Source organism: Sorex araneus, chromosome 5 (genome assembly GCF_027595985.1).
Source record: "Sorex araneus isolate mSorAra2 chromosome 5, mSorAra2.pri, whole genome shotgun sequence".
In the NCBI taxonomy this organism is placed as follows: domain Eukaryota; kingdom Metazoa; phylum Chordata; class Mammalia; order Eulipotyphla; family Soricidae; genus Sorex; species Sorex araneus.
Genome location: NC_073306.1, coordinates 89,804,028 through 89,875,310, shown reverse-complemented (window position 1 = coordinate 89,875,310; position 71,283 = coordinate 89,804,028). Strand labels below are relative to the sequence as shown.

Below are 71,283 nucleotides of genomic sequence, written 5' to 3'. Positions count from 1 at the left end.
CACTTTAGAAAGGTAACGTTGATCACCTTACAATCTAGGCTCTCCTCTTCTAGGTAATAACTCAAAGGAAATGAAAACAAACTCTACAAAGTCTTCTATACAAAGGTTTACAACAACATTATTTACAGTCTACATTGATCAACGATCCAAATAATCATCAACAGTTGAATTAATGAACCAAACGTGGCACAACCACAGAACAATACTATGCAGGAATGTAGTTATAGACAACAGCATGGATGAATCACTTGTATCACTTGTAGCAAATCTTTGATTTGCTCGAGCGGGCGCCAGTAACATCTCCATTTGTCCCTGTCGCGAGCTAGTGTAGCCCAATGATACCTGCACGCTCCAGGAACAGAAAGAGCCTCAAATCATTCATTCAGAGATCTGACGAAGAAATCTGACCATCTAGTTGGAGGGCGGCCACGAGGTCTTCTGACGTCCTGTGGAATCCAGTCTGTAACAGCTCTAGTCCAACGGTCATCTCTGAATCGCATTACATGACTGGCCCGGTCTGACTTTTGATGCCTTGGCAAACGAGACAGCATCCCTGATTTTTGACCGTCGATGGAGGTCAGAACTCCGGATTCCTTCTCTCACTTGAGTGAGACATGATATTCCCAGCATAGCTCTTTCGATTCCTCTTTGGGATACCTGAATAGCATTCTCATCCTGCTTGCGTAGTGCCCAGGTCTCTGAGGCATATGTTAGTGCAGGAAGAACGGTGGAATTGAAAAGATGTGCCCAGAGTCGGAGGTTCTTCGTTCTCTTAACCACCTCTCCGACACTCTTGAAGGCATTCCACGCTGCTCTCTTCCTCCTGAGCAGTTCTGGCACCAAGTCATTCCTCATGTTGATTTCTCGACCCAGGTACACATAGCTGCTGCATTCGGAGATGTTCGTTCCATTGAGAGCAAATGGAGCTTCAGGGACCAGCTCGTTTTTCATGAACATCGTCTTGTTGAGATTCAGCTGCAATCCGACCTTTCCACACTCGCGGTCGAAGAAGGCCAGCATTTGTGCCACTTGGCTAATGTTTGGCGTTATGAGAACGATGTCATCAGCAAAGCAGAGGTGATGTAATTGCCGACCGTCTATCTTCACTCCCATTCCTTCCCATTCCAGTCATTGCATGATGTTCTCAAGGGTGGCACTGAAGAGTTTCGGTGAAATGGTATCACCTTGCTGCAATCTCTCTTTACATCAATGATCACTTCCTTGTAGAATGGTGAGATCCTGGTGGTGAATCCACAATACAGCTCATGGAGGATTTTGATATACTGAGTTTGAACACCCTGTTTGGCCAGGGCTTCGATGACTGCCTCAGTCTCAACAGAATCAAAAGCCTTCTTTAAGTCGATGAACGTTAGACAGAGCAGCATCTTGAACTCTCTCGAAACTTCAATGAGTTTCGTCACTGTGTGGATATGGTCTATCGTGCTGAATCCTCTTCGGAACCTGGCTTGCTCGCATGGTTGTCCTTCGTCTAGTGTTCTGCCTATTCTATTCAGGATGACACAAGTGAACAACTTGAAGATGATGGACAACAGGCAGATTGGGCGATAGTTGCTGATGTCGTGGATGTCTCCCTTCTTGTACAACAGAACGGTCCTACTGGTTTTCCACTGGGACGGAACCTTGCATTCAGACAGGTATCGTGTGAAGAGTCGGGCCAGTGTATTGATGAGTACTGGCGGCAGATTCTTCAGGTGTTCGAGTCTGACCTTGTCCGGACCATGAGCTGTTTGCATCTTTACCAGCGAAATGGCGTGTCGGATTTCAGAAGGGAGAACGTTGGGAATGACATATCCATCCTGCGGAATTTGGTATGTGGGCGGGTGGACATGGCTGTCAAAGAGATCCGAGTAGAAGTCGTGAATAATTTTCTCCATTGCCTTTCTGGAGGATGTGATAGATCCATCGGGACGTCGAAGGGCAGTCATCTTGGTCTTGTAGTTGGTGAAGGACAGGCGAGTGTTGCGAATACTTTTCCTGGCTTCTGCTGCACTGGACAACACTGCTGCTCTTCTCTCTTTGAGGTCTTCCTTTATCGCATCTCTGCACAGTTTTGTGAGCTCGGACGTTAGCTTGTGGTTGCCTGAGGCTCACGCCAAACCACGTTGACGAATGAGCTCGAGAGTTTCCGAAGACAGGCGTCTGTTTGTGGCTTTCTCACTCTCGGCATTGTTCACACAGTCATGGAGGTGCTGAACCAGTCGATCGTATTCCTCGTCAATGTTGTCAAGGACGGCATCTTCCCACGATGCAGCAATAGTGCCAAAGAGCTCCCAGTTAGTGGTCATTCTGGGAGTTGTCTTCTTAGACTTAAATTTTGCAGGCTTTTCTCTCTGCTCTGTGAAGTAGAATTTCGCACAAAGGAGACGGTGGTCTGATCCCGTTTGGAATTTTGGGACAACAGCAACATCGGTCAGACAAAACCTTTGATTGAATATGATGTGGTCAATTTCATTGTGGAACTGTCCACTGGGAGACTCCCATGTCCAGCGTTTAGATTCGGCCTTCTGGAACTGTGAGTTACCATGGATGGTCTTGGTCGACATGATGAATTCAGATAGTCTCTCAACCTGATCGTTCCATTCTAGGCCATGTGTCCCAATGTGGAGTTCTTCGGGCGACCTATCTTGGCATTAAAATCACCAACAATGATCTTGTAGAAAGTGTGGTCTTCTTTATAGAACTTCTCCAGTTCCATGTAGAACCTCTCAATTTCTTCTTCATCATAGTTGGAAGTTGGTGCGTAGATGATGAAGATAGAAACTGCAGGCAGTGAGCCACATCTATTCAAGCGTAATTGTCCAATTCGGGTTGTTAGGCCTTCGAATGAATCAATGCTCATGGCCAAGTTTGTGTTGACAAGGACACCAACGCCACCAACGCCTCTGTTGTCGCATGTTCTGAGAAACAATTCTTCTCCAGTGTCGAAAATGGCGTGATGTGATTGATGTCTCCTCGTTTCGGTCAGACCAATGATGTCGTACTTGATCTTCTGCGCTTGCACCATCAGGTCCTCGATGGATGCTACTGATGCCAGTGACCGTGCGTTGAAAGTTCAGACAATCATCTTAGTCTTTCTCCATTTTGGCAGTCACGCCATAAAACACTTAATACCTATTATTTCCACACCATATTTGATAGGGTTCAAATTTAGTGTAAACCATGGTAACAACTCTAAGGGCAATTGGAAGCCGCCCTAAAAGCCTCCGTCCCTCTCGGAGAGCCCAGCAAGCTACTGAGAGTATTGAGCCCACACGGCAGAGCCTAGCAAGCTACCCGTCTCGTATTCGATATGCCAACAACAGTAACAACAATTGGCCTCATTCACCTGTCACCGAAAGAGCCCCCAATACGGCAGCGTTAAGAAAGATGAGCAAAGAGAGGTTGAAAAAATCTTGGGGATGAACTAGACTGCCAAAATCATGGATGAATACTGAAATCATTATGCAGAGTACAAATACAAAAGAGTATATACTGTATGATTCCATTTGTGTAAAAACAAACTGACCTAAAAGGACAAAATGCAGTTTAGTGACTAGGGTAAGGGAGCTTAGGGCAGAAAGAGATAAGGCACATTGTTTGAAACCAGTTTGATTGTTTTCCAGGTAGCTGAACAGATGTCTCTGATACAAAAGGACATCTTTATTTTACATTAAGTGCCCTTATTTTTAAAGATTGATTTGTTTGCTTGTTTGTTTTTGTGCTGGCCATTGAACACAGGACCTCACACATGCAAAACATTTTCAAGCACTTTGTATTGACCAGCTTTTTCCCCACTAACTTGATGGATACATAAATCTAAGAAATTATTTCTAGGAAGGGAGTCATGTTTCTGAAGTGCTGGACTTTGTCCTGTACAGTGTCCTATGCTAGAGAAGGCAAACATGGATAAATAACTGGCAGTAAGAATACAATCAATTTTGCATTTTATAATACTGTGGCCAAAGTTACATCTCTATTTCATCAAGATGTTGAGAATTGTGGAAATACCAGCCCATCTTGACTTGCTGTGGTTTAAATTATAGTTTCTTCTCTGGGGAATGTTGTAAAATGTAAATGCCTTTTTTGATGTGTTATTTTTACTTGGCAAGTTCCGCAAGTTATTCTCAAAGGTGTTTAAAGCGCCAAAACACTTTAAAACAAGGATTAGAGGGAGAAATTGGAAAGTGCTTCTAAGAAATAGGATCTCTGAACCAACCCTTAGCCTACAGTTTTAACCATTTTCTTGTACATCTCCCAACGGCCCCTCCCCCTGCCACCTTCATCACCAATGGAGCTTGTATGTTCTTTTGGCACAACCCTGATATTATTTTAGTAACATGGGTTTATTTATGATCCATCCCTCCTGCCTAGACTGTAATTTTCTCAGGAGAATAGATTGCATGGACATCTACTCTGCGTAATCCCAAAGTTTAGTCTAAAGTTGTTGCTTAAAATGTGTTTCTGGAGTAAATGAAATAGAGAGCAAGATAATGAATTCACGACAATTACCTCTTACAAAGTTTTTTTGTTTGTTTGTTTGTTTTTTCCTGACATCATCATCATTCCCTCCACCACTATCTGCACTCTGGTATCTATCATACTTTTTTAAGTCACTGACTTCACTTCCATGTATGTGTCTATCTTCCCAAGAGAATGCAAACTCCTTAAAAACGTGAACTGTCTCAATTTTATAGCACCAATAACAGTGAACAACAAATATTTGTGGAGCAAATGAATGAACTGCAGACTTAGAAAAGTTCTCAGAGTTGTTAAAGGCTGGCTAGTGCCTCTGGTCTTCATGGCCACAAAACTGAAACTTGTTTACCCAAAGAAGAAAATAGGTTGAGTAGAAAGCACAAACAGGCAAGACCAGAAAGATAGAACAGGGAATAAGATGCCTGTAGCCAACCTGGGATTAATCCCTGGAACTGCATATGTCCCCTCAAGAATGGTCAGGGATGACTCCTAAGCAAGAGTCAAGGATAAGCCCTTAGCATGCTGTGTGTGACTTAAAATAACAGAGAGAGAGAGAGAGAGAGGGAGGGAGAGAGAGGGAGAGGGAGGGAGAGGGAGAGGGAGGGAGAGGGAGAAGGAGGGAGAGAGAGAGAGAGGGAGAGGGAGAGGGAGAGGGAGGGAGAGAGAGAGAGGGAGAGGGAGAGGGAGGGAGAGAGAGAGAGGGAGAGGGAGAGGGAGAGGGAGGGAGAGAGAGAGAGGGAGAGGGAGAGGGAGAGGGAGGGAGAGAGAGAGAGGGAGAGGGAGAGGGAGAGGGAGAGGAGGGATAAAAGAGAGAATATACATGGTTCAGAAAAAGTAGGCTTGAATTCTAATTCCAACTCTGCCACTTATGTTGGATGAGTTTCTCCTCTTTATTTTCTGCACTGCAAAGCTGGAAATAATTAGTTGTAAAGATAAAGTTTGGAAAGTCCCATCAAAGGACACAGACAGGTAACAGATTGTAATAGCTGTACTATTGCTGAGATGACTATTATTGTTATTAAGAGGTAGAGGGCAAATTACAGAGAAAGTTATTCAATTTAGAAGCCGAAGAGACAGTACAGGAGATAAGATGCTTACCTTGTATATGGCTGATCCAGATTCTATCCCCAGCTCTGAATATGGTCCCCTGAGCACTGTCAGGAATGATTCCAGAGCACAGAGCCAGGAGTAAGTCCTATTATACTTACTTTCACTTGGGTATAGAAAAAGAGAAGAAAGGAAGAAAAGAAGGAAGGAAGGAAAGGAAGGAAGGAAGGAAAGGAAGGAAGGAAGGAAGGAAGGAAGGAAGGAAGGAAGGAAGGAAGGAAGGAAGGAAGGAAGGAAGGAAGGAAGGAAGGAAAGGAGGGAGGGTGGCAGGAAGGGAGGAAGGAAGGAAGGAAGGAAGGAAGGAAGGAAGGAAGGAAGGAAGGAAGGAAGGAAGGAAGGAAGGAAGGAAGGAAAGGAGGGAGGGTGGCAGGAAGGGAGGGAGGGAGGGAGGGAGGAAAGGAGGGAGGGTGGCAGGAAGGGAGGGAGGGAGGGAGGGAGGGAGGGAGGGAGAGAGGAAGGAAGGAAGGAAGGAAGGAAGGAAGGAAGGAAGGAAGGAAGGAAGGAAGGAAGGAAGGAAGGAAGGAAGGAAGGAAGGAAGGAAGGAAAGGAGGGAGGGTGGCAGGAAGGGAGGGAGGGAGGGAGGGAGGAAGGGAGGGAGGGAGGGAGGGAGGGAGGGAGGGAGGGAGGGAGGGAGGGAGGGAGAGAGGAAGGAAGGAGTTTATTTAGGTAGCCTTGGGAGAGATGGTTTAAGTAAGGAATAGAATAGGGAAGGAGCCTCTAGTAATTACAATGATGATATTAATCATCAAATACTGAGCACCTACTTGGTCCAGCCCTTTTTCAATCTCACGTCACGAAATCCTCACAACAAATTTTAACATCAATGTTAGCATCCCAATAGTCAAACGAGCAATGGAATCTCAGAACACTTCTCTGAGTTTCAAGGTCACAGAGCTAGTAAGTGATGGAGCTAGGTTCAACCCAAATCCATTCAACTAAAATCCATGCTTTTTTATGTGTGTGTGTAGTGGTGCCAGGGATCAAGCCCAGGTCTGTCTCCTTTTAACACTTGTGCTCGAGGCTTAACTTTTATCCTTTTCTAAACAACCTGGGAGCTGAAAATATTCTGTGAATAAACCTAGATTAGAGGCATGTCAAGAACCGAGATACTGAGTCCAGCTGGTCTAAGGTCTCCGATGAAGTAACAAGGCTGCCTCCACTCATTTTTTCTTGCTGTCACTCCTACACTCCTTAAAGAGTCTTAACAACCTAAGCAACAGCACTTAGGCAAAACCAAATGGCTGTGGAAAGCTGGTGCTCTGGGGCAAATCTCTTCACTTGCACCTAACCCTGCAGCAGTGGTTACCAGCAGTTGTAAGAAATCTGCTTCTTGGGGGGCTGCCCTGGCCCTGGCCTATCACTGAATATCAAATTTCATTGGTTTGCATTTCCCCAGTGTACATCGTATGTTTGCCTTAGCATACCGTGCATTCCCAGAGCCTGCAGCGCAAGCTACTCAGCCCAGGCTTTGTTTGGCTGCAGTCTCCAGGACCCCTGTTATAATCTAGAAAAGGTCAGTTTTTTCTTGGGCATCCCTAGACTCGGAGGCCAGTTTTGAAATCCTGCACACGTTGAACATGGTTGTTCAAGCTTCTCCACCAGCCCAAAGGTCTCAAATGTGCTCTGAGCCCTTGTTGCTCCCAGTTAGTGGCATCATGCTTCGTAGACACTCCCTAACTCCTAAATGGAAAGATGAATACAAAGAGGAGAGTTTAGCCATATTGCCACTTGGCATTGGTGGGACATGGCAGTAGGACTGGGAAGCTTCTTGAAAACCTCTTTGCTTGGAATATGTCTCTCCCACAATGCATCCTGACCTGCCCTGAGTCTTTCCAAGGAGGGACAAGCCAACAGATAAGAACTGGCTTCTCCTGGAGAGCTCCTCCAAAGGACACCAGCTATTTACTCAGTAAATATTTGCTGAGCAAAGCAGGAGGAGGCAGGGAATTCCAGGAGAGGAAATACTTTGAACACAATTCAAAAGGAGGGACGCCCAGCAGTATGTATGGGATGCATGCACAGCAAAACTAAAGAGAAAACATCTGAAAGGTAGGAAGAAGCAGCCAAGAAGGCTTTGGATGCTTGACAAAGATTGCTTATTTCCATAGGCATGAGAAAATGAAAGAAATGCTGAGTAAAAGTGCATGTGATCAAAACCGCTCATTCGAATGGTTAATTTGGCAGCAGTGCCTAAAATGGACTGGGATGGAGAATAATCCTATAAAGCAACCAATAATGACTGAGTACTTCCTATGCATCTGTGGGCAGTAGAATGTGGGATCCTGCTGAAGAGTGAGACAGCCAACATCCAGAGAGTTCTGTCCCCAGCCCCTCACCTTTACTTGGCCCACTACCACCTTGTTGCCCAAGTCCTCAGGGAGATCAAGGACACAGAAGAGCCTGCATGAGAATGGGGTGTGTCTTGCCTTTGTGAGGCCCTGCCAAAACAAAAGTGGGCTGACAAAAGAAGCTCCTTTGTGGGGTTCAGGCTTGGGTCCTGCCAGCCCCACACCAGCAGCTGTCAACTGCTCCTGAGACCTACTTGATCAGCACAGCTGGGAGCTTGTCCCTCCACTGAGTGTTTGGGGTTCCACAGGGCTCAGGCTGAGCAGAAATTATGCTCTTTTCAGGAAAAGGAAAGGTCAGTCTTGACCTCCACTTTTGATTTTAAGTCATAGGGAAAAAAATACAGGAAAGACTGCAAATGAAATAACACTTTTGTTTAGGAAATAGGAGAGAAGAGTGACGGCGTTCACAAGAGAATGCGTTCTTCTCCTGAGCGAGGCCAGAGCCTTGATCGCTTTAGGGAAAGGGTTAGAGATGGGCTCGGCCGAGTGGCCCCGGCTGGAGCTGTTATGAGGGTGATGAGGGTGCCGGCCCCTGGCTGGTTCTGGTTTAGGGGCTGAGGCACACCTGAAGCTGGGGGTTGGCATCTAAGATTTTTTAAGTACATCATGTCTGGATTTCAACAACGACTCATAAGACATACAAAAAGGCAAAAAACACAGTCATTTAAAATTAAGTTTTTTAATTGAAGTATAGAGCAAGCATCGAAACCAAACCTAGAGATGGAGGGATTACCAGACCATAAATTTAAAACAACTTGGATTTTAGTGGATAAAATAAAGAGTGTGCAAGAACAGGTGAGTAGCAAAAGCAAAGACAAGAAATCTAGTGAAAAACTAAAAAAAAAATCTACCTAGGCATGAAAAAAAAATCAGAGTAATAGAGCAAATGCCTCTAATGGATTCATTAAAGACTGGTCACGGCTAAGGAAAGAACTTTTTTATTTTTTTGCTTTTTCGGTCACACCCAGCTGTGTTCAGGGGTGACTCCTGGCTCTGCAATCAGAAGTTACTCCTAGCAGTGCTCAGGGGAGCATATGGCATGCCGAGGATTGAGCCTGGGTCAGCTGCATGCAAGGCAAACATCCTACCCACTATATTACTGCTCCAGCCCCAGGAAAGAACTTTTGAGCTTGAGAATGTCAATAGAAACTTCGAAAGTTAGAAATTAGAGAATACTGTACAAAGATGGACAGAATGACCGACAACAGTGGGGAAGCTATTAAAAAAAGTGACATTTATATTATGTGAAAGAACAAAAGGAATATTTGAGGAAATTATGATTGAGAACTACCCCATATTAATTTTAGACACTAATCTATCAATCCAGAAAGCTCAGAAAATACTGAACAAGCAGGATAAATGCAATATATATAGGTATAGATGTCCCACAAATAAAATACCTTATACCTAATTATATAATATTCAAACAACATCAAATCAAAGATAGAGAACAAATCTTTGGAGAGGGGGTCCAGGCCACACTCAGTAGTGCTCGGGGCTTACTCCTGCTCTGTGCTCAAGGGTGACCATTGGCAATGCATAAGTAACCATGCTGGGGATCGAACCACATTTGGGAGCACGATATAAACCAAGCACCCCTGAAGGCTTGTACTGTCTCTCTGTTCATGGTAGAGAAAAAAATTCACTGTATTACTGTCACTGTCATCCCGTTCATCCATTTACTCCAGCAGGCGCCAGTAACGTCTCCATTCGTCCCAGCCTTGAGATTTTAGCAGCCTCTCCTTACTCGTCTTTCCCAACAATTGGAAGCTCTTTTCAGGATCAGGGGAATGAGACTGTTATTGTTACTGTACTTGGCATATCGAATACGCCACGGGGAGCTTGCCAGGCTCTTCCGTGCAGGCGGAATACTCCCGGTAGCTTGCCAGGCTTTCCGAGAGGCCTATGTATATATTTCCCTTTATGATGATGCGTCACGTGGCGCGGCATTGCGGTCCAGGAATAGGTTTGCTCATGCGTGAGGCTCGGCTTGAGTGTGTGGAAAGCAGCCTGGAGCGTGGTGGCGGTTGGGTAGTGGAGGCCGGCAGCTGGGACTGAGAAAAAAAATATTGAAGAAAAATAACAGAGACGGGGGTAGGGAGTAGAAACACTATAAATGTTGGGGACTGCTCAGGACCCTGAACAAAAGAGGACCCCAAAACCTTTACCCTGGACAAACCGGAAAATTCCATTACCAGCTTTGCTTGACCTGAGGCACAGGTGCCCTTGTGACAAAGGAAATAGCCAAACTCAAGAGGTAAAAGTAGCCCAGGGCAGTTAACTAAGAGACGCCATTTAGCCCCTAAGTAGAATACCTTTCTCTACCTTGTGCATTCCTCCTGCCAGATGCTCCTGCCAGATAGACCCTTGCCTTCCTCTCCCCACTATTTCTCAATCTACTCTTGAAGAATGTTGTAAGCCCACCTAATACACCCCGAACCTTTCCTTATTTGGTCTGAGAAGACACTTCCCTGATGATTGACAACTTATGTACCAACCCCCTGCTAAGAAAAGTATAAAACCAGCGTGGCAGTTAATAAAGTTGCCCTTGATCGGCATGTGTCGTCTCGGGCCCCCTATTTATTATCCTCACTAGTTTTATTTCAGGTCAGAACCGCTCACAGAACCCACCCAATTAGGAGCGCTTTCCACTGTTGTCTCTCCGCGGGCCAGAGAGATCTCCAGGGGAACGCGCATATAAACACCCTAACTACAGAGGTACAAAAAAGAATTAATTTGTCACCTCAGAACCATGACTGTAAGAAGAGAGTAGAAGAAAATATTTGAAGTGTTGAAAGGAAAAAAAAGCAGCCAACCTAGAATTCTGTACTTTGTGAAATTACCCTCCAAACATAAAGAAATATTCTCGAACAAGCAAGTATTGAGAAAATTTGTTGTCAGACATTTGAATAAAGTTCACAATAAATTTTATAATTTTTTCAAGATGTAAGAAAAATCATTAAGGTAGTTGAAAATAATCACTCTAGACAAGAACTGAGTGCTGAAAGTAGGTAAATGGATAAACATGATAATCGTTCAGTACCTGTATTGCAAACCATAATTCAAAACCCAATCATGAACAACCTTGTAACTATTTTTTTAATTTACTTTTTAAAAGTAAATTTATTTTTAAAAAATTTACTTTTAAAAAAAAAAAGGAAAATCAGGGTCTGGAACAATTACACAGTAGGTAGGGCATTTGTCTTGCAGGCAGCTGACCCAGGTTCAATTCCAGCATCCCACATGGTACCCCGAGCACCACCAGGAGTAATTCCTGAGTGCAGAGCCAGGAATAACCCCAAGCATCACTGGGTGTTACCCAAAAAAGCAAAAAAAAAAAAAAAAACCAGGAAAATCATAAAGGGTTTTATCCCTATCATCGTATATGGTCCACCAAGCAATGCCAGGGGTAATTCCTGAGTGCAGAGCCAGGAATAACCCCTGAGCATCGCTGGCTGTGACCCAAAAAGTAACATATATATATACACATATATATGTATATATATATATATATATATGGGCTAGAGCGACAGCATAGCGGGTAGGGCTGTTTGCTTTGCATGCGGCTGACCGAGGTTCGAGTCCTTCGTCCCTTTCTCAGAGCCTGGCAAGCTACCAAGAGTATCCCGCCCGCACAGCAGAGCCTGGCAAGCTACCCGTGGTGTATTCGATATGCCAAAAACAGTAACAACAAGTCTCACAATGGAGACATTACTGGTGCCCTCTTGAGCAAATTGATAAACAATGGGACGACAGTGCTACAGTGTATATATATATATATGTATATATATATCACTCATATGTATACATATATATGTATATATATATATATGAGCAATAGCACAGCAGGTAGGGCATTTGCCTTGCACGTGGCCAACCCAGTTCAATTCCTCTGTCCCTCTCGGAGAACCTGGCAAGCCACAGAGAGTATCCCTCCCCCCCGGCAGAGCCTGGCAAGCTGTATTCAATATGCCAAAAACAGCAACAACACTCTCACAATGGAGACATTACTGGTGCCCGCTCGAGTAAATCGATGAACTATGGGACAACAGTGCTCCAGTGCTCCAGTGCTACCCACTGATTATAGCTCCAGCCCAGTATTGACTTTTCATTTTTCAGTCTTACTAAACTCATTTATTGTAGATGATCTGTATGTGTGTATGTGTTCATACGAATGCATACATTCATTGGATTTGCAAAATAAAATGTAAATAAAATTTAAATAAAATTTTCAAGTGTATGCATGCAGAATAAATTTCATATCTACTTTTTAGTCAATATTCCTTTTATTTCTTTCTTATACCATAAACATATGTTGAATTTTGTCAAATTTGTGTATAATTGTTATAATCAATCATGTTTCTTTTACTTTTACATTTCCTTTAAGTGGCGAATATGGGATTTACACTGATTTTCAAATATTGAACAAGCCTTGCATTTTTTGCATAAATTGCATAAAGCTTGAAGCCTGGTATATTTTTTTGCTATATATTACTGAATTTAATTGTCTAATAATCTGTTGGATCTTGTGCCTGTGTTCATGGGAGATTTTTATAATTTTATTTTCTTTTAGTGTGTTTTGCTATGAGTATAATATTAGTTCATGGATGAACCCTGTATTTTAAAAAGGCTAGCATCAGGGCCGGAGTGATAGCACAGCGGGTAGGCCTTGCACTCGGCCAACCTGGGTTTGATCCCCGGCATCCCATATGGTCCCCCAAGCACCGCCAGGAGTAATTCCTGAGTGCAAAGCCAGGAGTAACCCCTGAGCATCGCTGGGTGTGACCCAAAAAAAGCAAAATAAAATAAATAAAATAATAAAAATAAAAAATAAAAAGGCTAGCATCTAAGAAATCACAAGGGTACTATGAACATACCAGTGAAGATACTTGCTGGATTTGGAGACAGTGGCATTTGCTGAGCTAATATAATTTATTATATGTATTGCTCCTGGATGCAACATTCAAATGGTAGTCATGTTGGTTGCAGTGATAACTGACTTTTGTAATCTGAGTGTGTATTCTTGCCAACTATTAAACTAGTCTGGCCTGCCGCCACATTGTCAGGATTGATACATTTACATTTCCCAGCAGCAGCAGCAGCATCTAGCCAATCTCTTTCCTTCCCTTTCTCTGTTTTGTAGTCACGCCTAGCATTGAGCCAAACCTACGAACCAGGTTAATTTCAGGTCTCTGTGCTGTTCACCATGATGGAGATGTTTAGAGGCTCCAGGGACTTGCTGTTTCCCTCTCCTCCAGACAAGCGTGTGCTCTCACTGAACACGTTCATCATCAGGGGCCAGCAGTCACTCACATAAAGGCCAGTCTGGCTAATCAATGGCAAAGTGGACAAAAGGGGAAATTTTCAACCTAGCAATTTCTCACCAAAAGAGCAACAGAGGAAAAGTCAAACATTTGTTTGGTTTCATTTTCCAGAGCGTAATTTTTAATTTCTCCCCCTACACAAATTGATATAGCTCTAATGTGGAGGCATGACTGTGAAAGAGAAAAGGAAATTAAATACTACATTAAAATAGTAATATTTTAACTATTTCTATATGCTGTGCACTGTTCTAACTGCTTTACAAACACTAACTCATTTCACTGGACAACACTGGCAATAAGGAAGGCATCAGTGTTATCCCAATTTTAGTAGGTAACTCACCAGAGGGGTTGTGAAATAAGATGGATAGTCCTGTTTGTGAAAAAGAAGTCATGTATGAAAAGACCAAATGTACTACGATAAGATGAGGCTCCTACTTTAAGCCTGGAGTGGGGAAGTTTAGAAAGAGGATTTTCACTTTTTATCACACACACACACATCTGTTTGCTCAGATATTTGGGTGGGGGAGGAGGGAAAGGCTTCACCCAGCAGTGCCGGGAGTTATTCCTGGCTGGTTGCTCGGGAGTCACTCCCAGTGGCGCATGAGAAGCCATAAGGATCAGACCTAGGCCTCATGCATGCAAGGCGTGTGCTCCAACCCATGGACACAGCTCTCCGGCCCTCCTTGAATTGTTTTTGTGAATAAGCACTACTTTTATTCTTTAAAATTTCAATTTTCTTCCAACTCCTCACTGTATAACATGTGCTCGTTGGAGAAGTGTTAGGAAAATGAAAGTAAGCAAGAATGAGCAAATTAAAATGGCCTGTGATCTCGCACAAAACAGAAAGAAGCATCCTGCTGTTTCCCTTTTCAGTTGCATAAATTACCCTTCCTTTGCCTAAATACATTTGAGGAGTGGGGATTTTGTTTAGCGAATTGGTCCACACTGATCATACTGTTTTGAAGGCTATTGTTTCAGGCTAGGAACTTGGTCAAGAACATCTTCATTAAGATCCTCTCACCGGCTTGTCCATCACTGTGGCCGCCCCTCCCACTCCTCCTGTGGAGCTCTGCTTTTGCTGTAGGATGTGGACCGTGCAGTCAGAAGTGTGCTGAACATTGACTGTGGCAGAGGAACCTGATTGAGAAATCGACCATTCTTGGTTGTGGACTCTTCAGGAAAGAATGTAAAGTATTTCCCCCACATCCTCCAGAGGTCAAAGAGCACCGAAGCTGGTTTTCTAGCACTGGGAGCCTCACTTGTGGGGTACTAGGAGGAGGGCAGGAGCTCTAGAGTGTCAGAAGTTGAAATTCTACTGGAACACACATACCTCCACCCTTGCTCCATCCCCACTTCCCAGAGAGCAAAACCTGTATGGGTTGAGGGGGCTGGGAGAAAGCCCACCAACATTAAGGGGCCAGCCATTAGGAGAAGCCACCTTCAGCAGGCGGCTCGGCATGGAACCCTGGAGCAGCCATAACTTTTGTCCTCTCTGTTGTAATAAGAACCAGCTGCCCCCACTTTGACAAGATTAAGTCCTTCGCTTGCCCCGAGATGTTTGCTTTGTTTTGCTTGTAAATCCAATGAGCCGAGGGAGGAAGCACAAATCATAATGTTGAACTTCTCACCAACTGTGGATGGGAATTGGGACCAGATTGAAATAAACCTGGAAAAATAGAGCTTTCTTTCTATCTTTCATTCCTCACCATGAGGGATATCCATGTGGTCAAATCTTCTTGTTCACCCTTGATCGCAGGTGGTTCATTTCAAATGTCTCTGGGTCTCCTAAGGAGTGACATGATGAAATGGGGCAGTCAACTCCATGGACTGAACAAGCTGAGGACCAAGAAATGTGGCTCGCGTCTTTGCTCCATAACCAGACTGTACCATCCCCAGAACGCCAAGCAAATTTTACCACTTTTCTGTGCTCCATTTTCTGATCTGTAAAGCTCTGTGATTTTTTTGCAACTGGGGAATCTGTGATTGGCAGTAAGTCTAGATAGACCCACCGGCAAATCAAATGACACAGGGGCCAGAGCCATAGTACAGCGGATAGGGCGTTTGCCTTGCACACAACCGACCCAGGTTCGATCCCTAGCATCCCATGTGGTCTCCCAGCACCGCCAGGAGCAATTCCTGAGTGCAGAGCCAGGAGTAACCCCTGAGCATCGCTGGGTGTGACCCAAAAAGCAAAAACCTTAAAAAACAATTTTAAAAATTGAATGACACACACATGGAAACCAAAAGCAGGTCAATTTTCTCCCCAGCTCTGAGGTCAAAACAGGTTGGGCCAAACTGTGTCTCACGTGGCTGCCATTGTGTTTCTGCCTCTGCACCCAACCCTGCTCCCATCTAGAACAAGTGCCCCTAATTTATGTCTCCTGAAATCCTCCACAGCCTTTAGACTCAATCAAAGCATTGCTTCCTGGTCCTCTGGTTCACATCAAGTGTAGAATCTGCTCTTACCTCTATAATATCTGCTATGTTCTTTATCCAAGGGCAAAACAGAAAATGGGTTTAGGGAGCAGAGAGCTAGAGTAAGAGCTGGTTCCATTCTCTCTGTGCACCCACCTGACACCATGGCTCCTCCAGCGTACCCCTGGGCCCCCTTCACGAGGCCGCTCCCACTCCTGGCACGGGAAGTCACTCTCCTGTGCCTTTTGCCCCCATCATCAGGGTCTGGCACATCTTGCAAACACCCTGAGGAACGAGGGCTGGGCCTCATGCGTCTCTGCACCCCTCGAGGGACCCAAGATCTGCTAGCTAGAATGCAGCCAAATGTGTTGTGGGATTAAGATTGGGATCAAGGCCTAGTCTTAGTTGAAGTTCTGGCAATTTCAGACCCTGGAATGGGTGGAGTAAGGAGGGGAATTCTGGGGCTGGAAGATTAAAAAAAAAAAAAAAGTCCTGCTGGCTGGGCTTAACCAACCGGAAGGTCTCGCCCCACACCCATGCCCCTCCAGTAGCAGGGAGACACTGGGTACTCAGGATTCTTCCATCAGACCCTCTGACTGTCCTTCTGACAGGAAGTGGGTGGAGGCACTGGCTGGCGCCCCTCTTTTGTCTGACACGTGGTGTTGACCGTTTGTCCAGGCCCTGTTTGGAGTGTGGGGCGCCGTGAGCTCATGCAAGCGGCCAAGGAACTCTTTCCTCACTGCTGCAGAACGGGACAGATGCTAGGGGTGGGCCAGGCCACGAAGGTTAACTCTTTTCCTGGGGCCTCTTCCCCAGGCTTGCACCAGGGCAGGTGGAGCCACTGCCCTCCAGAAAGCTGCCCAGATAGGACCCCTCTGTCTCCTGAAGCAGAGGATGGTTTCCAGATCAAGACAGCCAAGTGTGAGGGGCAGCCTGGGGATCAGGCGTGCTCTCGGGAGGACGGAGAGGGCAAAAGGGTTAACGGTTTGTTGAAAAACAGGGAGAGTCCCTCCTCCAGGGGCCCAGCTGGCTGCAAAGTGCGGATCAGAGGCTCCAAGGCTGATGCAATGGGGCCCGCCCTGCACACCAGAGAGGGTGAGGAGGGTAGCTCTCCACCCCGCACCCCCCTGCAGCCTCACACAGAGGCCCAGACACTGTGGAGGCGGGGGAGGCAGGAGCCGAGGTGTGAGACTTGGGAAGCTGCAGAACTTTTCTGCCTGTTTCACTTCAGTCAGCCCAGGGGGCTGTCCAGGCCTATGGACTCCTCTGCCTGGTCAGCCTCATCTCTTCCACTTCCAGGACCATACGCAGTCCTCAGGGGCAGAGGCAGGGAGAATGTGGGCTCACAACCTGTGAGAGGCAAAAAGGTGGGCTTGGCAGTACGCACAGCCCCACGCACCCTCACCAGCCCACTCTCCATCATCTTGGGACAGGGTATCTGCCGGGAAGACTATTTCAGAAACTTCCAAAGACTTGGGGCAACCACTCAGGTGAGTTAGTCTATTGAAACGCTGGAGGTAGACTGTAGTTCGCCAGCCCTGGAGTCTGGAACCATCTCAGTAATGGGAGATGGTGGGGAGGGGGTGCTAATTAATTCTGAGGTCATGTAGAAAGAAGGAGGACCCCCGCACTGAGAAAGTAAGAAACTCCAACAGTCTGAGAATGTGTGGCTATTGATTCTAAGTCCCCTGAAGACAGAAATGATGCCTACACTGATACAAAGTCCCCCTGAATAAGTGACCAAACACAGAGACCCCAGCAGAGAACCAAGACCAGGGCCAATTTCACAATTTTGACTTTTTTGGTAAGCTCTTCAAATACACACACACACACACACACACAGACACACACCATGTGCGTGCACTAAAAAGTACACAAACGAACACTGAGACTCATTGGACGAGACTCCTTGAATGCTGTTTACACTCGATGGCTACTCGCTCCCCCTTGCTTTCAGCAGACCGGGTGGGGGTGGGGTGGGAAGGGGTGGGGAGCAGGGTATGCCATGAGGGGAAGGGCAATGGAAGAAAGATTCTGATTTAATAGCATCTGAGAATGTCTCAGGGGCTGCTGGACACACGCTAGCCAGGCATGGGGGGCTGCATGAGGCAGGGTGGTGGCTATGGCTGGTGGCTGGGCAGCTCCAAGTCTCTGCTGGCGGAAGGGCAGCCTGCTATAAGGGAGACCTGCTCGAGTCCTGCCTCCCAGCGATGCTCCTGCAGCCAGCAGGTCTCCGCCGAGTCCTGCCCTTCCAAATTCCTGGCAATAATCCTTTCTCCTCCAGATGCTAAGTCTGGATCCCCGTTTTAATGACCAACACTCACACCACACTTGCAACTTTTTCAAAGCGCTTTTGCTACTAAACTACCCTTCGACAGCCCAGGAGAGCTGTGGTCCTGCTGGTCCTGCACCCACAGTGGCCAGGACAGACGGCCAGGTGACACAGTCAGATCTGCTCTGTGTGAGCTGTGGGAGGAGTGGGGCTCCCAGGCAGTGAGCAGGGGGCCGGGGGACCATGCCAGTGATGCTGGCTAAGTGGACCCGCAATTCAGTGTGCGCATTCATTGATGTGCTACTGCTCGGGAACCCTCAGAATCAGAAAACAAATCGAACCCAAGCAGAGCACAGAGTGACAGGCACCTGCCTGACTCTAGGATGTGAAAATGAGCTTCTGCAAATGGCAAAAAACTGGAAGGAGCTTATAAAGATGTCAAGATTTTTATCTTCATGGGTCTTCCTTTCCTATAAAGATCATGTTTCAAAATAATACTAAAGCGGGCAGGAGAGAGAGTTGAGTGGGCTGAGGCATGGAAGAGGCCTGGGGTCCCTGAGCACCGCTAGAAACCCCTCCCACCCCACCCCCACCAGCCACTGCAAGACCCTAGCACTGCAGAGAGTGCCTCTTCCCAAAGAATATAAAGAGGAAAACAAACATGATAGAAGCAAACAGAGGAAGGGGCAGAAAAAGAAGATGCCCTCCTGTCCTGGGGCGGGACGGCTCATCTTCTCAAGGGGCTGGAACTCCTGGGAAAGAGGAAGAGGCTGTGAGCAGGGAAGGACGAAGGTGGGAGCTCTGTACCCAGAGGGACACCTGGGAGCCTCACTGGGAGTTCCTCAGTGCCTGGGGCACAGCTTAGCCATATGGACTGGGCTTGGGGGGTGCCCTTCACATTCATTACAGTGTCCCTGGTGTCCTCAGATTGGACAGCATAGCAGTGCCAAGTCAGAAGGGAGGGCACAGCTGGAGATGGTCACTGTCTGCCCCTGTCTTCAGGCTTCTGCTGTCCTACAAACTCTGCTGCCCTTTCTGCTCCCCTCAGGGCTAAACCAGGGGCACTGGCCCATAGGAGGGGACAGGCCTCCAGGGAGAGCAGGCCAGGGTGGGGTCCCAGATTTGTGTGAAAGGCGCCAGCCTTGGCTCCCTGACTCCAGGGGTGGGGCGGAGGTGTGACCCCCAGACACGTCAAACTCAGCGTGTCTTCTTGATGCCTTATCTCGAAGCCCTGCCCTGGCCCTGGCCCTGCATCTCCTCCCCTGCTCCAGGCTCCCAGCCCCACCATCTGCCCAGAGCAGTGGGACCTGACTCCACCCCACCTGCCCTGAAACCCAGTTCCCGGAATAGTCTGGGTGTTTCGAGGCCCTGCCCACCCTCTCCCACCCTTCCCTCCCTGGTGAGTTCTGTCAGGAGCTCCTGCTAGCACTCCTTCCCCATCTCCCTCCTCTTTTGCCTCCACCCCTATCCCCAGGCGAAGTCAGTGGCCCACTGGCCCCTGTCATTGTAGTACCAACCCCTGACCCTGCTCTGGGCACTTCTTCTGCATTTGCTGCACTTCATGCATCAAAATAGCCAATGAACGGCTGTGAGTGGGAATGTGGGGCTGGATGGAGGGGAAGCTGGATTAGCCAGACCAGACCCTGGGTGGGACCCAGGACTACCCCCTCTCTCTGGCAGTGTCTCCAGATTCATGCAATCCCCTCTGCCACAAATGGGGGGTCCGCTCTTCTGGCCCCTGGTGGGTACTCCCTTGGAGAGCAGTGTGGGTCTGGGAGCTGACTGGAAGGCTGGGCTTCAGACAGCCGTGTCCTCGGCACCCCTGAGGACCCCCCTTTGCTGGCCAGGGGGCCCTCAGGGAGAGGTGGGGCCAGCAGGGTGGTCCTGAAGGATATCATGTCCCACACACTGCACCTAGGTGACTTCTTTGATCACCAGCCCCCAGGCCCCACCCCCCATCTCCAGGCTCAGAGGACGGCGGTCACCCATGTCTCCCATAGCAGGTTGGTTTTCAGGAATGTCCTTGGCACTTGTGTGACAGGAAGCTCATAGGCATATGCTATCCCCATCAGAGTGCATGCCATCAGAGCACCCCAACTCCCCTGGGTTAGCCTCCCCTCTGCCCAGGCACATGGGTAAGTGTAGCTGACTCCGTTGTTCCCCTTCTTGGCCCAAACTGTTAAGTGTCAGCCTCCCTGCACCCGGCCCTGTCTTCACCACGGCCAGCTGCAACACCAGACGTCTGAGCCCCCTTTGATGGGAGACACAAAACTTCAGCGCCCAGAAGCACATGGTCTAAATGCTAACCTGCATGGCAGAACTCAGGTGGGTGTGTATGTGTGTGTATATGTATGTGGGTGGGGGGTGGGTAAACAGAGTACCGAGAGACAAAGCTCCTCACTTCAAAATTGAATTCCAGCTGGAGGTGGGATGGGGGGTAGTGACTTTAAAGGGCATGAAGCTGGGTATTCAGTCCCCAGAAGAGCCCCACATAGCTAACTGGGCCCCCAGCACTGCTGTTGATGTAATCCCTGGCACAAATGTGTAACTTGGAGGGGTGCTGCCACCACCATTGGTGAGACCCCTCCAGGCAGCACAACAACAACAACCATAAAGGGAAGAGAAAGGGGGGACTGGAATCCCAAGTTATATCACCTGAAGAGTATATACGACGTCAATTCCTTTTGGGGAGGGAGTGTACACCCAGCAATGCTCAGGGATCACTCCAGGCAGAGCTTGGGGGACCATATATGGCGCTGGGGATCAAACTCAGTTATGCTGTCTCCGAGGAAATCAAGTGCCTTATTTGCTGTACTATCTCTCCAGGTCCTCCATTAACAAAAACTAAATTAAGAATTAAAATCATAAAGACAGACACACCTGTCTTTTAAATTAAAATTTTTTAATTTCTTTTATTTTAGAGTATTCTAATTCCCATATTTTCCTATTCCAACTATGCGGAGTTTTTACTTCTCTTCCAGCTAGTTCCACCTGTTCTTTGAGCAAACCAGTCTGATATCTGCATGTTCAAATGGAACAAAGGAAACAGGTGTGGCTCCAGGACCAGCCAGATGAGATGTGGCACCATGAGGCATGAATCTGATCAGCCTTTTTTCTGTCCCTTCTGGAATAGCCTGAGGAGGAAAGAGTTGGCTGATGAGAGAATCCTGATGTTGAGTTAGGGGTCTGAGCCTTCCTCCCAGGCAAACACAGCGGCATCCAGCAGAGGCCTCCAGGGCCCTGGCAGCTGGGCAAGGGCTTCTCTGACTAAAACTTAAGGCTGCAGCCAAGTACTTCGCATTCTTCCCAACCAGTGTGTGTGTGTGTGTGTGTGTGTGTGTGTGTGTGTGTGTGTGTGTGTGTGTGTGTGTGTGCACGCGCACGCACTCAAGCAATAATTTATTTCTTACAAGAGTTAACTCTTTCAAAGACTTGGTGGATTTCTTGGCCACAAAAAGGTGGGCTTAGGAGAGGATTTGGGAAAGGACTGTGGGAAGATGTCATTTACTAAGTGAGTACCCTGGCTTCTCAGAGACAATTGAGAGGAAGGATGAGGCAGTGGAGAGAGGGGAACAGGAGTGATAAGAGAAAGTTAGATTAGGTGGCAAGGGGCTTAGGAGCTGAGAAACTCCTGGTGACCAGAATGCCAAAATAACTTTGTAGAACATTTCAGAAATGTGATTTACAATTGTTCACTGGGTGATGTAATCTCTCCCCTGTGGCCCACAAACCTTCATTAAAAGTTCTGCTTCATGTTACGGCGTTATTTTTGAGGTTGTTTTGGATTAGCGGTGGGGGGTTGAGAGGAAGAGATGGGACTGTGTTCCATATCCAACTGACAGAAGAATGGAAAAAAGAGCCACAAGACCAGAACAGTGACCAAAACTTCAACTGAGGCGAAGAGATAGAGTTGAAGGTAATTGAACATCTAAGTGCCCCCAGCAACAGCACAAAAGGCCCAAGGAGGGCATTGGGCTTTCCACTAGTGAGTTCCAGTCATTGTCATCTGAATCTCAAAGGACAAAGCACCTCAACTGACATGAGATTACAAGTAGGCCGTCCGAGTTGAACTAAGACTTCATGAACACGAACACACACACACACACACACACACACACACACACACACACACACAGTGGTTCAGTGCTCTAAAATCAGTGTAATGGGGGAGGTGGAAGTAGCAGGGGCTAGGAAAACCATTTCTGGCTGCCTCTCACGCTCCATAACGCTCTGGCCCTATTGCAAGCCAGATACCAAAAGCTCTTCCCCAAGTGCCTTTGAACAAGCAAGGCCGAGGGGCCACGGCGTTGTTGCAGGAGCCATGCGCGGCTCTGATTCTTGTCCTGCCCACCCTTACAGATCCAAGAATGTAAATGCTGCCCTGGGGGAAGGAGGCGGGGGGGGGAGGAAGGGTTCCAGGTGGTCCAAAGGGCCGGGGTGAGTCGCACGCAGCCGACCTGGTTTCAATTCCCAGCATCCCATATGGTCCCCCAAGCACTGCCAGGAGTAATTCCTGAGTGCAGAGCCAGGAGCAACCCCTGTGCATCGCGGGGTGTGATCCAAAAATCAAACAAAAAAAGGATACCCTGCAGGGCCCCCTGGAGCCCAAGAACTCCAAGTCACCCGCACCCCATCACCGCAGTTCCTCTGGCAGGGCCGATGGCGCCACCTGGCGCCGCCGCTGGGCCGCCCGCTCTGGGCGGGAGTTTCTCCGGGCGGGCGGCGCCGGCGGCCCCGCCCTGCGCGGTGACGTCACTGCCACGCGCCGTCGCGCCCGCCTCCGTGGGATTGCCAGGACCCGGCGTGGCGTCAGCGCCCCCTACCCTTCCCGTGCGTGCGTGTCGGCGTGCGGCGGAGGCGGCGGCGCGGGCCGGTCGGAGCTCGGCGCTGCTTCTCGGGGCGCCGGGGCGGCCGAAGGTGCGGGAGCGGCGAGCGCACGGGCCGCGGGCCACAGCCCCCGTGCGCCCGGCGGCGCGGCGGGCGGGCGGGCGCGGCGCGCGCAGGAGCGAGGCGGGGGCGGCGGGCAGCCGCGGGCCGGGCCGGCCGGGGGATGTCGATGCCTGACGCGATGCCGCTGCCCGGGGTCGGGGAGGAGCTGAAGCAGGCCAAGGAGATCGAGGACGCCGAGAAGTACTCCTTCATGGCCACCGTCACCAAGGCGCCCAAGAAGGTGCGGGGCTGCGGGGGCCGGGGCCTCGCGGGCGGGCGGGCGGGCGAGCGCGAGGGGGCGAGGGGCGCCCGGGCGCAGGGCAAGCGGCCGGGCCGGAAGGGCCGCCCCTGCCCCCGCTTTCCTTTGTCCCTCGGTGCTGCCGCCCCGGGGTCCTCGGGAGCCCCGACTGGGCCGGGCCTCACGGGGATGGGGGCGGCAGGCGGGGAGCCCCGGGTCGGGACCCCGGCGAGCGGGGCCGGCCCCGCGTCGGGCCGGTGCGGCCCGTTAATCCGCCCCGCAGCGCGCCCGGGCCGGCGGCGTGAGCGCGGCCGCCCCGGCCCGGCTTTGATTTCGTCCCTCCCCGCGGCCGGCGTGGACGTTGGGAGGCGGGCGGCAGCCCACGGGGCCGTGGTTACAGGTGGATGGCTGGCGTGTGGGTCGGGCGTGCGGGCATCCCCCGAGACCCGGAACTGGGGTGGGGGGGTGGCACGGAGTGATGGCTCATTCTTGACCGTGCTTAGCGAAGTTTTTAGTCTGTTGGGAGTGGGGTGAGTCCAGAGAAGCCCCCCCTCCCCTTTCTTACTCTCTTAGGGAAGGTTAAAAGGGACCCTTATTTTGGTCCAGCCAGCGGGATTGGGAGCCTTCAATGATTTCTGGGCATTTGCTGCCAACCACTTCTTGACATTGCACATACCTGGCACGGCGTTAACAGTGGATGGAGAACGGTTTCAGGGAGGTGACCTTTGGGAAACCAATGAGAATCTGAATAAATACTCCCCTCCCGTTCGAAGACTGTTCCGGGGCTGTCTCCGCCTGCGCTGTCTGCTGGGCAGCAGTGCTTGTATAAGCAGAACAAAGCAAGAATTGCAGGAATGGTTGTAGTCCTCTACACCCTAGCTAAGACCAAGTGGGAGAAGGTGGTTTTTCCTTGGGGGTGGGGGGGCGCTACCATTTTAAGTATCTACTGTGATTCAAAAAACAGGGCACTTTTGTATTTTGTCTACGTTAACTCTTTTTTTCTCACCAAATTAACGTCTGAACCTTTCAATGGGGCCTTTTATAAGATTGTAGAAGATCCCCTTGGCTCTCAGTAGAATTTGATGAGCCATATTTTTTGCCTTTCTGTTCAGCTGACTGCTTTTTAGGAGGCAGTAACCCCTTGTGATCTGCACTAGTCCATAGCACAGTTACAGCCCCTCTAGGCTGAATGCTTAGGGGTAGAAGCACCTGAAAGCAGTGAGGGGGGAACTAGGAAAGCCTTGGTATCCTAATTCTTTGAACTTTCTCTACCCAGTAGCCCGTGCTCTTTTGTCTTGTTCATGCAGGAATTGTGTGTCTTTGATTGTGTGTTTTTATTCTTATCTTGATTTCTCCCAGTACAACTATTAAAATAGTATGAGCCTCCTAGTACAATTAAGACAATCTTGTATTGTAAATTTCCAGTTTCATGAAGACCAGGAACGCATGTTCACAGATGTATTTGCGATGCCTAGCTCGGTACCTAGCATATAGTAGGTACCCAAATATTATCTGCCTAGATTCGATCCCTGGCATCCCATATTGTTCCCTGAGCACTGCCAGAAGTAAACGCTGAGCATCACTGGCCTAAAACAACCCCCCCCCCCAAAAAAAAATATTATCCACCTGGATAACTACCATAAGAGATGTCTTATGGTGACTGACCAAGAATAAATAAATATGCTTTCTTTTCCTCTTTTATTCCCAGGAGGACTATTGCTAATGTATATTGTAAGGCCAAGTGCTAATGACTTTCGAGACTCATGTTCCATTAGTTGACAGAAGCAGTTTGCCAGCAATGTGGGAAGACCCTGTTGTAAGTTTCCATTTGCTGGTAAATGTACTTCAGTGTTGCTTATTAATCTTGCTCTTACTGAGCTCTATTGTTGAGCATTTACACAGCACTTTCTACTAAAGTGCTTTATGATGACTAATTACCCTTCCCCTAGTGATAAAAGGCATTTTAGTCATTGAGTTGTTGAGACTAATCAAGGTCACATAGCAAGTCCTAGGTGATCCATTTTTCAGAACGGTATCTGAGCCATGTGTTTAGACTTAAGTCACTTTTGTACCTTTGCCATGTATTGTAGATGGGAGAAAGCGCGAGGGAAGTTACAAGGATCCATGTGTACTGTGTGGCATGAGAAAAAGGCCTTCTCAGATGTTTTGTCCTTCACCTTGAGATTTCATCATGACTCTAGACCAATGATCTTTGGTTCATTTCAAGGCCTGAGGTCCCTTAGGAAATGAGGCCATTTCTGGAACCAGTCAGAGGCAATAGGTTATTTCAGGGTGACCTTGATGGGCCTTATATCAGATTGGAGTGTAAATGGTGAAGTTATACTAACTTTGGAACCAGAGGGTATCCATCCAGTGAACACTAATGGCTAGATTCTTCAACTACAATCCTAATATACTCCTACAAAACTGCTGTGCCAGAAATAGGGCTTGTTAATTAATTCAAGGCTTTAACCTGTTTGTCAAAGAGAGCTTAATAGATACCACCTTAGGAAAGTCTGCCTTTGTGAATTGGTTCCCTCATTTGCCAAATAAATGTTTGACTAGACAGTTGATGAGACTGTTCATCAAAATATAATTTCTACTTCCTAGGAGCTTGAGACTAAAGGGAATCAGGGTAGAGTTAATAGCAGACATGAGAAATAGTATATATCTGTTCATCAAGAAAGTGACTTCTGCTGATGCTAAGTTCTCAAGGAAGTTTTCATGAGACAGCATTAACTCCATAGTATGATTCATATATGTTAAGGCTTGTTCATGGCTCTTGTTAGTGAGTTCACTTGGTATTGCCCAGAAAATTGGGGTGAGAAAGAGTCTTTGAGGGTAACGTACATTAAATCAGCTACTTCCTCTAAATAGTATTGCTTTTTTTTTTTTTTAATCCCTATTTTTCTGCCACTTTGTGTTGACTGGGGTAATAGCTATCCTTGGGCCTTTGGAAATTGGTGTTGTGTCCAGTTGATTTATTTTCACAGAGTAGTCACAAATCTCCAGGCTTTGTTGATGAAGCCTCCTAAGATAGAACTTGTTTTTCTGGAAGGCCTGTCAGGACATTTGCTGTTTTCTGTACTTCTGAGCATTTGGTGAGGTGTTCTCAGGTGTCACATCAGGCATTTGACCTGGAATCTGTGTGGGTAGACACCAACTCAAAGTAGAAAAAGAACACAGAAGAAACCACTTTTCTTGTAAAACAAAGAATATACAGCACCACTTTGTCAGAGGATTCAGCTGAAATGTGGAGCGCTTACCAAGGAGAGCCTCTGAGCCCTGTGTTAGTGTTAACCAGAAGCCAGGATGTATCTCTTCTCTGGATTCTGTTATGAACAATTTTTGATGCAGTTTTATAGAATTGTGCCAATTCTTGCTCAATTCACTGACAAGAGATTTGCTAGATTAACATTTTCTATCTTCTCTAGATCGTCTCTTGGTCCTTTTAGAGTGGTTGTTTTAGCCACTCTGACTGTGGAAGTCTTTGAACAGGAGTCAGACATGGAAGGAGATGAGATGCCTTTTTGTTGGTTTCTTTGTCTTGCCACTGATACTGATTACTTCTCTTTTGGGATGTGATTATTCATTAGACACTAACTTTGTGTTGAGCAGTGCCTTTAGACCCCTTGCTGGCAGGATTACCAAACTATGTACCTTTCGCTTTTTCAAGACAGTATCATTTGGATCCAGTATAATCTTGTAAAGTTATACATGATATACTTGGTATTTTAATACATAGAATCATGTAAATCTTTAGTTGCCCATGAAAAACCTGTTACCTCAAGTAAACCTCAAGTAAGCACTTTTGATGTCTTCTGAGGCTGTTATTTAAAGAAACTGGCTGGTAAAGAGAATCACACGTACTTACCTATTTCTCAAGTTGGGAAACGTGAATATTAAATTTTTACAAAGACAACCACCCTCAGTATGCTCGATAGTCATTTAGAATACATTATACCGAGGTGGGTCAGAAGCGTGTATGAAGATCAACACATTTGCTTAGACAGCTTTTATCCCCCAGCCTGAAATCTGGCAATTCAAAATTAAAAAGATATTCTTACCACCGGTACTCTTTTTGACTCTTAGTTAACACTCTCAGTGCCTTGCATCTGTAAGTGGCTAGAAACTCGGTGGAGTTCGCTGCCACCTTTTCTCTTCTGGCTCCATATTTCCCTGTGACTCATTTAGGTAGTTGGCCGTTACATAAGACCTCTCCGACTTCCCTTTTTGCTCCTGAAACTGCCAGTAATAATACTGTAAGCCAAGTACTTGATTTTTCGAGTTAGGTATACCATCTGTCTTTCGCATCTAAACACTGTGTGACTTACCTCAACCTCCATTTTCTTTCCTGGGGAGGGGGTAGAGTTGAGCCACACTGAGCAGTGCTCAGGTCTTGCGTCTGGCTCTGCTTGGGACCATATGCAGTTCTAGGACTTGAACCAGGGCCAGCCACATGCAAGGCAAGTGCCTTATCCACTGTTCTATCTCTCCAGCTTCTGAACCTCCTTTGTCTTATTCCGTAGAATGGGGAATAATGATAGTAATGCAGGACTGTTAGGGGTATCAGCATATAATAACTATGAACTTATCTGTGTACTCCTTTAAAACCATATATCCTGTTTTGCTTAGTCCTGGTTTATACCTATTACCCCATCCGTGCTGTTCAGTGAGGGCGTCCTTACACTCTGAAAAGTACCCCTAGTTTGTTTAGAACTTTGAGATGTTAGAAGAGCCAAAACAAAAATGTTTTTATTGGAATATCTCTTCAACAGGGAAAAATTTTTCTCTGACAAAAATGACTTTATGGTCTTGGAGAATGTCTCAGAGGGCTGGAGCCCATGCTGGAGTACCTGTGTCTGTATGGTCCCCTGAGCACCACCGAGAGGGCCCCAAGCCCCAAACCAAGAGTGGCTACTAAGCTCAAAAACAATACTGTATGGAGGATTCATACCTGTTGAACACTAAAATACTTGAGTTATGGGAGGTGAAGCTTGTGTTGATGGAATCTTCTGATCTTCTCCCACCACAGATCCCAGAGGGCACACTGAGTGTGGACATTGGTACCTGAGTTTATTTTCCTCAGACTCCAGTCATGGGGGTGGGGTTGGAGGGGTATCTCTCCAAACTAGAACCCTGGGTTGCAGGAAACAATTCCAGCTCTTTCGCGTCACAGCTCTCTATCGTTGCCTTCCTATCCTGTCCATACACACTTCAGTTTCCTCCTCCAGCGGCTGTTTCTATCTGCTCGAACAGCCTTTTCCAGATTACTTATAACTGAGTTTTTCCAGCAGAAATATGTGCCCTTTGCACTTCAGTAATTGTAGGACTAGAGTGGAGCATCCATGTCTTTGTTGACACCCAGACTGTTTCCATTTTTGTCCCTGTCACATCAGGTTTTTGGAAGGATTTCGTTTTAATACCCTCATCTCAAAATGTCTGTGATTGGTTCTCTTTGGCAGTATATAGTCAAGTTAATCATCTGCCACCCAAACAGAGCACATAGTAAGAAGAGTATGAGAATCCACTAGAAAAAGGCAGGATTTGGAATGACTGTCCAAGCATGCCCCTGCCCCTTTCTGGCCGTGGAAGCCCCAACTCACTTAAAATGCCTCTGTGCTTAACACATAGGACTTAAGGAGCTTCAGATGGGCATCGTGTATGCAGCTGTGTGCTGGAAATGAGGCTTCAAGCAGGAGGGCTTGGGGACTGCTTACTGTGCATTCTGTTCACCTTGGGCCTGCCCAGGCTTTGTTCTTTCTAGTCTGCAGAACTGGCCTGCTAATGCAAGCCCTGTTGTTCTGTATATTTTCCTCTTTCATACCTGTGTGTGTACAATGGCAGCAGGGGAATCCCACTGAGCCTTTGTGCTCTAGGTGCCAAGGAAAATGCTAATGTGTTAATCCGCAGTAGTGCTTGCTAAATAGGGATAGGAGAGCAACTAAACGAACACTTGAAGGAGATGAGTTGAACCATTTTTACTTATTTTGGCCTCTTGAGTGAAACTGTTGACATTTTTTGACCGCTCATTGTTTTGAGAAAAGTCAGAATTTAGGAGGGTGTTTGGTTTTTGGTAAAGGCTAAACGTTTCTAATACTTATTAATTTCTAGTACTTATTAATTGTGTCAGGGACAGGTTTTCAGTGGGCATTATGGGAATCACTTTCTCTTTATCCTTGGACTGGCATGACTGCAAGTCAGAGGCTTTTGCTTGTACTGTTCCCATTATGGGCTTTGGATTCCGAACCTAAGAAAAGAGGATATTAGTAAAGTTAGTAAGATGGATTATGAGTTGCCCTCTTTGGCACATACTCTAACTTGTCTCATTCCTCAGTTGCTTTAAGGGCAAACCTACTTGCTCTCTCATAATGGCCAGCTGTATTTGGAGAGATTGAAAAGCTATTCGTCTTGAATTTTCAAAGCTCACACTGCATCTTTGTTCTTAATTTCAAAAGAGTAAATAAATAGAACTGTTGGTAGAAAGTGAAGAACCTAAATAGTTTCCTTATTTGCTAGTTTTGGAGCAGTAGCACAGCAGGTCTATGGAGTGTTTGCCTTGCACATGGCCGACCCAGGTTCGATTCCTCCATCCCTCTCAGAGAGCCCAGCAAGCTACCGAGAGTATCCTGCCCACACGGCAGAGCCTGGCAAGCTCCCCGTGGCATATTCGATATGCCAAAAACAGTAACAACAAGTCTCACAATGGAGACGTTACTGGTGCCTGCTCGAGCAAATCGATGAACAATGGGACAACAGTGCTACAGTGCTCATTTGCTAGTTTAAGATAATGGCTCTGAGATATTTGAGGAATTAGAAACTTTATTTTGATCTAGACAGGGTGGAGGATGGGCGTGTGAGGTCGGTTTGGGGACACCTGGCGGTTCTCAGGGATCACTCCTTATGCAGTGCCAGGATAGAGCCTTGGTCATGGCATGTGAGACTTGGGCCTTACCCTGTACCATCTCCCCTGTTCCAAAGCAGCAATTCTTACTCTTTTGAGCTGGAGATTTCTTTAAGGGATAGCATGGTTCTTTCGTCAAGAAAATTAAGGAGCATAAAACTTCACATTTGGTGCTGGAGCGATAGTACAGCAGGTAGGGTGTTTGCCTTCCACACTGACAACCCGGTTTCAATCCCGTTCCCCAAGAACCACCAGGTGTGACCCAGAAAGACCAAAAATAAAATCACATTCATTTTCAGAGGATTTATGGAAGTTCCTGAAACTTGTCATGGATCCTGGGCTAACAAAAACTTTAATTCAAGGGGCCCAGAAAGAAAGCTCTCAGGTGCCTGCTTTGTCTATGGGTTGCCATATTTGATCCCTGCCAACATTTGGCCCACAACACCACCACAAGTGACCCACTCCTCCCAGACAAACCAGAAATTCTGATGTAATTGAGCAGGCCTCTAAACTGAAGTTACTTCTTTTCTTTACAGGTCCAAAAACTGTTGGGATTTTTGTTTCCAACTTGCAATTTGTCCTTGGAAGAAGCTGAGGGATTGGTTGCTTTCTCAGTCCCTCTCTGGGCTGCTCCTCAGCTTCCCAAGAGTCTCATTATCAGGGCCTTGGGGGTTTGACTGAGGAACTTAGGTACACTGAAACCAGCATTTCAGCAACTTTTGGGGTGATTGTGCTATCCCAGCCCCACTGCACTTCGTATGCCCCTAAAGTTCTAGTGTGATTCCAGAGGAATGTTTTTATTAGGAAACTCATACACTACTACTATCAAAACTGGACAAAATCATACACACACACACACACACACACAAATGGTAAGGGAAGAAACCCTTAGTTCAGTAGCATGAAAATACTAGGAAGTGAGCTAGGAGCTTGGGAATATCCCAAGATATAAAATAAGAAACATAATAGATAATAAGAGAAAAACTGCTATTCTAGCATAAATGGTCTTAATTTAAGTAATTGAAACTTACTTTTAGTATGTTTGAGGCTTAAGGCCAGTGGTAAGTTGAAGAGTCATTTTAAAAATTATTTTTAGGGGGGCGGGAGAGATAGCACAGCGGGTAGGGTGTTTGCCTTGCACGCGGCCGACCCGGGTTCAAATCCCAGCATCCCATATGGTCCCCTGAGCACGGCCAGAGGTAATTCCTGAGCGCAGAGCCAGGAGTAACCCCTGTGCATCGCCAGGTGTGACCCAAAAAGCGCAAAAAAAAAAAAAATATTTTTAGGTTGGGGTTTTTTGTTGTTATTGTTGTTGTTTTGCCTTTTTTTTATTATTGAATCACAGTGGTACACAGTTACAAAGTTGTTCATGATTGAGTTTTAGCCATAAATAAGTGTTCGGCCCAGTTTCCCTCCTGTGTGCCCCTCCCCCCACCTGCCTCTGTGGCAGACCTGTTTTTTTTTTCTTTTTTCCTTTTAGGCACAGTAGTTTGCAATACTATTACTGAAAGGGCAACCCCAACTATCACTTTATCTCCTTTCAGCACCCAGTTCTTGTCCCAAGTGACCATTTCCCACTATCATTGTCGTAGTGGTCCTTTCTCTTCCCTAACAACACCCACTTCCCCCACCACACTTCATGACAATTTTCCTACTGTGGTCCAGTACTCCTGGACTTTGTTTCTGTTGTCCTTGTCTATTCTCATATTATGCTTTTTTTTTATATCCTGCAGATGAGTGCAATCATTTCTCTGCCCCCCTCTGACTCATTTCACTCAGCATGATACTCTCCATTTCCATCCATGTATAAGCAAATTTCCTGACTTCATTTTTTTTCTATCAGCTGTGTAGTATTTCATTGTGTAGATGCACCATGGTTCTTTTATCCACTCGTCTGTTCTTGGGCATCTGGGTTGTTTCCAGATAGTGCTGCAATGAACATAAAGTACAGATGCCTTTCTGCATGTGTCCTTGGACCCCAGGCTATATTCCCAGGAGCAGTATTGCTGGGTCCTATAGAAGCTCAGTTCCTAGTTTTTTAAGGAATGCCCATATTTTCCAAAAAGGCTGGATCAGTCAATATTCTCACCAGCAATGAGTGAAGGAACTCTCCTCCCTACCCTTATCAGCTTCAACACTGTTGGTTTTTTGTGACAGTACTGTGATAGGTAAGCCAAGCATCGCTGGGAAATGCTCCTGGCCTGCTCAGAGGTCCACTTGGGATGCTGGGAGAGCAGCAAACTGTGATAGGCCTTGCGCAAGCAGGAGTTCTACCTCTCTGTACTATCTCTCCAGCCCCAGTTCTGCGTTTTTGCTTTTGCTTTTGTTTCTTGGGCCACGCTTGGTGGTACTCAGGACTTACTCCTGGCTCTGTGCTCAGGGATCACTCCTCAAAAGTGAGGACTATTGATAATGCCAGTGATCAAACCACGTTAGCCATGTGCAAGGCAAGCTCCCAACCTACTGTACTATCAATCTGGTTCAGGGAAGCTGTATTTCTTTTATCCCATTTTAAACATTTTTTAACTATGAAAATAGAATGTTTGAAGCTGGCTATTTGCTTTTTTGAAAGAACAGAAATCAGACTCGCACCAGATCACCAGGAATGTGATTCTGTCAGAAACAAGAGGAAGTAGTGGAGTCAGTGTGCATTAGAGGAGGTGACAACAATCTAACACAGTAGCTTGGCAGCCACACCCACAAACCGCCCCTCCGCCCCCCAAGCACCGTGTAATCCCATCAACAACCAAGATCCAGAGACTAAAACAAAGCTCCTGGACACACTTTGCACGATTGCAGCTGCACGACCTCTTATAGCCTAGTTCTCCCTCTCAGAGCATCCTGCCTGCACGGCAAAGCCTGGCAAGCTCTCCATGATGTATTCAATATGCCAAGTACAGTAACAAATGATGGGTTCTCATTCCCCTTACCCTAAAAGAGCCTCCAATGCAGCACCACTGGGAAGAACGAGTAAAAAGAGGCTGCTAAAATCTCAGGGCTAGGACGAATGGAGACGTTACTAATGCCTGCTCGAGCAAATCGATGATCAACGGGATGACAATGATACAGTGATACTGTGATAGGTGCTGCCAGTCTTGAAGGGCCTTTTTAGAGCTGGGTGGTGGGTGGTCTTGAAAGTAAGAAATAACGATGCTGAGGAAAATTTTTATTCTTCCTATTCTGCACCCCTGACTGTCCCTTCTAAACTAGTAACTGAATGGGAGACCTAGGCTGTACCTGCCCTGTCTTTTAGAGTTCCCTCTGACAACTGGGCCAACACTTTTTCTCTCCAGGAACTCAGGTTCTAGGTAGCTGCTGAGGACTGTGTGTTTTCTTGCCTTCAAGTGTGACCTTCAAGATTCAGGAAGATCTTGAGAGTATGTCTGCTTTGGAAATAGAAATAGGTTCTTGGTAGAGAGGGCTGATGTCTTCAGTTTGCCCTGGTAACATTTCAGTTTCCTGCTAGTAACCAACTGGTATCCCATTTACAATCCAGTCTTTGAGTTTTTCATGCCCAACTTCAGAGCAACCAGAATTCTCAGTGAGCAAGACATGAAAATTGCAAATGTTCAAATGCTGTGGAGGATAGCCCAGTCGGACTGTGCTGGCTAGATGGATTGTGAATGTTAATAGCCCTGATCAATACAGTGCCCTTGGTAACAAACTTGTAGCTGCAGTAGAATGTTTGCTTCCTATCTGTAACAAAAGAGCCCAGTCTGGTTGGGAACATGGTGTTCTAAGCATATTAAAAGGAAAAGCAAGCTGGAGGCACTGACCCCTTACATTGCATGGGCAGGATTTCCCAAACAGAAACATTTCTCTGGGGATTGGGGGTAGGGAGGAGATTCTTACTTACCAGTTAAAAATGAATTGAGGTTTGGATTGGAGTGGGTTGGTGGGGAAGGATGTTTATAGATAATCTGGTTAGTAGGAGAGCACATACAAAACACCTCTACCTACTTTGTGATTTGCAGTGGAGAATTGAGGAAATTCATTCCAACCCTTGCATTCAGAAGAAACCTGTAAGTTTAGGGAAGAGAGGGCTCAGAACTCTGTAGATTTTTCTGGCTTCGTAGTGAAGGGATTATCTGAGCGCTGGGCATGTTTGGAATGAGAGCACCTTGCCAGCTTTGACTGAATTTGGACCAACCATGTGAAAATAGTCTCTCTTCTCAGGCTTTTAGTCATGTCCGCCTAAACCCTTGTGGATCCATCTGAAGGACTGTCTGTACCTGACAGATGGAGTTAGTTATTAAAGACAGATTTTCAACTTCCTTTGCCGTGTTTTATTTCTGAACAGGACGAGTCTAATGCATTTGTTCCCTGTGTTCAATGAGTCACTGTCTAGAGCCTGGTAAACTCACTGTGCTTGTGTGTGCTATTTCACATGCTTAGATTGTCTTTTAGATCAGTACTTCTATGGAATAGGAAGGAAGAGAAGATAGCAGCCATCTAGAACAGTGCTTTTCAATCTGTGGGCCAGACAGCTTAGTTTAGACAAACTAACCAAGAGTACTTTTGAAACATATTCATGAGCCCGGGGGCCCTAACCTACTTCATTGGAGTTGGGAGGGCATGAGAGGTGGCAGTGTGTTGGTATTGTACCTTTTGAAACAGCTTTCCCAGCTTAAACATGAAGGAACCCAGATTTACAAAGATTTACAACTAACTACCCTTTACTTGGCAGGTAGTTTCTGTCTGAAATGGTTATGGAATCTTGCATTGGAGGGTAATGGAGCCACGTCCTTCCTCAGCTGGTTTTAGCCATAGGAAAAAAAATCTGTGTTCCATGTGGAGATGGAGGATAATAGCCCATGGGTACCCTCTTTCCTAAGCTATTCTGAATAAGTCAGAGGATTGAGCACCAGGGCCTGTGCCCATATACAGACATTAACTACAGCTTTTGTGAGCCAAACAAAAGTCCATATCTTACAGAGTTTGTTTCTGTGAGGTTCGGGGTTATCTAAGTCTAGAGTAGTGGAGCATAAGCATTTGGGACAGTGTTTTCCAAAGTGGGTTCCCCACCTCGGGGTCCAGGGGAAGTTGCTGGAATAATCTGGGGGATGGTTATAATTGAGAGAGGCTTTTTCTATTTGCTTAAGAGGCCAGTAAACCCAGGTAAGTTTAGGAGCCTCTATTTTGGGGTTAGGAATCCTATCATCTGTGTTTGTGTGCCAGAAAAATGTCCATTTATATAACAGTTTGCATGTAAGGGGAAATTGACAGCCTGAATTTATTTTGTATGTGCTCTCCTACTAGCTGGATGATCCATGAACCCTGGACTTAAAACCCTAGAATGTTTGCCTACAATTGAGAATGTGGTAATGCAGATAATCACCCACATAAAGTCCAGACCTTGAGTTAGGTGTTATGGACTATTATATCTTGGCCAGGCTATTTTGTAATTTCTTCACCTGTACAGCCAACGAGATTTATAGAGAGCTGAGGAGCACTGGAGCACTGTCATCCCGTTGCTCATCGTTTTGCTTAAGCGGGTACCAGTAACATCTCCATTGTGAGACTTGCTACTGTTTTTTGGCATATCGAATACACCACGGGTAGCTTGCCAGGCACTGCTGTGTGGGCAAGATACTCTTGGTAGCTTGCTGAGCTCTCCGAGAGGGGTAGAGGAATTGAACCCAGGTGGGCCGTGTGCAAGGCAAACGCCCTACCCACTGAGGAGAGTCTCTAGAAAAGAGTCATTGAAAGGAATGGGGAGGCCTGCACTAAGCCAATAGCATTTCTGAGTGATCTCTTTGGAGTACTAGGAAGGATTCTGACTTGCTGTTTCATTCCCACCTGTAGTTTCAGGTCACTAACCTTCAGGAGTTCAAAAAAAATGGGTGAGAATACCCAAAAAAAGAGAGAACAAAATGGAATACCCTGCCACAGAGGCAGGGTGGGGTGGGGGGATGGGATTGGAGGGTGGGAGGGATACTGGGTTCATTGGTGGTGGAGAATGGACACTGGTGGAGGGAAGGGTTCTCGAACATTGTATGAGGGAAACACAAGCACAAAGATGGGTAAATTTGTAACTGTACCCTCACGGTGACTCACTTATTTAAAAATAAATAAATTTTTTAAAAATAAAAGTAAAAAATATTATAATTTATTGTAAAAAATGGGTGAGAATATAAGCATTTCTAACAGAATAATGACTTTCTAAACTAAGAATAGTATTGAAATTATAAGGGAAATGATAGGGTATTTTAATGAAATTATGACTTGAAAACAGAAAAATCAAAGTGTTATTGAGGAGCTACAAAAATAGCAAGACTAAAGACTGAAGAGAGAGGGCTAGAGGGCTGGAGCAATAGCACAGCGGGTAGGGCGTTTGCCTTGCACTCGGCCGACCCAGATTCGATTCCCAGCATCCCATATGGTCCCCTGAGCACCACCAGGAGTAATTCCTGAGTGCAGAGCCAGGAGGAATCCCTGTGCATCGCCAGGTGTGACCCAAAAAGCAAAAAAAAAAAAAAAAGAGAGAGAGAGAGAGGGCTAGAGAGTGTGTTGCATGTAGGAGACCCAGGTTCAGTGCCTAGTACTAATTGGCTCCCCAGCACTCCAGAAGCAGCCCTTGAGCACTGTTGGGTGTGGCCCCAGTTCGAGGAGGAGCAGATTACATCTTTGTGTGCAGGAGGGCCTGTATTCTAGCCCCAGCACCACATAGTCTCCTGAGCACTGCCAAGAGCAGGTTCTGCCAGGTGTGACCCAAACTCACACCCCACCTGACCCCCCCCCCCAAGAAAAGTTTGAAGAGTAAGAGGAGAAAAAGAAGGGCAGAACTCAGTCAACAAATTGCAGTGTGTCACTGTTGCTTTACCTTACCTGTACCAATATCAGTGTGCACTGGAAAAGTTGGTGTTTGACTTGGTTAGATGGCCAAAGGCTGCCTCAGGGATAGTGGCAAGTGTAACATGTCATAGAACCAACCATGAGTGAAATTTCATTTGGGCACTAGAAGAAAGAATAAAAAAGATAGGAATAGAATTAAGAGATTTTGCCTAGGAGCTCATTGGATCCTGTGCCAGTTCTTTACCTTCAAGAAGTCTGATCTTTAGTATGGGGAAAGGCCTTTGATAATATACTTAATATATTTGTGTTACAAAGATGCAAGGTGACTTGGAGTCAGTACTGTTTAATGGTGAAAAGAAAGAAACCTATGGGAAAATTCTCAATTTAAGGACATGTTTTGTTTTTTGTTTTTTTGGGTCACACCCAGTAATGCTCATGGGTTACTCCTGGCTCTGCAACTCAAGAATTACTCTTGGCAGTGCTCGAAGGGACCTTTGGGGATGCCAGAGTCAACCCAGGTCTGCCACGTGTAAGGCAGATGCCCTCCCCGATATACTATGTCTCTGGCCCCAAGGGCATGTTTTCTGATTGAACTAAGTATTAGTGTATGAAAGGAAATTTCCCCCATCACCATCAGCACAGGATAAACTTACTTTCAAAGGCATTTTAAGTATATTTTTTGTTGCATGTGTCAACATATAGGTGGTTTCTTAAGACAACTGTTGGTCAGTTTCAGCCTTTACCAACTTTCAAACCTCTTTGTATAAGTAGGTGGAACTTCTAAATTGCTTTTGAGGCCTGTAGGAAATTGAGTCATTTCGTTCATCCTGGTAAACTGGTCAAAATTAGATTACCCAAACATTCTCCTCTTCCACACTTTATCTCTAAAAGACAGCAAGTATGTTTCAGTATGAAGCTTTTTGCTTCTTGATGTTTTTTTAAAAAAACAAACGTCAGTGTTGGTAGCACAGTGCCTTGAGCAAGTCACAGAACCCACCCTTATTCTGCTTTCTCATCTGTGAAGGTTAGCGACTACACTCAAAGGATTTCACAATGTTTGAAAATGCAAATCCTAAAGAAATTATGGTTCTAGCTAAAAAGTCATAGACGTTGAGGCAGTTAGGATGTTTTGTGGATGCTAGGAAATGTGATTTTAGATTTCTAATCAACTGTTAGTGAAAGTACTAATCTGATATTTTCAGGTGTTTTTACCAGGCAGACTTGGTCTCTCTAACAAGATTTAAACAGAAGTGTGGAAAAGACTTAGATCATTAATATTCTAATAGTGCTTTTTACTGATAGTTTGCCAAATAACTTTCCTTATGCAAAATTTAATCTTGCCATGCAGCCTAAAGCAAGAGATCGTTATCCTTGTGCATCTGTCCACTTTATTTGTTAGTAAATGACTGTTCAGCAAGTCATGGGTCAGGAGAAGCCAAACTGCTGCATTCCAGTCTGGGAGGTAGAGAACAGGTGAAGGTGGGCGGAATTGTCCAGCTTTGCTTTGTTTTGTTTTTCTGGAAGTAATGACTTGCTTTTTTTTTAAAGTAGCCCCAAAGATTTTGCAGCCAGCCTTTCTTCTTAACTAGCTTGTTACTTAACTAGCTGTTTAAGGTCATGATTGTATGATGATAATTTTGTCTAAAACAGAACATGCACATCTGAAGTCAGAAAGTCAAGAAGGCAAGTTTTGCCTCTTGAATAAAAAATATAGTTGTGGGTTTGGGTATTTTTTAATTTTTTTATTGACTCGCCATGTGAAAAGTTACAAAGCTTTCAGGCTTAAGTCTCAGTCATACAATGATCAAACACCCATTCCTTCACCAGTGCACATGTTCCACCACCAAGAACCCCAGTATACCTCCCATCCCACCCCCACCCCCTGCCTGTGTGTCTGATGATTTTCACTTTACTTTCTCTTTACTTTGATTACATTCAATATTTCAACAAAAAACTCACTATTATTTGGAATTTTCCCCCAGCAATCAGACCTGCCGAGAAGGCATCGTTTGATAATTTGTTTTCCATTGCTGAGAATGAAGAGCATATGGCCGCTGTTGCGGCTGCACTGTTTTGAATGTCTGTTATTTTAGTAATTAAGTCCAGAGAAATTTCTGCCAAAAGTCGCATTATTGCAAACTTGTACCTCTGTTTAGTGGGCCATATGAGATGGCGGTCGCCATGCCACCACCAGGAAAAGGAAAGCCCGAGAGAGAGAAACCTTTCCCCTCCCGGACGGCATGGGGTTGTTAGCTTAGTTCACAGTGTAGAGGCATTTCTGCAAGGAGCCACTGGTGCCGAAAGTAGGTAGTTGGCCTCCGGGATCATGGGCGTTCAGGAATGGAGGGGCCGCTCCTATGTGGCCACTCGGAATCACATCTGGGCGGAGAGCGGCGCCAGTCTATAGTTGTGTTTTTGACATGACTTATTGCCTTTGATCATTCTTGCCCCTGTGTTGCTTCTGGTCACTCTTAGCTCAGTATTTCCAATGGTGGGTGATAGACTGCTGAAATCATCCAGTGCAGTGGTTGTGACCTGGTCTGCAGTTGGGGTGGGGGACTTTCTGTTTGTTCATTTAAAGAAGGTAGATGTCCAAGGGGTTGTTTTTCCCCTGAAAAAGACACAGTAGGCCAAATAAATTTGGAGACCTTCTAGAGGTTTAGTATTTTTATTTGTTAAGAGTGTGGAGACTAAAGCCTGGCACAGCAGATCTTTGAAGGGGTTTCACCTTGTCCTTTGAACTTGAAAATTTCCAGTCTCGCTACCCAATGGATTATGAAAGGTCCCATTAACCTACTCACATTTGAAAGCAGTACCTTTTCCAGCGTAGTTACTATTTAACGCTAGGTTATTAAATTCAGCTTATTTAATGTTGAATTTTGATGGCTAGTTCCTTTCTTGAACCTATACTTTATGGAAGCAGTGAAGGGTGACTAAAAAAGGGATACAGTTTCTGTCTCATTAACCTTTTTTGGGTGTGTTAGCCTAAGGTTCAGAAAACTGAACTACATAAAATCTGCTGCCACTTGCTGCAACTTGCACATATTGATTATGCTGTGTACTGATTGGAAAGGTCTTTCTGATCTTCCACTTCTTATCAGTAGCCTTCCCAAGTGCTGCTCTTAGGCCAGCTGGGATTCACTCATTCAAGCAAATATTTGAAGACAGTTTGGCCTTATGATATAACTGGCTTTCTACTTCACTTTGCTTAGACTTCTAGATCAAGGAAAGAAGAATTGTTCTTAAACATCTATCTTGGTTCTTTTTTGGTAGGTCAAGAAATTACACAGATGAATTTTATTGAGTTCATGGCCACCTTCCAGAATGCTGGCACTCCATTTTTCTGAAGTTGATTTATCTTGCTTCTTTTGGTGTTAGTATTTCTTTCTAAAGAAATTCATTTACATGTTCCCCCCAAGTACTTGCTGGGTTATTCTTCAGACCCTTCCTTCCCCCAAAATATAGATTTTCCTATTTGTAAGAACTTGACAGTTTGTCTTAAAACATCAATCTATCTTGCAGTAAGATGAACTCCTTTTAAGTCTCTCTTAAAAGCAAAGTCTGAGGTTGGAGAGATAGCTCAAGAGGTTGAGCACGTATTTTGCCTGTAGGAAGCCTGGGTTTGTGCACTGCCAGGAGTAACGCCCAAATACACAGCTGGGAGTAGCCCTTCACCCCTTGAGCATGGCCCTGTGCCAAAGCACTTTAAGAAATAAAAGCCAAGATTGTCTTTAGAGAGAACTGCATAGTAAGGCTGATGACTTTGCTTTTTTTTCTATCACAAATACTTAAGGTGAATATAGTAACCTGGCTCTCTTTTTCCTCATATAAAGAATTACAGGGTTTTGTGGGGTTCCCCCCCTGCTTTTTAGGTCACACCTGGCGATGCACTAGGGGTCACTCCTGGCTCTGCACTCAGGAATTACCCCTGGCAGTGCTCAGGGGACCGTATGGGATGCTGGGAATCAAACCCGGGTCGGCCACATGCAAGGCAAACACCCTTACCCGCTGTGCTATCACTCCAGCCCCCGAATTACAGGTTCTTAAGCTCTACAAAAAGTGATTTCCACAATGGGGGGAAGTACAAAAATTAGTATTTGTGCTGCCTTTGCATTAAAGGGAAAAGAGGTGTATATTAATACACATTTGCTTTTTACTTTTCTATTGTACTTTATTGTTTTCTTTGTTTTTTAACTGTAGTGTTACTATTGTCTGCTCTATCCCTTCCTACCACTTCCCATGTCCCCCCCCCTTACATTTGTTATTTGTCTACCTCCAAAAATAAACTCAGGAAGGATAAATAAGAATGAAGGGCTGGAGCGGTAGTGCAGTGGGCAGGGCATTTGCCTTGCTTGCAGCCAACCCTGTTTGATCCCTAGCATCCCATATGGTCCCCCCATACAGCCAGGAGTAACCCCTGAGCACTGACTGGGTGTGTCCCAAAAAAGCAAAAGTGGGGGGAAGGGAGAGGGAGGGAGAAGAACGGAAGGGAGACTTCTTATGCGTGTAGGGAAAGTTACTCTTAGTGGCACTTGTGGGGTTATGTGCTGAGGGTTGAACCTCCTGAATGCAAAGCGTGTTCTCAACCTTTTGTGTCATCCCTCTGAACCTGCATATCTTTTCAAGTTTGTGTCTGGTCTTAACTTGTTACATAGGAAAAGCTCTTTTTACTGGATTTAGGCTTGGAGGTGAAAGTTCATCAAAAAGACTGCTTTTGTCTCCTGGCATTTCTCTTCTGCCTCCTTCATTTTCTTTGCCAAACTTTAGAATGTTTGGTGGCCTCTTGTGTTCTCACCTGGTTCTTCAGTATAGTACACTGACATTTGTGTTGTGAACATGTGGAATAACAAGACTCTGAATGTTTGGTGATTTGGTCCTAGGTGTCTCCTAGGGGCTTCCTCACAGCATACCAGCAGACAGCATCTTCTTTAGAGAGATTAAAAAGTGTGCGAATTGCGCAAGCTCTCTACCCCAGATGCCAGGCATGCAGTGTCAGTGAATCCAGGAGCATCCTTCTCCACTGTGTTTGCAGTGACCAGCTTGGGGACACTCAGATTGGCATCCACAGTGTAACCACGAACAGATCGGCACTTACTTTCCCCAGTTCTCCAGGGAGTAGAGCAGGACACCCCCTTCTCAGTCAGTAGCAGTCAGGCCCTACCCTGTCAAACAAGACCCTACACTTCCTAGGGAAACCTTGTAGTCCTCAGCACTATTTGAACCACCTGGCCTTTTCCTTACCCAGAGCACCAGCAGCTGCTTCTACCAGGAACATCTACTTCACTGGATTTCTGGCAGCCAGGAGCTGGGAAAGAGATGTTCAGCTTCATGTCTAACAGCCCTCAGAGATGGGTTCGATAAGATCAAAACTTAGAGAAAAAGGAAGACCTTAAAATTATTTACAAATAGAAACCGCTGAACCAAATTAATCAGATTAGTAAATGCTTACATACATACTCATTTAAAACTGTACATTTTTTAAAAATATATTTGGGCCCAACAGTGGCTCCATATTCAGGGGACCAGGTGGTACCAGGATTCAGAACTTTGGTCTCCTGCTGCACTGCATGTACTCCAGCCCTTTGATCCATCCCTGTGGCCCAAAACTACATTCTGTTTTGTTTCCTGGGTCACACTCAGTGTTGCTCAGAAGGGCTACTCCAATGATATACTCAGAGGACTATGCTGCCAGAATCAAATTTATGCCTCAAACTTGGTCCTCCTGTTTTTTAATATAACATGGGAGTAAGGGCCGGAGTGATAGTACAGTGGTACTGTGCTTGCCTTGCATACAGCAGACCCAGGTTCTATCCCCAGCATCCCTTCTGACTCCATAAGTCCTGCCATGAGTGGTCCCTGAGCTCAGAGCCAGAAGTAAACCCTGAGCATGCCAGTGAACACCGGAGCTGCACAAGCAAAAATATATATATAAATAAAATGGGAATGAGAGTATAAAATCATGAATAAAACAATATATTTCTCTCCTTGCTGAAAGAATCTGGAAGCAGTGATACTCCAGTAGCAGTTGGCACACTTTATATCCAGATACTGGTTTTTAAATTTACTTCTGAAAGAAGTCTGGGCACCTTTGGAAAAATAACTGACTTCAGATCTTAGGCAGAGTAATAACAAGGTGAGCCTCAGGTCTCTGCTCAAAAATGAAGAAAAGCTTTAAACATGGTCTTGTCAGAGGGACAGAAGAGGAAGCTTGAGCAAGGCTCCCACTGGCCCAATTTGAGATAATTGGTGCTTTCTCCTCACTCATTGTTTAATGGAGTATAACATGTTGAATAAAAATATGAATAACAAATGTTAAACAGAAAAGAAAGGTGTTTCCTTACAAAAAAAAAATGCCAGCTATTGTATGTGGAAGGGATAATAAGATAAAAATCACAGTTCTATTTTTTAAAAAATCACAATTCTGTAAGCTCTTTCCTCTAATTGGTTCAGATTATAAAATTTTTAAAGATTATAAACAGATGACAAGATCACTAGGGAAAAGAATATTTCTAGGCTAAGTATCACCTACAAATTATTCTGAACTTAGCAAATTTCTAGCATCACATGAGCACAGAGCACCTGGCACTGCCAAGTGTGGCCAAAAAGCCCCCCAAAAAAAAACTCAAAGTAAAAAAAATATATAGCTAACTAACCTTGATTCTTTCCTGGATTAGAACAGCTAGGGAAGCTGTGGGATCTACAGGTAAGGTATGTTTGAGAAAATGAGAGAAATATACACACAGATCAGATATTTGATGGTAGGGAACTATTAATATTCTGAGTATGATAATGAAGTTCTATAGAATATCCTTCTTAGAAGATGTTCTCTAAAGAATCCGTTGGTAGGGCTGGAGCGATAGCACATCGGGTAGGGCTTTTGCCTTGCACACGACCAACCCGGGTTCAATTCCCAGCATCCCATATGGTCCCCTGAGCACTGCCAGGGTAATTCCTGAGTGCAGAGCCAGGAATGATGACCCCTGTGCATTGCCGGGTGTAACCCAAAAAGAAAAAAAAAAAAAAAAAAATCTATTGGTAAGTGTTCATGTTTGCAACCTTCTAGTCTTAAAACTATGCACATAGAGAGAGAAGAGAGGGAGAAGAAAGCTAGCAAACTACTATGGGAAGTAGAAAGATTCTGTCTAGATGAAGGGTCTATAAGCATTCATGGTATTGTTTTTAAAATGTATGGAAGATTATAAATAAGTTGGAAAAATAAAGTGCATCACTAAGGGTGGAGAGCACTCTCAGATATCACAATAGTTATGGGTATGTTCCAGGAACCTAGAGTTTTTTTAGCCATTTTCAAAAAATAATTATAACCAAGAGAGAAACAAAGATATGGTTTGTTTTCATATAATACAGGTGGCAAAGCTAATGGTGAGGACAGGTAATTAACTAAGCACTGAGCCATCCCCCATAAATGTTTTGCTTTCTGATGTGCGTTGTGATTTCTCAGAAGACTAGGACCCCCTTCCCTGTCCTGCTGGTGGCCAACTTTAAGCTTTCTAATTTCACTTCTTTTTTTGTTGTTTTGTTTTGGGGGACACCCGACTGTGCTCAGGGCTTACTTCCTGGCTGCGCTCAGGGGACCATAAGGAATGCTGAGGATTGAACCTGAGTCAGCCGTGTGCAAGGCAAGTGCAAGGCAAGCTGCCTGTACTATTGCTCCAGCCCCACCTAATTTTACTTCAGGTTGACAGTAGAAGGTTCAGATCACTGATTTTTTTAGAGCACTCTAAGGATATCATTGCAAGTCATTGAGAAGACTGGTGTTTATGTGAAGAAAGGGAGTGTGGCTAATAAGGTTACAGGTAAAATCACAACTTTGGCAGTTTGTCAAGCTTCAGGTTCCCTCCTCACCATTGAAGTGACTCAGCAGCTTGAGCCTTAGTATTGCCTGAGTTTTCCTCCCAGACAGTGTTGACAAATGAGCCAGTTGAGTCTCATTTTGAAGGAACTGTTTCTTCTGAGTGTGGAATTGTATGTGTGTGTGTTGGGGGAGGGAGGGGTGCTGCGAGGGGGGTGCTCACTGACTGAGGGAGACAGTGATATGTCAGTTCGTATATCTCCTGTCCAGAAACTCGGGCCCCAGTCTGGGAAAATGGACAGTTTAAGAAATCTGAAACAAGGAAGGAAGACAAGAAACAGCCCCAAACCCGCTGAGCCACACAAGACTAGCTCTGTCCTAGGGAATGGAAGAAGTGGTGACTGGATTCCACTCTGGCTGAAGACTGAGTCCCATGAGATAAATTGTTTTCTGGTTGTGTGCCATGGAGGCAAGGATGCTAGGAAGGGAAGGTGCTTTTTTGGGGGTGGGGTCAGTTATTTTTCCTAAATAAAAGTCAGAAGTTCATACCTGTATACTTCTTGTATGTAAACACCTCAGCCTGCTTCTTTGGATTTATCTGAAATGGGAACCAGACTGATCACTGGTAATTGCTAGGAACAGATCATGTACCTGCTAGAATGATAGCCATGTCAGGCCCTTCTTCCCCCAAAAAAAGGAGTAGGTGAGAGTGGAATTTGTAGAGGAAAGAATAATTAACCATAAAGTTTATGAAAAAATAAATTAGAGCCCTGAAGAGAGAATCCAGGGCTAAGTCACTTGCCTTGCGTGCAGCTGACCCAAATTTGGCCCCAGCACCCCTGTGGACCTCATCCTCATAAGCACTACCTGGTGTGGCCTGAACACTAGAAATGGAGAGCAGAGATGGTGCGGGGTGTTCTGGCAGGTATTCTAGCGCGTTGTTTACTTGTTTGCCCTGTTAGATTTTTTTAGTTTCTGATAATCTTTTTTTTTTCCCCCAGTTGCTAAATGTTAATCCCCCCATAAAAAGACCCATCCTTCTCACTTTTAGGCTCTGCTTCTTGATGATTTGTTTTCCTAATAATTACTGTTTACCTTTGCATCTAGTTCTTCACCCGTGGAGGGTCCTTTCTAAAAGATGTTAGCCATTAGCAAAACAAGTTTAATAAGATGTCTGACCTAGCTTCAGATTTTTGGAAGCTTAAACTGTAAAGACTGGTATCCAGCCTGTGAAAAAGCAGTAAAACTCTAATACGGATATTTGCATTTTCATTATGTCGGTCAAAAGACATCTGCAGATACTAGAATACTCCATGATTATTATCCCGCTTATCCCTTGGCCATAGTATCATTGTAGAATTATGTTACAGTTTGAGTCTTTGGGATTCAGGAGCTAGACAGCATGATTGGTTGGGACCTGGGGAGGAAGGGGAAGTGATGCAATTTAGCATCTGAGCAGACTGACCATGTGTGGAGGAAGACGGACCATGTGTGGAAGAAGAATTTCTCAACTTTTCTCAGCCTTTTTTGTTCGTTTTTTTTTTTTTTCAATTGATTGGGCTCCGCACAATGAGTATTATACAACAATAGTTCTTCTGGAGGCTTCTCGTTTTGGATTGCCTGTGATTCCTTTTTCTTGGGGTCAGTTCTGTATAGAAGTCTTTCGGCCTTCTGACACTAGGCTTACTGAACATGCTCCAGATTATTTCTTTGGTTGAGTTTTGTTCTTCCATTCTCAGTATTACATGGAAGGAGTCAGCCATTGTACATGTTACGCTATATGAAAGAATGCTTTAGGATTGTTTGTATGTGAAATTGGCCTGGTGCTTAATTGCATTTTTAAGACATAGAAGTTGATTTCTATAAATAGATGTGCAGTTTGGAGAATGAGTCAGTCTGATCTACTCCTTCTCCACTGATATTTACTTTAAGAATGGAAACTTGTGCACTTGTTTTGAGTAAATCTATATGGGAGATGGGTAGCCAAACAAAAAATAGTTCCTTAGGACTTTTATTTTTCAGATATTCGGGGGGACTTCCAACTACTTTGCCTCCTCCTTTACTCCCCTTCCTGCATCTCACCCCATACTTAGGCCTATATTTAGATCCAGATTTAAGGACACTAAAAGCACACTAATTTAGACTTAATGATTGAAAATTTTCACAATAGTGGGAATTAATATAAACAACAAATTTGCGGTCATTTTTGGGTATTGTTTTTGAACTGATACATTCCACTTAAATGCTATGGTTTTTTGGCGCAATTTGAAGACTATTGCTGAGGTCTGGTTTTACCAGATAGAGAGTTTGTGATACCCTAAAATTGATTTTGGCAGCAGAGCCTTTATATGTCAAGGTGAACACCACACTCAAGAAGGTACACAGCCAAGAGGAAGATAGAATGTCTGTCTTTGGGGAAGATAGCCTTAAAGCGGCCAGTCTGGAGGGAACTGGCCAGGTGGGTCCTCCTCGGCAATGGTTGTTAGGGAAACTTCAGTCCTTAGATGGGAAGGAAGGCAAGGTGTTCTTATTTCATTGTAAGCAGGACCACCATATTTATAAGCAGCAAGAATGGCAAAGAGGTGCAGGGAAATACTTCCCCAGCAAGTGTTCTGGTGTAGGAAGACAGCCATCAGTCTGCCCGCTTCAAATATGTTATTTGAGAGATGGGATTATAAGGACATATCCTCCATAGTGAGCTACTTGCAATATTTTTAGAAGGGAAAGACTTGGCTAAGCTTTAGGCTATCGATGAGCTGTATTAATGCAAGGTGGGATTACAACAATTCAGTTCTGAAGTTGCTCAACAAACACATTTGTGTCTTGCCGCAGCACTTCTCTATTTTTTATTTAAACTGCAAGTGTGATTGCAGTTCCCTCCCTCATCCCTGGGTAGGTGGTGTCTGCAAATATACCCAGCCTTTTGGGGAAAAATGAACAGGGAAGGGAATCATCATAGCCATGAGAGGAGCAGCTTCTGAACAGACTCGACTGCCAATGCCCAGAGCCATGCTGCCTCTGGAAAGACTGACAAGGTATGGGTGGTCTCTTGGCTGCAGAATAACCGGTTGAAACTCCCACATTATCTCTGCAGGGACACAAGCTTTGCTGACTGCAGAAGTGACATGAACATGTAGTGTCAAATCCTGTCTAGAAAGGCAGATGCTGGCCTCTGACTTCTTCATGGTTTTATTCTTATTTAAAAGATCTTAAGCTATTTAAAATTATAAGTTTTAGGTTGGGCATATGGCTTAAGTGGTTGAGCCCATGCCTCGCATATGCAAGGCCCTGAGTTCAAGCCCCATTACAACATGGCCTCCCATACACCTCTGGTATGTGACCTCTATTAAAAATAATTATGACAGGGCTGGAGTGATAGTAGAGTGGGGAGGGCATTTGCCTTCCATGTGGCCGAGGCAGGTCAATCCTCAGCATCCCGTATAGCCCCCGAGCACTCCCAGGAGTAATTCCTTAGTGCAAAGCCGGGAGTGACCCCTGAGCATCACCGGGTGTGATCCAAAAAGCCAAATAATAATAATAGCAACAACAATAATAAAGCACTGGTATTTTAAAAGGCTGCTTCTGATGTACCAAGATACATACTATTCAAGGTCTGATGCATTATGTGTAGTCTAATTTGAATAGTTAACTATTTTTTATATTTTGTTGACTCTTACAGAAAAAATATGAAAGGTCCACTGATTCTAACAAGTATTAATGTTTTCTGTGTGCAAGGCCTTGGTGAACAGTATGTCAGGACCTGTATAGTTCTTGCCCTTTTATGCCGTTAGGATCTGTTCTTAAACCTTGTGAGACAGGGTATAGACTCTGCCTTCTCTGTATTTCACAGGGTAGTTTGAAGGGAAAACAAACAAACATCTCCAGTATTGAGTCATGGGAGGGTTTTCAATACACTTAGACTAAAGGCTTTTCTCCGAGGCCTGCTGCCTGGATAAAAGTATAGAACATACTTTACTGCACAGCTGTTCTCTGCTTTTAGTCTCAAATGAAAACATAGATTTGTATTCCTTGATTATTTGCAGAATCCTACTAATTCCATTTTTTGTTTCTGTTAGCTGCCTGGGGTCCACATTTTTGGTTTGTTTTCTGTTTGCTTTTTAATCGGATCACCGTGAAATAGTTAAAAAGCTTTTGTGATTCAGTTTCAGTCATACTGTGTTCCAATACTATCCCTCCAACAGTGTACATTTCTCACCACAATATTCCCACCCCCCCTTCCCAGCCTGCCTTTATGACAGGCTCATGCTCTCTCTTGGCTCGCTCTCGCTCTCTCTCTCTCCCTCTCTCCCCTTCCCCTCGCCCCCTCCCCCTTTTTGGTGTTATGGTTTGTAATATAGATACTGAGAGGCCGTCATATTTGGTCCTTTTCCCACAATCAGCACACATCTCCCATTCAGAGCCATCCCTTCTGACCATCATTGTCATATTGGTCCCTTCTCTACCCCAACTGCCCTCTCCCCAAGGGCTCCACATTTAACCCTGATTCTTTCACTGCTGGCCAATGCTAGCTTAGCTGAAAGGTTCGTAGGACAGAAGGGGTTTTACAGCTGTAACCAATAGGCAATTTACTGTTCCTGGCTTCAAAGTGACTATAACCATGTTGCTAGAATTATAGAGATGATTTTAATCTATAATGGTTTACGTTTCCACAGACATTTACTAAAGACTTTACTTAATGGATTCTCCATGGGAGCATTTTCAGATTTACTCAAATTGAGATCATCAGATTCTCAAACATTTCTGGTTTTCAGGAGGCTGACGTTTATTTTATTTTATTTTATTTTATTTTATTTTATTTTATTTTTGTAATCAATAACCTTTTATTTTTTTTAAATTTTTTTATTGAGTCACCATGTGGAAAGTTACAAAGTTTTCAGGTTTAAGTCTCAGTTATACAATGCTCTAACACCCATCTCTTCACCAGTGCACATATTCTACCACCAAGAATCACAGTATAGCTCCACCCTTACCCCCCACAGGCTGACGTTTATTTTAAAGAAAACAGTTTTATCTTTTTTAGCAGGAATTCAGGAGGAAGATTTGAATCATTTGATACCAGAATGTGTCTTCCTCACTTGAGATACATCTACAAATTTGCCTATATTTGTAACATTGTAAACTAAGTTGACCAAGTTTTTATTTCTTCCTTCAGATTACTCCTGGTTGTTAGAATTACTCTAGAAACTATTCAATTTCTGTTTCTTCAGTGTATTACAAATAATTTTATTGGGGGGGCTGGAGCGATAGCACAGCGGGTAAGGCGTTTGCCTTGCACGCGGCCGACCCGGGTTCGATTCCCAGCGTCCCATATGGTCCCCTGAGCACCGCCAGGGGTCATTCCTGAGTGTAGAGCCAGGAATGACCCCTGAGCATTGCCGGGTGTGACCCAAAAAGCTAAATAAATAAATAAATAAATAAAATAATTTTATTGGGTAGAGAAGGTTCTGGGAATATCACATTGACTTTGTAGTACATGATTAAATTTATCTTCCCGTCACCATTTTGAGGCACCTGATCATAATTCTTTTTAAAATGAGACCATTGCTAGCTTCAGAGTAAGAATATACTGCAAGATAATATTCTGTGGGGAGGGGGATAAGAAACAGGTGTGAGATGTGCAGGTTTTTGATAAAGATGGGAGGAGAGTAAAGAATTCACTCTGGCAAGAAAGAATATTTTTGGAATGTGAAAAGGCTTGTGACATTTGATAAATGCTAAAACAAGTCAGTATAACTTTTCCTATCCCCCTCACTAGAAAAGTCTGCTGAATTCTTTTAAGGAGGCAGCAGTAAGTATTTTGGGGAGAGCTAGCCTCTACCTACCCCTATTTTTGCTGGGAGAATTGCTGGCCTGGTATAAGCCACCTGATGATGGGGAAGCCAACGTATGGCCATAACCAATAGAAGATTTCATAGAGGGGCTGGAGCAATAGCATAGCGGGTAGGGTGTTTGCCTTGCACGCAGCCGACCCGGGTTCGATTCCCAGAATCCCATATGGTCCCCTGAGCACCACCAGGAGTAATTCCTGAGTGCAGAGCCAGGAGGAACCCCTGTGCATCGCCAGGTGTGATCCAAAAAGAAAAAAAAAAATAAAAATAAAAACTTGGCTGAGGAGATTTCATAGAATCCTTACACAGTTTCCATTTTTTGCCATCTTCTTATCTAGCAAATCCAGTTTGCCGATGACATGCAGGAGTTCACCAAGTTCCCTACCAAGACTGGCCGCAGGTCTCTGTCCCGCTCCATCTCGCAGTCCTCCACTGACAGCTACAGTTCAGGTTGGTATGTCCTCTGGTCTCTCTGCTGTTTCCGAGCCTGAGCTCATTTCTTGTTTAATGTTTTTTTCTCCTGTCTAGAATTGGAAAATGCCTCATATCAGAACTCCCCGTCTTGGTGCTTAAGTGCTGGTAATTAGTGGTTGGGCAGTGGCAGTACCCCCAGCCAGGCTTGTAGCTGAGGAGGCTTTCATCATCTTTCTTCCTCTGACGCTCTGTGTGGTCTGAGCACTGTGTGTGTGCCAGCTAGTGTCTGGTGAAAGAGCAGGGCAGTTTCCTGTTCCCGCAACTACCCACTCACTTTAGCAAAGGCAGAGTCAGTGGTATTTTGGCTGACTGAACTGACCTTGAAAAAGAGGTGTGTTGGGAAGCATTCAACATCCTAATGTTTGAAGTCTCCCTCTCCTCTTAATATCTTGAGTGTGAAAGAGTCACACTCCTGTAATGTGGTTCCAACTAAGTGAATTGATTTTTGCTGTGCCCGGGAGCAACACAGAGCCCTGCACATGCAAGGTTGTGTACTGGACCCTGAGCCCCATCCCCCGCCCACCTGTGGCCATCTAATTCTTCCTTGCCTTTACTTTACCTTAGCCCTGTTGAGGAGAGGGTGTGTGTGTTCTTTCTTACCTTAACCCTGCGAAGGAGAGGGTATGTGTATGTATGTGTGTCTTTCTTACCTTAAAAGGTCTGTTAAGGAGAGAGTGTGTATATGTATGATGTGTGTGTGTGTGTGTGTGTGTGTGTGTGTGTGTGTTAAGGAGAGGGGGTGTGGGTGTGGGCGTGCGCACGCACGCATGTACACACGCACGTTTTCTTACCTTAGCCCTGTTAAGGAGAGGGTGTGTGTAGGAGGGACTGGGCGGGAGTATATTTTCTTTTCTGCTTTGGATTGTGTCCTTCCCAGCTTTAGATACTAGAAAATAAACATGGAAAAGGACTTGGAATTTTAGGATTTGAGTCCTGGAATAAACCAGAGGCATCTAATCCAACCCCTCCAGTGTTCAACTGAGAAAATACTATTAAATGATTGAGGCTTTGCCCAAAGCCAGAGATTTTTATTAATGTCAGCAAAATAGATTTGTACCAAAGACCATTGTCTTTCCCCAGAATATTGTTTTTATTGTTAGCATTAATAATAATGGGCTTTTGCATTTCAGGAATGTTTTTTTAAAATCTGATCAAAAGTTTTTAAAATGTTTTCTCTGGGGCTGGAGAGATAGATAGTACAGTGAAAAGGGTGCTTGCCTTGCATGCATTCAGCCTTGCTTCATGCGGCATCCCATAGGGTCCTGAGCACTGCTGCCAGGGGTGGTTCCTGAGTGCAGAGCCAAGAGTAACCCCTGAGCATTGCCAGGTGTGGACCATAATAAAAGAAAAAAATACAAATAAATTAAATGCTTTCTCTGTCCTGTGGTACAGACAGACAAGAAAATCAATAGTACTTATCAGAGTTAAATACTGAAATAGCACTGTAGCACTGTCATCCAGTTGTTTAATTTGCTTGAATGGGCACCAGTATTGAAATAAATAAATATATATCTTTGCTATGGGCATATACATTGTGATAAGAGGTTTAAGTATGATAGCCTTTTTATTTCTTCTTGCTTTTATTTGGGGGCCACACCAGGCAGTGTCAGGGCTTACTCTTGGCTCTGCATTGAGGGATCCTCCTAGTGGAGCCCAGGGAACCATCTATGGGGATTAGACCCATATCAGCCACATGCAGGGCAAGTGCCGTACCCACTGTGCTGTCCCTCCAGCTCCTAGGATGGCTATCTTAATGAAAACTTGTCTTAAAATGACAGTTCCAAAAAGGGTATCCATGACAAGTAAGCTAATTATAACCAAGAAATAAGGAAGATTAGGTTTGGTTTTTTTTTTTTTTTTTGGATGGGGGCCATATCTGGAGGTGCTCAGGTCTCACTCCTGGCTCTACACTGAGGGATCACTCCTGGTGGGCTCGGGGAACCGTATGGAATGTCTGGGATCAAGCGTGGGTAGAGTGGTTGCAAGGCAAATGTCCTACCCATAGTATTATTGCTATGGCCCAAGAGGATTAATATTTTTAGTGAGTTACAGAGGAAGAAAGATGGATTCAATCAATCCATTTAAACTTTTCAGAGATCTTGGTGGCCTTGTATTACTGGAACTTTTTGAAGTATTTTTTAAAAGCTTAGTGGGCATGGGGCTGGAGCGATAACACAATGGGTAGGGCGTTTGCCTTGCACGTGGCTGACCCGGGTTTGATTCCCAGCATCCCATATGGTCCCCCAAGCACCGCCAGGAGTAATTCCTAAGTGCATGAGCCAGCGGTAACCCCAGTGCATTGCCGGGTGTGACCCAAAAAGCAAAGGAAAAAAAAACTTAGTGGGCAGAGAGATAGTATGGGATTTGCCTTACACATGGTTGACCAAGGTTCCATCCAAGCCACCCCACAGCCCTCCAGCACAACTAGGGAGGATCCCTGAGTACCTCCAGGTTACAGCCCAAAATTTTAAGAATAATAAAATTTTTAAAACTGATAGGTTTCGGTTTCCTCATGGGGGTGGACTTGAGTAGTAGCTGTGGGCTTATAGAGCACACTGTTTCTTTGATTTTTGGTTTTGGGGCCACAGCTAGCTATGCTCAGGGATCACTCCAGGTAGTGCTTGATGGGCTGTATGGGGTGCCCAAGGTCCTGCTGCACTCTGGGAACAGCCCAATACACCTGTAGGGATCAGGCGAGTGCTGCTGCACTTGGAGAAAGCGAGCGGGAGTGGGGTGTTTTGCTATCTGAATGGACAAATGACTTTGACGAGAAGGGATTTTTAGTTGAACATCTTGAGTGAGCTCAGGACTGGCAGTTGAAAACAGAACTGCTAGTCTCTCAGTTTTTTCGGTCACTATAGTATAAAAACCCAAGATTTTTTTACAGTGTCATTCATATTAGTGATTTTCAAATCCTTAGGGCATCTGCATCAGCAACACTTGAGAATGTGTTAAATTCTAATTTTTGGGTCCCACCTGAGATTTGCAAAATGGAAAAAAATCTGACAGTGGGATTCAGCCATCTGTGTTTCAACAATCCTTTCTTATGATTCTAATAAATCAGAGGTTCCCAAACTTACTTGGCCTTCTTCTCCCTTTTCAGAAAAATATTAATCACTCGGTTCCCCGCTGGATCTACCTTCTTTTAGCAAACATGTCCCCTAATTATTGCCATAGCTGCTACCCTCACCCCACCCCCCCCAGAGGTCAGCATCATTCTTAGGGGAAACACTGCTTTGCTTTAGATATTACTTTGAGTTAGATGCTTACAGTGAGAACCAATGCTTACAGAGAGCATTTCTTAGGAGATTTGTTTTGGTTTTGTTTGTGGGCCACACCTTGCTGTGATCAGGGCTTATCTGATCACAGATCTTATCTTACCTATCCTGACTCTGTGCTCCTGATGGAATTTGGACCGTATGCAGTGTTAGGGATTGAACCCAGGTCAGTCACAGAAATTGCATTTCTTATCTGCCTTAAATTATTCTTCCATTTTTGCCAGGCCTGGTTCAAATACAGGTTGGGATCAAGTACCCTGTTATCTCGGATTCACTAGAACCATTGCAGGACTCTTTATCACAGGTACTAGTGGCAAAGTATGGCTCTTCAGCATGGTTTGTAAAAAAGCTGCATCCCTGAAAGATCCAGAAGCTTTATTCCATCTTTTAGACCCTTGGAGGAGTAGAACAGTGATGACGTAAAAGGTGGTTCCAATTAGAAGTGTTCTCTTAAATGAGAGTCCCTTGAGGACCACACTCTGTAGAATTGGGACCATTGAGGTTTTCCTATCCTCCTTTCTTTCCTGGCTCTAGCTGCATCCTACACAGATAGCTCTGACGATGAAGTTTCCCCCCGAGAGAAACAGCAAACTAATTCCAAGGGCAGCAGCAATTTCTGTGTGAAGAACATAAAGCAGGCAGAATTTGGACGCCGGGAGATCGAGATTGCAGAGCAAGGTAAAGGGTGTGTGTGTGGAGGTGGGCGCAGGGAGGGGAGCAGAGCAACCTGGTTAGGGGGTCATTGGGATTCACAAACAACTTAAGACTTGAAAGTATGCTAGGAATATCTGGTATCCTGGACTTTAAAATAAACAAATTTCACTGTATGGAGCTTGAGTTTCAGGATTCTTTCCCCGCTGCTTCCTGTATTCAGCATGTGGTAATCACATAGAGCAGGTTCTGTTAGCCTCCCCCACCATTTTACAGAGCTGCTTGCAGAGTCGGCAAGCCTTGGAGATAGCAGTTGGCTCTGCAGGATCCTGCCATAGTTGCCAATCCGGAGACCCAGATTTCCCAGAGGCAGTCAATGTAAGAAGGTTTGACACTAAGAAAGTGTGACTTAGAAACTTACCTGTTCTTTGTGTCTAGGCATCCTCTGTTGGAACAAGGGTAAACTTGGTTAAGTTCCCCCCCACTCTACTCCCTGCAAGGTCTTTTTAACTGTCTCTGTAGCTTTCGTAACGAAGACATATTCTCTACAGGGAGAAATAGAGAAACCAGACAGATTGACAGAGTAAAATGAAACAGCAGAGAAAAACAGGGCAATATCACCTTCCTGGGCTGATGATTGTAAGTAGGAATCTGTCAGCCAGCTTCATCCCTATCCTCGCAGATGAATGATAGACTTATCGGCCATTTTCGCCAGTTTTGAGGATTGTTCTATCCTCTACACACTGTGTGGCATAGAAGAGGAAGTGAGAACCCAAGTGACTGAAAAATGTCCTTCTGTTGTTGTGTTGTTGGAGCTGCCCATAGTCACAGAAATCTGTAGAGTTGTTCTCCAAGGACTTAGCACCTCATCTCACCGTGTCAGCAGCCCCAGACCAGACTCAGTGATGCTGCTAGTTCGGACCTAGCTCAAATCCTCTGTTCTTTCACAGACATGTCTGCTCTGATTTCACTCAGGAAACGTGCTCAAGGGGAGAAGCCCTTGGCTGGTGCTAAAATAGTGGGCTGCACACACATCACAGCCCAGACAGCGGTGAGTCTGTGGGAAGAGAAGAGAGGGACTTTTGCTGAGGGTGACAAAAGAAACTGGCCTTGTTTTTCCCATCTTTCCCAACCTCCACATGCTATTGCATATTGGTTATTAAACAATAATGGGGTTTTTCCTCTGTATGGGTATAATAGCTTTTACTAACTCTGATTTGGGGAGATGTAGGTTTGCAAAATATGATTGTTTTGTAAAAATGTTAGTTAAGGCTTGGAAAGGTGTCCTTTGAATAGACAGGTTAACACATTGGTCTTTGTCAGGATCATATGCTTTTGTGACTGACTTCCTAGTGTGGCACCTGCTGCCTCAGACTTGGTGGGTATTCTCCTCTTTGCCACTTGTGTGGGGCCCTGTTCCTCCTCACCCTGTTTCCTGTCCATACATAGGTGTTGATCGAGACTCTGTGTGCACTGGGGGCTCAGTGCCGCTGGTCTGCTTGCAACATCTACTCCACTCAGAATGAAGTAGCTGCAGCTCTGGCTGAGGCCGGTAAGTTTAGCTTTCTCACCAGCTCTGTCTCAAAATTATTACCTAAACGTAATTTGCACGTATCAGTTATCATTATAGTGTTGTATATGTCTATGGTCTATAAAATTGGGAGATTAATAAAAACAGCAGGAAGAAAGTTGATATAAATTAAGGCTCATATTCATAACAGAATATTTTTACATTGTCCTTAAAAGTGATTTCTGAGAAGAATCTTGTTACTTGGGGAAATGCCCAGGATTGATGCTAAATGAAGAATATCTGTATAAGTACTATAACTGAACTCAGTCTCTCTCCTTTTATGAAACGTTTCATCATTCTTGATAGAACAGATAAAGTGCCTTTTTCTATTGCTGTTCATATATGTGATGATGTGGTGTATGGTGTACAGTATTGTGCTGAACATACATGGGGCATAGCCAGGAGTAAGCCCAAACACTGCCAGGAGTGCCCCCCCCCACACACACACACACCCAGTGGTACATATGGCTAGCTCATGAATTCGGCTCATCATGAAATTATTTGTTGGAAGACAATGACCATGCTCCCCGAGTTTTATTTGTGGGAAGTGGTCCTTTCAGTGGGGGGAGGAGTGGGGGCAGCTAGGGCCCAATCTGCAACTCAGCACCCACTTCCTGTGTTTCAGAGATTCCCTGCATGCCCTTGGTTTCAGGACTGTGTCACTGTCCTTAACCCCTCAGCTGTGGAAGGCACTCAGGTTATGTGTGGGCACTCCCTGACCTAATCCCCCTGAAATTCTTCTGATAGTTAAAAGTTAAAAGGTTTAGAGTAGGGGCTGGAGCGATAGCACAGCGGGGAGGGCGTTTGCCTTGCACGCAGCGTATCCGGTTCGATTCCCAGCATCCCATATGGTCCCCTGAGTACTGCCAGGAGTAATTCCTGAGTGCAGAGCCAGGAATAACCCCTGAGCCTCGTCGGGTGTGACCCAAAAAGCAAATAATAATAAAATAAATGCAAAAAAAAAAAAACAAGGTTTAGAGTAAAATCTCCATGAAGTTTCTTTAAGGTTTCCCATCTTTCTAGGATCATCAGAGAACAACCTTGTAATACTTTTTTTTCTAATGTACTTTTTTCTGATGTTTACTACAGGAAATGTAGATGATTTTTTAAAGAAATCTCTCTGTACCTAGATAAAAGTAGACATCTTCCCTTTTTCTATTTACTCAGTATGTATGTAGTCTTCAACTTAAATATCAAACATTTCAGAAATAGTTTTCCATGCCACTGAAAGCTGACAGCATCATTTGTAATAGTAATATGACCTTGTGATTTTACATCACCATTTTCTGAATATTGAACATTTAGGTGGTTTTGAGATGATCACTAAAGAAGTAATGTCCTGGTGAACAATTTTGTTTTGATTTCCATTTCATTTATCTCTATAGGATTGAGTTCCAAGTATAAGGTGGTAGCATTTGTGCTTGGAAAGAATATGTTTTAAAGTTCCAGAACTGGAGGAGGAGATGGTTGGGAAGGAGAGGTTTGGTACAGGAAAGTGGATACTGTGAAGGGATCCTGGTTGAAACATTGTATATCTGAAACCCAATCATAAATAATTTTGTAAATTTATAATGACCAAATTTTTTAAATAATGATACTAAAGTTCCAGAATACTTTCAAAAATTAAAATCCCTTAAATTTTCAACTTTTGAGCCGAAGTGCTATGTTGTCCTTCCAAATACAGTTTCTGTGGCCTTTTTCCCCCTACACGTGGATTTCAGAGTCTCCTCTCTGTAATAGGACAGACTCTCAGCAGGAGTCAGCCAATTTGTTTCTGTTTCTACAGGAGTCGCAGTGTTTGCTTGGAAGGGCGAGTCGGAAGATGACTTCTGGTGGTGTATTGACCGCTGTGTGAACATGGATGGGTGGCAAGCCAACATGGTAATAATTCATATCCAGCCCATACTTTTAACAGTGGATCTGTTTCCTTTTATCCCTCAAAGCATAATTCCCTAAATATATGTTTGGACATTTTGTCATATGCACTGACTTGGTGCTAAAGTGTTTATCTTGATACCCATGCAGAATGGGTCTGAGTGCTGAATCACAAGGTGGGGGAAGGGTAAGACTAACTGAATAGGGTGTGGTAAAATGAAGTAGAAGAAAATGATGTGGTACCTCTTTGGAATAGGGTTCTGATTGTTTTCCTTCCTGCCCCAGCTCTCATTTTGCGTTCAAAGGGGCTGTATATTTTAATACAATAGACTAAAGTGAGTCTGTGATTAGCCTAAAACTCTTCACTGTAGTCCAGATTCAAATTTAGGAATCCTTTTAGCCACTTTACACCAACAAATTTGTTTCCACTGTCTAAACCTGCACTACAGAGCTCTAAGAATTGCTCTTCCAAAACGTACAGGGCTCTCTTGCTAGTACAAAACTGGGTTCAAAGTTCCCCCCAGCTCTAGCAGCCTGAATGCCCATAGAAGTCTTCTGGCTGTTCTATAGATCCTGGATGATGGGGGAGACTTAACCCACTGGGTTTATAAGAAGTACCCAAACGTGTTTAAGAAGATCCGAGGCATTGTGGAAGAGAGCGTGACTGGTGTTCACAGGTAACAGATTCTGGAGTAGCTGCCCTTGTGTCCTTGCCTCAGCAGACTCTGCTGGCCTTTGTTAGGTTGTAGGGCTGTTATTCAGATTGTAGTAACTAAATGGGAATGTATTTGTTGAGAAAAACGTTGGAGTTACAACTTTTGAAAAATCAAGGAGACCCTAAAAGAAAATTACTTCAGGGGCTGGAGTGATAACACAGCGGGTAGGGCGTTTGCCTTGCACACGGCCGACTCGGGTTCGAATCCCAGCATCCCATATGGTCCCCTGAGCACCGCCAGGGGTAATTCCTGAGTGCATGAGCCAGGAATGACCCCTGTGCATTGCCAAGTGTGACCCAAAAAAAAGAAAAAAAGAAAATTACTTCAAATTCTGTTTCATGCTTTTTTCTCTCCCATTTATTCCACTGAGTGATTTTCAACTTTCTCAGTGAAGTGGGAGTTGGGGAAATGCGGAAAAACTGTATTCAGTATTGTAGTTTAATTTATGATTAAAATAGGAATAAATTCTTTCAAAAATATACATTTTACACTGCAAAAATAAAAGTTAGCAAAATATTCTTGACTTGTCAGGCTACCTAAAAGATACCTGAGAACAGCTTCACAGTTGGAAGCATATTGTGGGTGTTGATAGCTCCAGACATGCACGCTCATAGGGAACCATGTCAGAACCGTTAGGACTCTTTGTCAGAAGTAAACATGGGTTTTAAAGGTCAAGAAAGTGCTGGTCTAAAGAACTACATCCCTTTCTGGAAGAAAAGTAAACTTCTTCAGTTGGAAGGGTTTTTTGCTTTGGTTTGGTTTTTCCTTTTAATATAAATAAGGTCTAGCGGGAGGAAGGGCAGAAACGAAAAGTGAGGCGAGATGACCAGGAAACAAAACACTCCTGTTTACTCACAGCCTTGGCAGTGATTAAGATTGGGGGCAGCATGTAACTTGAAGAGAATTAGGCAGATTTTTTTTAATTATTATTATATTTCACCAGCTAACTTTGCTTTTGTTTGTGTTTTTTGTTTTCTGACATTTCCATTTAGGCTCTATCAGCTCTCCAAAGCAGGGAAGCTCTGTGTTCCAGCCATGAACGTCAATGATTCTGTTACCAAACAGAAGTTTGATAACCTATATTGCTGCCGAGAGTCCATTTTGGATGGGTAGGTTGAAGGATAGGGGTACTATGCGAATTCGAAACTCGCGTGGCTCCAGTTGGGTCGGGTTCAGGTCAGAGGGCTGCCACTACGGTCTTGTCGCCTAGTCTTCTTTGGCTTTCAGTTTGTGAAAAAGGTCCAGTATCGAGTCCACCCCAACTTCAGCCAAAGTGCTTGTGAGGAGGTATCCCACATCTGTGATTCGGGGCAGAGGAACTGTCTTGAGCTCATAATGTTTGAGTTGAGCCCTTGTCTGTTTCCACAGCTTGAAGAGGACCACAGATGTGATGTTTGGTGGGAAACAAGTGGTGGTGTGTGGCTATGGTGAGGTAAATAGTTTGGTGTCTGTCATTTCATGGACTTATTGGAAGTGTTGTGTGAAGGAAACTTGTGCTGACAGTGTAGAATCACTGTTGCAGGCTTTTAAATAATAATATGCTTATATACTAGATCTCAAAATAATAGCAGGTCTTTTATTTGAATTCATAACACTAGGAGATAGAGTGGGCTGACCTTTCAGATTTTACTACTTTGTCTTATGGGATGCAATGTAACCATCATTTCCCCCCCGCACTTAGTAGTTCACTTTTGATGTCTTAACTCAAGGGAACATATTTATTAAATATTAGCCCCACAAATCTTAGCATTGTAGTGAAAGGTGCTGATATGGCGTGTAATTGGTTATCTAAAAATAGGTGACAGGAAATTTTATTGTCATCAACAATAACCCACAGAAGTCCTCAGTTGCTAGGTTGCCATTGACTTAGAAATACCTCACGAGAGTTATTAGTTTTTCTAGAAAAAGAAACTAGAAGTCACAGTAGCTCTTTTCTTGGTACTTTTTCCCAAATTAATGCTTTCTTGTCTCAAGCCCCTGCCCTTGCTATGAAATATGAAATGCTGCTTATTCAGCTCTACTCATCCCTGCAAGGGCTCATTAGGTGATGGGGTTGGTGGGTTCTTGTCTCCCAGCATCTGCCTGCCGTATCCTGTGCCAAAGTGGCCCAGCAAGCTGACTTCTTTCTTGTGCTCCGTAGGTGGGAAAGGGTTGCTGTGCTGCTCTCAAGGCCCTTGGAGCCATCGTCTATATCACAGAGATCGACCCCATATGTGCACTGCAGGCCTGGTAAGAGTAGAACAGGAGTACTCTTAGGTGCTGGGTACTTCATGGTTCTGGGCGTTCGCGATTCATTGTGTCGACTCTTCACTGCAGAAATCTTGGCAAGGAGGAAGTCTGGGATTGCCCTGTTCCTTTCCTTGAAACCCGGGGGCATTCCTAGAGCCTCTAGGCATTTTCCCTCCCTAGATGGAATTATGGGGAGTCTGACAAGGCCATTGCTTATCGTTTAGCACAGCATGTCACATAGTCTGAGCTTTATATTGTTTTATTTTATGTCCAACTTTTTTTCCACTGCCCCTTGCTTGCTCAGTGTATTCCTTCCTTTTCTTCCAGCATGGATGGGTTCAGGGTGGTAAAGCTAAATGAAGTTATCCGGCAAGTGGATGTCGTAATAACTTGCACAGGTAATTATCAATGCTTTGGTGTACAGATTTCACTCCGAGGCCACCTCTTGAAAGTAGTCTGGCTGAGTCGGTAAGACCTGTGTTTGTCTGCATGCATTGCACGCTGGAGGCCTGGGTTCACAGGAGTCCAGGCCCACAAGATCCTGGAGTAGGGTGGCAGGCCTCCCCCTGTGCCCAGAGAGCTCAGAGCTAGAGTAAACCAGACCTTGAATATATTTTCTAGACCAAAGACTCTCTTCCCTCGATGGCTCTTTCTGCTGCCTAGTTCCCATAGGAAAGTCTAAAGAGCAGACACTCTTCTTTTCTCACAGTGTATATCCTTGGTACCTGCAAGCCATCTTGCTCCCATGTTTGACTGAAGGCCAGTCAGTACTTTTGTTTCCTAGCATCTCTTTCCTCAGCGAGCCTCCTTTTTTATTTTAGGAAATAAAAACGTAGTAACACGGGAGCACTTGGACCGCATGAAGAACAGTTGTATCGTGTGCAATATGGGCCACTCCAACACAGAGATTGATGTCGTAAGGCTTCTCTCAGATTCCTTGGTTGCTGGGCTTTTTTCCTCTTCCCATCGTGGCCAGAGTCAGCTCTGTTCTCTCTGTTTCAGACCAGCCTCCGCACGCCGGAGCTGACCTGGGAGCGAGTCCGTTCTCAGGTGGACCATGTCATCTGGCCAGATGGCAAACGCGTCGTCCTGCTGGCAGAGGTATACAACCGGGCCAGCCAGGCGCCAGCAGTGCCGTAGGAGCAGAGCAGTTAGAGCCCCTGGCAGGGTGGGGTGAAGAGAGGGGAAATGCTGTTGTCTTTGTAGAGGGGTCAGATCCCTAAGATAGAACCCCTCGAAAAAGATCTGCTTTCTTTCAAGTGACATGTTCTCTTCCGGCCACGACTAGTTCTTGAGATTGGCAGGCCCAAATGGGCTTGGCAGAAAGTAGATACAGTGCTGAGTTCAAATGTGAAACTGTAGTTCTTCCTTTACCTGCCGAGTGGAGAGGGCGTGCATGACACTGGGATCCGAGACAGATGTCTAACACAGCTCACCGCCGTCTGCTTTTCAGGGCCGGCTGCTCAACCTGAGCTGCTCCACGGTCCCCACCTTTGTTCTGTCCATCACAGCCACCACACAGGTATGTGACTGAGTTCCTGCTCTCCTGCGCCGGGCTTAGTGCAGCTGACCTAGACCTGGGTTCCAGTGGGAGAGAGTTTGTTGCTGTGTCCTTATCAAGCTGTTCTTTGTGAGGCCACAAGCTGTGGGGACTCTGGCTTCCTCGGTGTCAGGCAGTCCATGTGGCCTTTGGCTGTTTCAGTTAAAAACAACAGCATAACAGCATAGTTGCACTTAGAAGTAACAAAAACACCAAGGAATCCTCTTGCTGTGTGCTGGTGTGTGTCCGAGGCCTTGGCCTAGCGTGCGAGTAGAGCACTCTAAGAAGCGTCTCTTGTCTTTGGACCTTCTTTCCTCCCTTAGGCATTGGCACTGATAGAACTCTATAACGCACCCGAGGGACGGTACAAACAAGATGTATACTTGCTTCCTAAGAAAATGGGTGAGTGAAAGCCAGCGAACCCTGCTACTATCCCCACTGTTGAGAACTTATCATAACAGTCATTGCTAAGTACTTCAGATTCCTGTTTTGGCACTAAGGGTTGGACCTCAGGGCAGGTTCTAATTCCATGACTTCAGTCTAAGTTTATCAATAAAGTGAGAAAAATGCTACATATATTACAGTATTGTAATAAGAATTATAGCTAGTGAGTAAAGTTCTTAACACACTGTGTGGGTTCATGTGGGGTTTTTTGGTTGTTCGGGTTGTTTTGGTTTTTTTTTTGCTTTTTTGGGTCACACCCGGCAATGATGCACACGGGTTACTCCTGGCTCATGCAGGAATTAGTCCTGGCGGTGCTCAGGGGACCATATGGGATTCTGGGAATCAAACCTGGGTCGGCCACACGTGCCCTACCTGCTGTGCTATCATGCCAGCCCCTTATGTGTTTATTCTTAATAATCAAATGAAGTGAGCATCCCACTTAACCCAGGACCAAGATGAGGAAAGAACAGTTTTCTTGTTCGCCCATATGTAGATGTGCAAATGACCCTTCGTCACTCCAGGAAAGCCAGGCTGTGCTAATGAGACACAGTCTCTACTTCACCTTTCAAACAGTGGGGCCCGGGGCTGGAGCGATAGCACAGCGGGTAGGGCGTTTGCCTTGCACACGACCGACCCGGGTTCAAAGCCCAGCATCCCATATGGTCCCCTGAGCACCGCCAGGAGTGATTCCTGAGTGCAGAGCCAGGAGTAACCCTGTGCAGAGCCAGGTGTGACCCAAAAAGCAAAAAAAAAAAAAAAAAAAAGTGGGGCCCACTTCCCATCTTTCATCAGTCAGCCAAAAACTCTGTCTTCCTAAGACTGAACCACTTGTTTCTCAAACTGACTCAGAGCTACGTCTGAGAAGTTTATTAAAAAGCCATATTTGGCACCAAAGTATGATAGTACAGGGGCTAGAGCAGAGACTTGCATATGCTGATGTGGTTGACCCCTGATATCACATGGCCCCTGAGCATTCTGCAGGAAGCCCTGGAGGCCCCCAGCACCAGCAGGTTGACCCTCATGGTCCCTGGCAGTACAGTACCCTCACGGCACTCATCCCCACGTCCTTGCATTGAATAATCACCGAGAGCGCCCCTGAGCACTGCTTGAACCCCTCCCCCAAATGTAGTCATTGTCATAAAAGTGAAGATAAAGAAGCTTATCTGTGGAAAACTAAGAAATTTTTACTGGCTGCTTTAAAGATTCGTGATAAGATTTGAGGCCTAGGTAGGTCTAAATAAGTGTTAATAAGCCAAGACCCTCTTGTGTGCGTTTGTGTCTACTTTGAGTCATAATTTGAGTAGCATTAATTTGAGGATTTTCCACAGGAAGGTCAGAATATCACATGGCCTCTGGGGTGAGGCAAACACATCACTAGAAGAGGCTTGGCTTTGTAGCCCTGGCACCTGGTTCTTTCAGTACATTCAGAGAAGTATCCTACCAGAAGGGCAACTTGAGAGATTTTTTTAAAATTTAAATTAAGCAAATATTTCAAGTTGTGGGTTCTCTCAAAGTTACTCTGTCTACTCCCGTCCTCTTTTTTTTAACTATGCTTGAAAGGAAAATAGTGGTAGGTTATACCCTGAGAGGCACATTTGAAATCGAGCCTGTCCCCTGGCCATTTTCTTCTTCCTAGATGAATATGTTGCCAGCTTGCACCTGCCATCATTTGATGCCCACCTGACAGAATTGACAGATGACCAAGCAAAATATCTGGGACTCAACAAAAATGGGCCATTCAAACCCAATTATTACAGGTAATCCAGGGGACCACATACGAAAGACTCTTTACCCTGATAGTAAACTACACAGGCTAGCCAGCTATCTTAAATAGCATTTTTAAAATATCTTGAATCAGGTATTTCTTAAATACTTGTGTTTGAAGACAACTGCTCTGCTCCAAGCTAATGATATAGGCAGAAAAATTGTATGCCGAGTAATAGATGTAAAAGCGTCAGAGACCTGGGGGCCAGAGAGATTGTCCCCGGGGGATAGGACATCTGCCTTGCATGCAGCCAATGCAGGCTCAGTTCCCAGCATCCCATTTAATCACGCTTGCCAGGAGTGATTCCCAAGTGTGATCTAAAGACAAAGAGTTATCTAACCTTACAGCTCCATAGAGATTCTGATACAGTTGGCCTTGGATAGGGTTGTTGTGTTTTAAAATGTTTATCTTACAAAACCAGAGATGGCATTGCCAGAAACCTATAGAACCACAAGGAAGAATGACCTCAGGGACTGCTGAAGCCTTCACAGCTAGGGCTGGGGGCAGCCTGGAGAGCCTGTTTTGTTAAGGATTCTTGTTTTCAGACTTCAATGATAAAGGTGCTAACCAAGTAGTCTTTCTCGTTGCAGATACTAATGGACCATATTACCGAGGACCAGTCCACATGAACCACGCAACTCTATAAGAAATATTTTTAAAAACAACTTTTATTTTCTTCTTACTCCTTTCCTCTCAATTTGTTTTCCTATCATTTCATTCTTGTTTTTTCCATCTCACTGTCCAAAGACTACAGACCACACAGGAACCTGCTCCGTGACTCTCTAGATGGAACTGATTCGAGGTTCCTTACCCTAGTCCTTAAGAAGGATTTCACTCTCCCAGCCCAGAAAGATAATCCATTGTTTCCCATTTCTGCGGACTTCAATCTTAAAGGGGCACCTTATTAAGCAGAAACATAAAGGCATCTGTGTGGAACGACCTGCAGTGTCTACACTTGCCATGGAAGAGCCCGTTTCTTAACTGCCATCAGCGCTCTTCCTCTTCTTCAGAGGAGCAGGGATGGGACCTGCCTTCTAGGTAGGTCAGATTAGGTGGTGAGTGTTCATTTCCCCTAGATGTTCCAAACCCCGTTCTCTGTGAGGTGATATGTCTGGTTCCAAGATGTGTAATAGTGTTTCTTATGATTCGTTAGGGCTACTTGGACATAGTACAACCCTTCCATACTTCCCACCACACATTTTCATTTTTTCAGGTTTTTAACCAGACTGCACTCTAAGGTTGAATTTTGACCCTTAGCATTTATTTCTGTTATACCAAAAAAAAAATTCCTTTCAAGACAAATTTTATTGTCAACACTGAGGAATTACTCAGTTGGTTAATTGTGATCAGTTTCTCTTTTGAATCTTTAGAGCTTAAGAGTGCGAGTAAGGTCCAGAAAAATGATGGGCTCACACTCTGATACAGTCTCATTTCTAGCCCATAGTTTATAGCAACCATCAGCTGGGGCCGTAAGAGCAAGTTCAGTCAGATCTGCCCCATAAAGCTTATGCTGAAGTCAAATTCCTTGAGCCATTATTCGGTGTAAAGCGCACTGAGCCCAATCTTTAGGATTTATCCTTTAAGTGCAAGTTTCTGATCAGCTATGCTTCTGCAAACCTAAAATATTTAAAGGAAGGTAGATGTGATGGGGAAAAGAAGGCAAAATTGGGCCAGGCTGAAGGTTCGCTAGTTCCATAGAACCTGTCCGGGACTTTAGTCCCTGTGTTAACATTTGTCTTAGAGAAGTGTACTGTTTTAGGGGTTGGCGGGAAGGGGAGTTCTTTTTTTTTGTTTTTGTTTTTTGTTTTTCACAAAAAGGCTTATGGACCTAGATCTGAAAGGGCAGTTTGTGCATAGAGGCAGTCCTGGTTGTGGCCTGGCTTTGTTCTGGAGGAAGCCGGAGAGGCTCTTATACCTGCGCGCTGTGTTCCCGTGCCACGCACCCTGCTCACCAGCGTTTTCGCATGGTCTGATGAACGCTGAATACATAATCACCCAGAATTTAAGCACTCAACTTGTTCTAACTTGTGACCCTTCAGCGTTGAGTCAGGCATTAATGCCAGGTACTAGAACTTTTTGTTTCTCTCTTACCACTGAGCAGAGAGATCTTAGAAGCAGAAATCCACGAAAGGAAAGCCTTCACCCTGTAGATTCCTTGCAGGGGACAAGTCTTGCCAAATATTTTTTCCCCTTTCCTGTTCACCCACCCTTGCCAGTGTGACCATGCTTTCTTCTCTGTAAATGCTAACAGTTCAAGCCCTTTTCCCAGGGCATGTAACCAGCCAATCAGAACACCATATACTTGTCGGTGAGGTAACCTGGCCAGCAGTGGTCTCCACCGGGTCAGCTCTGCCGGAGGGAAGGGACCCTGGTCCTGCTGCCCTCTGGTCTGCCCCCTGCTCCCATATCTACTGTGTCCATAGACGTGATGGGTTAGGGCTCCATCTCTGTCAGACCATGGAACAAAGGACACTGGGAAGATACCTGGCATCAGAGGGAGCGTGTGCAGAGCAACTTGGGAGGAACAAGTTTATTTTGTATTGAATGATTTTTAATGAATGCAATATTAATCCTTGCAGATGAGCAATAATCATTAAAGTCAATTAAAATGATAAGAGCTTATTGGAATCTTGGGTCATTCTTGATTGAGCAGAAGAACTTCATTGGAACCTGTTTTCTGGGTGGGACAATTCCTAGATCAATGGCAGTATCTAACAGAAACAGGGGCCGGAGCCATAGCACAATGGGTAGGGAGTTTGCCTTGCACACACCTGGCCCAGGTTTGATCCCTGTCACTCTGCATGGTCCCTCATCTCTGACAAGAGTGATACCTGAGTGAGTACTGTCAGAAGTGATCCAAACAACAATAACACTAAAAAGCCCCTTAAGTCCTAGTCCCTGGAGAAGCAGGTGGGGTTCTGAGATATTCATGAGTGCCTTAGGATTTGTGTGCTTGGCCTTCAGATTAGGCACACTCACTGTAATGTACTTTCCAGAAGCAGGTGCAGACTGCGTCAGCCTCAGGCCTTCACATTTCCAGTCTCCTCCTAACACTGTATTTTAACCCACATCCTTACGAAAGGAGTCCAAGTACCCAAGGACCAGAGAGACAATTTAGAGGGGGTAAGGCACTTGCTTTGCATGCAGCCAACCCCAGTTTAATCCCTTGCATCATTTATGGTCCCCTGTCCTGTGGCTGCCTGTGGCCCCAAAACCCAACCACCTTCCATTCCAAGGGCCCCTCTCACACCTATCCCTCTGAAATTTCACTGCCCTCTGGCTTAATGGTATATGAGTATTATTAGAAAGTAATACATTGTACATCTTGTGCATTGGTTTCAAACAAGGTTGATACCAATGTTTTTAAATTGTGAGGCCTTAATCCCTGCATTTAATTCAAATTTGAGGTACTCTATTGCCTAATTATAGTTGAAACTGTTCTCACTGTCTTGTGAGTTTAATGACTTTCTGGGTGTATAAAAGATGTCTGTTATGGGGGGGAAATAGGTTGAATATAAGTCTTTGTCTATAAAGAAGTCAAATGTTGACCTTAGAGTTGCTCAAAATATCAGGTCTTCCGGGTTGCTGACTGCTTTGTATACATGAGAAACATCAGTGACAGTCAATGAGAAGATCTCTTCCTGGTGGGTTTTACGGAAAATTCAAACAAGACTCAGACTTCTCAGAGTTACTCACAATTCAGCCGCATCGTTCAGGTAGAACAAAGTCGTCATGCCTATGGATCCTTGGTGGGTGTTTGTGGGTGAGTCACCCTCAATGGAATGGGATGGCAGCTCCACAGGCGACGGATGGCAGTGCATAGTAGAACTGATAGATTGGATCAAAGAAATATAAGCAATTAAGGACAATGGAAGTCAACTTTCTCAGTGGAAAGCCTCTAATGCACTCAGGTGTTGGGTTTGAGTGGGAGGTATTGGTGTGAACCCATGAATTTCATCATCAGCCATGTGTGAAGTGCACCATACAAGCCTTCCCTCACTTGAGAAAGCCAAGCCGAGCAGTAGACCCTCCTCCTAGCAGTCTACATCTCCAGTCTCTGGATTTAGGCACTATAGTCCCACTGAAAGCCCGGATTCTGGAGATACAGCCGATTGATTACACAGCAGAGCAGAACAAGTAGACTATGAGCCAGAAAGCACATAAGTGTTTTTTGGGAAATGATGAAGCAGTAACGCAGACTCTGGAGGGAAAAGTTCAAGTGAGGACCCCTGCTAAGGGTGAGGGCTGGGTGGCTGAGTCCAGTGTGGTCAGTGTCGGCTAGCTGCTGTAGCATTGGAAAGATATCTGATGGGTGGATTTTTGCCTCAAGAGTGACCCATGGTTGCTGTGTGGCACCTCTGTGGCCACATAGTTGGGGGGCTTGCTCCTGAAAAGCATGCACTTCAGGCCATAGGAAAAGGGGCATAAGGCATTTGCCTTGCATGCAGCTGACCCCAGTTTAATCCCCAGCATAGCATTTGGGTCCCCTGGGCCCTGCCAGGAGTGATTCCTAAACAGGTGTGGACCAAAACAATCCACTTAAGTATTTTATTTGAGTGAGACAAGGGGAAATTTGAAATTTGTTTCTTGACTCACATCAAAGTAAGTCTTAAAAAAAAAAAATTTTTTTTAATTAAAAAAAAAATTTTTTTTAATTAAAAAAAAAAATTTTTTTTTTAATTAAAAAAAAAAAGTAAGTCTTAAAGCCTAAAATTGGTGCTATCTAAATTGGGTAAGTTTACACACTGTTAAGGACTTCATACTCCTCGTGCTCCAAAATTGCGGTTGAGTAGATTTTATGGAACTTACCAGCTAGTAACAAACGGGCCGAGAACAGGTTTCCAAATTTGCTGGGCCTACCACCCACCTTTTGAGAAAATAAAGACTGGAAATCTATAAGTAACTGGAAAAGGACCCCCCCCCCAGTTACACCCAAGGCTACCACCTCTTCCCCTCTAAGAAAGGATGAGGAAGGAAAGGGGGAATGAAGTAATGTAGGGGCAGGGAGTCAGAGGTCTACAGCCTATGGTGCAGATGTGAAGTTTTGGTATAGATCTAAACAAGTAGGGGCTGGGACCATAGTCCAGCCATTAGAGCATTTGCCTTGCACGTGGCCACCGGGGTCTATCCGTGGCACCACATGTGGTCCCTGGAGCCCACCAGGAGTGATCCCTGACTGCAGAGCCAGAAGTAATCCTTGAGTATCCCCAGCCCACTGTATCACTGTCATCCCGTTGATCATCGATTTGCTCAAGCGGGCCCAGTAACGTCTCCATTCATCCTAGCTAGCCCTGAGCCAGCCCAAAATTCAAGAACAAACAAAAATTATCTAAGCCACTAGATCCAACACTGCTGTAAGCATGGGGCCCAAATGGCAGCAATCAAACTCAAACCGTCAAGGAACAGACTGTGGGGTGGGAGGCTATTGGGAGTTAGCAGTGGAGGGATGGGACATGGGTTGGTGGGAATAGAAGTGGGACCAGCATGCCTGAAACAGCTACATAAATCACAGTGTCTATAAGAAAAAATAATTTTAAAAAATGTAAACCAACAGGGCCAGAGCAAACTGCAGGGAGGGTGTTTGCCTTGCACACAACTGACCTGGATTTGGTCCCTGGCATCCCATATGGTTCCCTGAGCCCACCAGGAGTGATCCTTGAACCAGGAGTAACCCCTGAGCACCGCTGGGTGTGGCCCAAACACAAACACTGTCACTGTAACACTGTCGTCCCGTTGTCCATCGATTTGCTCGAGCAGGCACCAGTAACATCTCCATTTTTTGGCATACTGTTTTTGGCATATCGAATATGCCACGGGTAGCTTGCCAGGCTCTAGCTTGTGCGCAGGATATTCTCGGTAGCTTGCTGGGCTCTCCGAAAGGGATAAACTGGGAGGAATTGAAACCAGGTTGGCTGCAATGCAAGACAAACACCCTACCCACTGTGCTATCGCTCCAGTCCTCCCAAACACAAAACAAAGTGAAATAAGAATTGGCTTGCTACTTCTAACTTGTGAAATCCTTGTTAGAGCAAGGGTCAGTGAACTACAGCCCTCCACTGCATCAAACATGGACCCACTGCCTATTATTGTGCAGTTCACATTGCTAAATGGCTTATAAAACCATGACTTATAGGGGCCAAAGCGAGAGAGCATAGCTTGCCTTGCATGTGGTCAACCCGTGTTTTTCTTTTTTTTTTTTAATTGAATCACCATGTGCAAAGTTACAGAGCTTTTAGTCTTAATCTGTTGTATCTATTGTATCATTTTATCTCCG

At 45.1% G+C, this 71,283-nt stretch overlaps 1 protein-coding gene and 1 pseudogene across 2 annotated transcripts; both read left to right on the top strand.

Moving 5' to 3' along the window:
• The first annotated feature begins 15,672 nt into the window (after window positions 1–15,672).
• LOC129405173 (U2 spliceosomal RNA) lies at window positions 15,673–15,827 on the top strand (annotated as a pseudogene).
• Window positions 15,828–22,938: 7,111 nt separating this feature from the next.
• On the top strand, window positions 22,939–67,626 carry AHCYL1 (adenosylhomocysteinase like 1). Of its 2 annotated transcripts, XM_055138923.1 has the most exons (17): window positions 22,940–23,112; window positions 50,806–50,917; window positions 54,754–54,897; window positions 55,821–55,921; window positions 56,320–56,422; window positions 58,227–58,321; window positions 58,886–58,992; window positions 60,024–60,140; window positions 60,400–60,463; window positions 61,172–61,260; window positions 61,588–61,658; window positions 62,082–62,176; window positions 62,263–62,361; window positions 62,714–62,782; window positions 63,124–63,202; window positions 64,881–65,001; window positions 65,600–67,626. In XM_055138923.1, exons 1-17 carry the CDS (start codon window positions 22,993–22,995, stop codon window positions 65,604–65,606), a joined length of 1,593 nt encoding a protein of 530 aa, XP_054994898.1. In that variant the 5' UTR covers window positions 22,940–22,992; the 3' UTR covers window positions 65,607–67,626. The 2 variants fall into 2 exon arrangements, with proteins under 2 accessions (XP_054994899.1, XP_054994898.1); XM_055138924.1 differs by lacking the exon at window positions 65,600–67,626 and having other exon boundaries at window positions 22,939–23,112; window positions 64,881–65,005.
• Window positions 67,627–71,283: the final 3,657 nt, after the last annotated feature.

Coding starts and splice junctions, on each gene's coding strand:
- AHCYL1 (XM_055138923.1), top strand. CDS start 22,993: ATGTCGATGCCTGACGCGATGCCGCTGCCCGGGGTCGGGGAGGAGCTG. Junction 56,423..58,226: donor TGCAGCTCTGGCTGAGGCCG/GTAAGTTTAGCT, acceptor CTGTTTCTACAG/GAGTCGCAGTGTTTGCTTGG. Junction 58,322..58,885: donor ATGGGTGGCAAGCCAACATG/GTAATAATTCAT, acceptor GCTGTTCTATAG/ATCCTGGATGATGGGGGAGA.